Source organism: Cyprinus carpio, unplaced genomic scaffold (genome assembly GCF_018340385.1).
Source record: "Cyprinus carpio isolate SPL01 unplaced genomic scaffold, ASM1834038v1 S000006643, whole genome shotgun sequence".
Lineage (NCBI taxonomy): Eukaryota > Metazoa > Chordata > Actinopteri > Cypriniformes > Cyprinidae > Cyprinus > Cyprinus carpio.
This window is the reverse complement of record NW_024879270.1, coordinates 409,840-465,303: the sequence shown is the minus strand read 5'-3', so window position 1 is coordinate 465,303 and position 55,464 is coordinate 409,840. Positions and strand designations below refer to the sequence as shown.

Below are 55,464 nucleotides of genomic sequence, written 5' to 3'. Positions count from 1 at the left end.
ACAAAGGTCATGCAGTCACCTAGGTTACGCACTGAGTCATCTCTGTCCCTTACAGTGGTGGCAAATGTAAGTTTGGCCTGCAGATCTTACCACCTAGAAAGGGTGTATCAATTGCACCCATTTACCACCTTGCATATTTTACAACATGCCCTAATATCCTTATATCCTTCATGTTAGAAAATATGTCAATAGGAAGTAGACAGTTTAAATATCACAAACTTTGTACATTGTTTGAATTGTACATTGTATCTTGTGGTCTTACATCGTGCAACTGCATGTGCCGCAATAGGATTCTAGTGCGTTTGATACATTGTCTCACAAGGTCATGCAGTATTCATGCAACGTCTTTAGAGCACAGATTAAAGGTGCTGTATGTAAGTTTTTGACTCTACTAAAGCATAAAAATACCACAATATGTTTGTAGATATTTAAGAAACATGCTTGTTTATCTGAAAACAATGCTACAGTCAGTTATTCTCCTTTAAAAATGTGGAGAAATTAGAGATGAAGTTTGGTCGATGCATTTCAAATAGAAGTTCTGTTTTTACTACTGAATTAATGGTAATTCCATAAGCTTTATGGTGGATTGAGGAAGCTAAACCTAAATAAGTTATTATCTGTTCTGATTCTTTGGAAACTGCAAGAGCAGGAAAATCTAAAGCTCGTCCTGACATTGTAAATGATATCTTAAGTGTATTCTTTAGAATTGGGTGTGCTAGTGATATTCATTTTTTGTCGGGTTCCTGGCATGCTGGGGTGAGAGGGAACGAACAGGTGGATCACATCGCAAACGAGAGCTTAAAAAGAGAAGTACATATCCATATATCAACGGGGAGAGTGGAACTGAGGGGAAAAATTAAAGAGGTATTAATAAAAGAATAGAGGAGGGGGTGGGAAAATGAAATTAGAGGTCAGCACGTCTTTTCTATACAAACTGAAGTGAAGAATAGATGGCTATATACTTCTCTGTCTTGTAGGGATTCAGTTAAACTGTGTAGACTAAGGTTGGGGCACTGTGGGTTCAATTATTATTGTTTTTTCATGTGTGGTAGGGAAACAAGTCTCTGGATTGTGTGAATGTGGAGTCCTGAGACAGCAGGACATGTTTTCCTAGAATGTGGAAAGTATAGGGCTGAAAGAAAATAACTTTATGTTAAACTGAGAGAATTAGGATTTCGAGCATTTTCTGTTTTATCTTTGATTGGATACAGTGACAAACATCAACTGATCTCTGAAGCAGTTCCTTGGTTCTTGCATGATACAGGACCGTATGAAAGAATTTAATTCCAATAGTGACCTGTGGACGGCAGTAATACGCCTAGAAGTGTCGAACTGACCTACAGGTGGCGGTAATGAGCTGCGGACACGAACAATCAATGGTGACGAGAAAACAAGAGTTGACCGCCCGTTTGTTGTTTAGTACCATGAATGATAAACGGAACGTTTACACTTTTGAGGATTATAAATGTTCTCCCGATCCAGTGTTCACCGTGGAGAGGGAGTGTCTGGAGCCTTGTCCGGCTCCGATAGTAGTGGATAACGGCTCGTTCCAGTGCCGCGCGGGCTGGGCGAGCGGTGTTTCTCAGCTGGATCAGCCGCGGCTCGTGTTCAGGTCGGTAGCGGCGCGCAGCAGAGGAGCCGCTCGCAGCGACGCGCACGTGGGGAATGACATCCCTAGCCTCGAGCCGCTGCGCTGGACTTTCAAGAGCGCGTTTGACCGCAACTTGGTGGTTAATTTTGACATACAGGAGCTCATCTTTGATTACGTCTTCATGCACCTCGGAATAAGCACCCAGGTAATGCAGCTTCTTATCGGTTGAAAACAGTCTATGCAGAACACAGAAACTTTTGACAAGGTAAAAAAGTTATTTGCAACAAAATATGGCATGTTGTGTAAACTGACAGGTGCATGCGCATTACTCTAAGCGTTTTTGTGTATGCATCCACCCACACATGCGTGTTTGTGTACTCTGATGAGAGATGACTATGAGCTGGAAGAAGGATTTGCAGAGATAAACCGCTGGACATCTCGTTTTTGTCAAGTAGTTTGTTTTTTTGTAACGTTACATCACAAACTGTGACGATACTTCTGATCCAGATCTATTGCGCTGAAACTTTATGCCTTTAGCATATGGAGGACCAAACCTGCAGAAATGAAAAATAAGTAAATATTTAAAAAATAAATAGATAAAATAAAATTGAATAAATATAAAAATACATGAAACAATAAGTAGGAGTTAAAAAGAATAAAAATAAACAAAATAATACATAAAGAATACATAAGGATTATTTTTTGTTTAGTTTGTTTTTATCAAGGCATTTATTTCTTGATTTATCTTCCTGTTATTTCTTTTATTTATTTTTAATTTCTGCAGGTTCGGTCCTCAATATCAGCACAGCAAGTAGCAGTCTAAGTGCTTCCACTTGGTTTAGTATGTGTGTGAAAATGTTCATCTGTTTGTGAAGTATTGCATGATTCAGCTTGGCAATCACTTAAGAACCCACATCTCCAGATAAAAGCATGTTCTCTGGTTGAGTGAGAGTATGAAGGCCACTCCGGCTAAAGCTCTCAGTTGCTGGTCAGCTGAGTCCAACATCCAGTAGAAATCTGCCTTGTACTGCTCAGCTGTTGCCGGCTTGCAGGGAGCAAAAATTTTATCAAAGTCTGCGAAGATGGTTCAGTGTAAAGGGCTGCTGAACAGGTTTGGATGCCATGTCCAATGCATGTTTGTAGATGCTCTTGAAGGTTTAGTTTTTTTTTTTTTTTTAAGTTTTTTTTTTTTTTTTAAGTTTTTTTTTTTTTTTTACACAATTCACTGCAGCAAGCGTTCCAGGCATAGTTTTTATATTTTGCAATGTGCAGTAGATTCAGTCAAACACTCTGATTATTTTGACTTCTCCACTTCACAAGTTTTGTTGGTATTGTTCAAAAAATACTTTGGTTTTATGTGCACCTTGTTGATTTAGTGAATTTGCACCAAAGCAACCAAATAACACTTCTGCAATGTACAGTCAAGACATTATTAGGGATGTAACGATTCACCGCGAACCAGTTGAAAATCAACACAAATATGTGATGATTCAAATCAGTTGAGATGTTAAAGAAATCGCGATACATTTGGTGGTGGGAGTTTTTATGAATGTATCTCTGGGGAACTGACTGTCTTTAGAAAAGTTTAGATGATATTTTCTTTTCATCTGTATAATTAAAGCTGCAGTTTGTAACTTTTTTGTTTAAAAATTATTCAAAATCAATTTTCGAGCAAGTACATAACCAGCCAGTGTTCAAAACGATCGCCTTACTTTAGCCCGATTCTCAACGGTAAGCTTTTAATAAAGTTTTCTAATTTGAGTGGTAATTTGGCTTGGTGCCAGTCTCGATGGAATTATTGACACAGATACTATTATTGAGATTAAGTGTCCCACACCAAAAAAGCTTGAAGCACATGGTGGCAGTCTGTAAAAAATGATATATTTGAAAAATACGATGTTAGATTAATTGATGGAAAGTACGTTCTGAGGGAAACAGCATCTGGGTTAGGGTACTACTATCAGGTCCAGGTTGCAATGCACTGTGCAAAAAAAAAAGAATTGTAAATTTATGGTGTGGTCCCCAAATGAACATCAACGAAGAGTGGACAATGAACAAAATCTGCCACCTGAAGAGGGTGTACTTTCAGCATCTGCTACCAGCAGTAGCAACAAGAATTGCACACGGGGTCATGACAATTTGTGGGCTCAAGTAGCTATTACACTTTAATGTGCTTTCCCATGACAACTTAGCAGTAATACACAGATCAGGAGTTCGACATTTGTTCACTGTTTACAACTGTACATTTTAACTATCTGCATTGCATTTTTATGGCAACTTAATGCACGTTCGACATTTGTTTACAGTTTAAACCTGTACATTTTAACTATTTGCAATTGCTGTCTGAAACTGTTGGTTGCTTTGTTAGATTTTCTGTTGAAATACAATTAATATTTACATAAATTTACATTAATAAATACATTAATATTTGGTATACTGTGACCTTCTTTAGCCTAAGGACATAATCTATACAATATTAACCATATCACACTCACACTTTCCCATGACAACTTAGCCCATGACACACTCACAGACAGACACAGACAGACAGACACACACACACACACAGACACACACACACACACACACACACACACACAGACAGACAGACAGACAGACAGACACACACACATACCCATTTCAAGTGTTTCTTATTCATTCAGTACTGTTACGGATTAACTGAGGATGCAAATTACATAAATTACATAAAATTGTTAAAATATTTTCAATATTTTGAAAACTTTGAGACATAACATTGCACAAAATCTTAAAACCCTTCAGCCTTCGAATTGCTCGCTCAATGTGAATTCTGACATTAGCTAGGCGACGTGTGGATGTCACCTCATGTTCAGACAGCTCCTTACGTCCACGTGTGAATGCAGGAAGAGCTACACTCACTCCTGGAGGCAATATATCCATGATGGTGAATCGATCTGCTAAAATCTCATCACCAGGGATCAGGTGAACAAAACCACTGTTCTTTGTGATGAAATTATCACTGGCCCTTCCACCAAAAAGCTTTGATACAAACATGACATAGCCATTGGGGGCTATACAGTATAGCAGTTTGTATGTGTTATGATGTTTGTAATTGCTGTAAGTTTGTGATCTTTTTCTTAAGTTCTTTGGCCTTTGTACAAAGACCTCTGTGCAGTCAGTGATGCATGTGGCTTTAGGATAGTTTTTGTGAAATGTCTTGGGCCTGATTCTGTTCAGTGTATCCCTGGGCAACCAAGCGATCACCTTTTCCCTCATGAATCTTGCAAGGATTGGTCTCCAAAATGTAAATATTTCAAATTCCATGCTTCTACTCACCCCAAATCGTTTACCCAAGTCAGTAAACAACAGCCCCAAACGGAGTCTCATTAAAACAAGCAAAAATTGTTCATGGAGAGTCAATTTGGTATTAAGTCGTTGTGAGAAAAAAGTCGACAAGACTTGCAAAAATTTCCAGAAACCTGTCAGCACATAAACCTGTATAAAATATATAGTCTTTGTTATTTAAATTATGTGCTGATACTGACGGTGTTGGATCTGTTTGAGTCCCACAGTCCTTCATCGGCTTGTTACCACAGTTGAAACTGTAGTTGTGCTCTATGTGATCTGGCCACTGGGTTCGGACATCACACGTCTGCAGAGGCATGTTCTCCAAATTCCCGACATCCACATCTGTTTCCATAGCTTCAGGTTCAGTAGTTGAGTTCTGGTGTAATGGCTGAAGACATCTTCTTTTGGAGAGGGAGGTCTAGCTGGTGTTACCTAAAGGGAAAAAAAGAAGAGAGGTGCATTAGTTAAACATGACAATCAAGCATATTTAAATGAATGAAATATGATGCAATAATATGGCTATCCAAGAGACCTACTTACATGAAATTCATAACCCATGAACAACACAGGATAGAGGTTTTCTCTTGTAGGTTGTCCGTCAGGAAAATGTGTCCCACACACCTTAGAGTGGTAATGAAGATACATAATGAGCGATGCATTGGTGGTAAAAGTACTTATCAAACAAGTGTGAACAAGACAGCACTTTAAATAGCACTCTGCACTTTCTCTTAGTTAACGACAAAAAAAAAAAAAAAATTGCACTTTACCATCCTATTTATGATGCGTGAAAGGGGGTGTATATGATTGTTCTTCTTTTTGTGGGGTGAGGGCCAAAACTGTTGTTTATCCTGTCCTGTCCATCTCATTTGTTTTGTCTAGTCTTTTGTGATAAGTCTCCTGTTGTATCAGATGTACTATATTGCACATATTAGGTTTCTGCAAGGACGAACATCTATCTATTTATAGTTGACATAGTAGTTTAATTATCTTTTTATCCAAAGCAAACAACGAGGACTAACATTTAAGCTGATGCAAAGAGAGGAACTTCAGTTTACCAAGCAGTAACGTTAGAGCTTGGGAAAGTTCCAGTTACACAGCAACAAGATACTGCTAGCAAACTTAGCTAGCGCTGTTTCACTGTATGTTACACCCACTGCATGCAATCTGTGGCATTAACAGAATGAACAGTCAGAGCCAAACCTACCACAGTATTCTTGTTTGGCTTGAAGCCATCTCGGTTTATGGGTTTCATCCACTTTTGACGCACATCTTGGTCCTCCGCTCGACCAGGAACTCTGTGTAATCCGTATGGCCGTAAACATGGGCAGTCAATGTGCAACCAAGGTTTGTGAATTTCACTAACGGTTTTATTCCAGGCCTGTAGTTTTGTGCTGTTGTTAAAACAGCCAACCACACAACACGCTCTTCCCGGCATCACTGGACAGCATACGTACTAAAAAAACTAAATAAAAATAACTTTCGTACAGGTAACATCTGCTACAGCCGCCTATGGGACCAACACGCTACTTCTGCTACTTCCTTAGCAGTAAGGCACGCAGTAATGGCGGAGCTGCTTTACTTCCGTGTTTCGCCGGATTTGTGTATAGGTAAATAGATCTGTGTATCGTCTGCATACAAATGGTAAGACATAACATATTGTTTAAAAATTGAGCCCAGGGACAACATATACAAGGAAGATAAAATAGGGCAAATAACAGAACCCTGGGGGACCCCACAATTTACAGGCACTGCCATTGAAACAAAGTTACCATACTTTACAGAAAATGATCTATTTGACAGATAAGACTTGAACCACTCTAAAACCGTCCCACTAATCCCAATTAAATGGCATAACCGCTTTATAAGAATCACGTGATCTATTGTGTCAAAAGCTGCACTTAAGTCCAATAAAATTAGAGCTGCCGCGTTACCTGCATCTCTGATTATAAGGAGGTAATTGTTTTACCATTTTTTTCACCATTGCATAAATTTAATAGCCAAAATGTGCTTTTTACGGTTTTGTCCTGCTTTTCAAATAAATAATCAATTACAAAACAATGTAAAAATATTTACTTAACACTGAACCCTTTTTTTTTTTTTACATTCTAGCAGACATTATACCAACAAATCACAATTTAACTTAAAATTAATAAGTTAGTAATATATATATATATATATATATATATATATATATATATATATATATATATATATATATATATATATATATATATATATGGTTTTTTTGGCATGTATTTTTTTTACTGTACAAATAAAGGCAGCCTTGCTGAGCAGAAGAGAATTCTTTTAAAATGGAATATATACAGATCCCTATTTGAACACTGTGTGAATTTTATAATAAATGTATTAATAGAGATGTTGTAGGGTAATTATTTATCATTATTATTGTCTTTATTTTATTTTACAGAACAACAGTAATATTACAATACTAACATTTATGAATGTTGATGGAGTTGTTGCTTTTTCTCGGCTTTTATTTTGGCAGAAACCCGCAGGAAGATCTCAGTGCTTCTTTTTGTTGACAACAGCATGCAGATTTATAAATTATTCTCATTACTAATTTGGGAAGATGTTTGTCGCATATATCAGATTGTCACATGCCTTAAAAAAAATTCATAAAAGTGTTTGCAACTGACGAGTAACAAATATAATTTTGTTTCAAATATATTTTAAAAATTCTATAAAAAAACCAAGTAGAAAATATAACATTCTGCAGTTTATTTACTAATCGTCTGAGGCCATTTCACGATTTCAATCATCATACAGTAGCCTAACCACCAGCATCAGACACCTCTTCTTCTCATCGGAGACATGTGATGCAGCACTAAATAGTCTCTCGCTGTCAGTGCTCCGTGCTTGTAATGATATCTGCATCTTTCTCTGATAGTTTTAAATACTTTCACACTGCCAACATGTTTGCTGCATTAGTGCGTGCTTCTATTTGATCACGTTAGTCATTGTTCAGTACATATTATTCGGCCTTTTTTGCTCATTCAGCCGAACACCGAAAGAGATTTTTTTGCTATTTTCGGTCGAATAATTTAGGTTTCCGAACATTTGGTGCATACCTACAAATAATGCAATCTAATTTAGATTTTAAAAACTGCTCATGCTGCATGTATTCAGCATCTTTGTTTGGATTATGATTCAAATGCAGTGGTTGCCTCTAATTTTGGATGGAAAGAGCACAGCCAAATTCTTTTTTTTTCTTATTTATTTGATTAGATTTAGGGTTTTAAAAATTTCTATTTAGTTTTGTTATTTGACATAATTCTGAATTGTGCACCTTTTCATTTATAATTTGTCTTGAATCTAAATTTGTTAAGAAAAAATCGTGAGAAATCATGAAATCAGTATTGTGAATTGAATCATGAGTTGAATCAATCGTCGCGATTCGTCAATTTTATTTGACTCTTTGATTTTTACAAATCCTCAACTTAATTTTGCTCGCGTTGACTAACTGGCAAAATACAGGACGTGGCGCATTTCATGGATGAGAATCCATAAAACACATTATTAGACTGTTTCCCAAGGCTGCATGATCTATTAAACCCATGCAAAAATCATAATTAAGCATAATTGTGAATTCACAAATGCTACAGTTCAATTAAATATGTGATGCAGTTCTAATAAAGTATATGCGCTTTATTTACATGCGTGTAGGTTAATTACGTGCGTCACACAGCAGCTCCGTTCACAGTAGTTCCACAGGAACTGTTATCATTTACATGTGTGGAGATTCTCAAACTCCATCTCTGCATGTTGTAAGTTTGGGTTTATTATAATGTTCATCTGGGAACGCAACATGCGCCATTTCATCAGATTTGTAAGGTAAATCATTTATAAATTTATGCAAACTCAGGAGAATACATCACAGTTTCAAAATAAAAGCTCAAACCTTTACATGTTTTGATGTCCACATATTGGGCCTCATTCATGAAACTTGCGTAAATATATAAGTAAATTATGAGTAATTTGCGCATAAAACAGACCTTACCCGAAAACTCTCCTCCAGATTCACAAACGCTTCGTAAACATCCGATTTGTTAGTTAAACATGTATGTTAATGAATTGCAATCATTCATAAATAGGGCGCTCGTGCATGCTCATTCACAATTAGCATAATCCCGGCCTATGAATTACAGCTACACAAATTGTGTGTCCAGCAACGCAGTGGATTATTCTGGTCTACTTTCTCAGGTTGGGCTCCAGTACCTATTGCATAAAGGAAAAAAATAAATAAATACTAGTAGGCCATATGCCTTAAAATAAATATTCAATAACGTGTGTCCACCAAAGAGTTTTCAGCCAGGTGAAAAAATGTCAGACTCTCTTCTTAAAACGAGCAGCTGGTGGTGCTTGAAAATGCTTTTGGTGGCAGTCTGTGATGATTTGGAGTACAATGTCATTTGCTGGTGTTGGTCCATTGTGTTTTTTGAAAACCAAAGTCACTGCACCCGTTTACCAAGAAATCCATTGTGTACTTCATGCTTCCTTCTGCTGACCAGCTTTTTGAAGATGCTGATTTCATTTTTCCAGCAGGATTTGGCACCTGCCCATACTGCCAAAAGCACCAAAAGTTGGTTAAATGACCATGGTGTTGGTGTGCTTGACAGGCCAGCAGACTCACAGACCTGAACCCCATAGAGAATCTATGGGGTATTGTCAAGAGGAAAATGAGAAACGAGACCAAAAAATGCAGCTGAGCTGAAGGCCACTGTCAAAGAAACCTGGGCTTCCATACCACCTCAGCAGTGCCACAAACTGATCACCTCCATGCCACGCCGAATTCAGACAGTAATTAAAGCAAAAGGAGCCCCTACCAAGTAGGGCTGTCAACGATTAATCGATGATCGATTATTTGTCAATAAGAGATGCAATCGATTAAGGCTGTCGATGGTCGGTTAACTGATTTAATGTTGGGCTGCGTGTGGCTCATGCGCAGAACACGTGCGAGCGGCTGTGAGTGACGGTGACGGTATATACATGCATCATTCATTCACAAATGTACAAATTAAGCTTTTAATGTGATTTAAACTTTAAAGTACATTAAAATAGAAACAACATAAAAGTTCTTCAACATAAAAAGCAATAGAAATGTAGTAACTCAGTCATTTCATCAGATAACTGTTTCATATCGTGTGCTTTGCAGAGCTGCAGGACACAGGACAGAAAGGCTATCCTACAACTTGTTGATTTGTTCCTACGACTTATTCAATTGTGGCAATTGTCCATGTTTCATTAATTTTGTTCCCTAAATAACCCATGATTTAAGTGAAATAAGGGAATAAGTTAATAAATCGAACGAATTCTTAATTCATGAAATCTTTTATTTCCCTTCCCATGTTTACCAAAGTAAGAGATGCGAAAACAGTGATTAAAAGTGAAATATAATAAAAAAAACCTGGGAAATTAGAGGGTTAGACTGTAAAGATTTAGGAAAAGAAACAATGCCTATATGTTATTGAATTTGTGGAAATTCGTGACTAACGGGCAAACCAGAACAAAGCCGCGTAAATGAAGGCTATAACGGCATCCAGAGGCATTGTCACGATCTAACATTTCCTATTATTCCTCTGATAAACAAAGCTTTTATACCACACTTGTCATAATCAGAGCTTATAATTTGTAAATAAATAATTGCTGGATTCAAAACAGCGATTAATAGGCGCTGTGACCGACACAATACGTTTTCCCACGTGCATTCAGTGATGAAACTAAACGATGACGCCATCGTTCACAAGTTTCTGCATGGACCTAATAGTGCACAGGTTCTCGAGCCCTGGGACAAAATGGGATGCTTTAAGGAAAATGTATAGCCTATGTAAGTAATAGGCCCAACATAAAAATAACAATTTGTTTTCATGTTTTTTTTTTGTTTTGTTTTTTTTTTAAATATGCGAAATATATCCAACTTAAATAATTAAGATAACTGATTTAAAACAGAAGTGTGGCGGAGCTCCATAAGTTCATGGGGAAAAAAAGGATGACAACACATTCTGTTTGTTTGCTTTATTTTACAAGAGCACAAATCTTCTGTTTTTATTGTGTGTGCACAAATTAAAGTAAACACTTTTGCGGAAAATATATTTTTATTTTTATTTTTTTTAATGTCTCAGCTGTTTCGATCGTGCCGGAGCCTGCTGCACACGTATATTCTAGCGATTCAAACTTACATCGCAGTCTGTTCATTATCAAAATAAAATAATCAACTAAACATTTAAAAGGTTACATGCTCATGTGAAGAGGATCATCTTTCCATCTATATGCGAATGCATGTAAAGTACAAGCCTAGTTTACATTATAAATAATAGTTTAACATTCAAATACATTGCGAATATGGAAACATTTGGATTTGTGCCAAATGAGACGCGAGCAATAACCCCCAAATAAATTTACGCAAAGCCGCACTCGCTCGTCCTCGTTTGCATGCACGCTCTGTCACAATCTGATGCGCCATATTTTTAAAAACAAATAGGCCTACCGGAACGCAAAAATTAAAAATCTGACATTTTCTAGGACAGAAACCAGCAGGATCAAATTAATGTGAGCAACAGTGTTTTGCTGCAGCAGTGCCGATGTAGTTCACTTAATGTGCAACACACTCACACGCGCGCCACAGTTACGTTTGGGATAATTTTATTTTAAATACCATAATGTCAGTTGAAAACATTGAAATTGTGTTTTAAAATACAACAACGAGCACCACAAAACGATTTAAAGAGGCGTGTGCAGCGGTCTCCGTGCAGGATAGGAAACAGTCAACAAAGTAAAATGACCTCAAACGTATGGCGCGCTCTCTTCATTTTATGAAATAATCATAATCACATCTATTTATTTTAGAATCCTGCTACTAGCATTTTATTCAGACTAAAACCTCTTTAATTCAAGTGAGAAAGCATTTTTTGTGTGGCTTTTGCACATCCTGTCATGCCGGTGACTGCGTGACTTCAACAGACGCATTTTGCAGCATTATGGTTAACGATTAATCGATTAATTGATCGTTAATTTAAATGATGATCGATCATGGAAATAATCGAAATTTGACATCCCTACTACCAAGTATTGAGTGCATGTACAGTAAATGAACATACTTTCCAGAAGGCCAACAATTCACTAAAAAAATTTTTTTATTGGTTTTATGAAGTATTCTAATTTTTTGAGATTTTTATTAAATGTGAGCCAAAATCATCACAATTAACAGAACCAAAGACTTAAACTACTTCAGTCTGTGTGCATTGAATTTATTTAATACACGAGTTTCACAATTTGAATTGAATTACTGAAATAAATGAACTTTTCCATGACATTCTAATTTATTGACATTAGAGGTCCGATTAATAATTAACCGATAGTTTTTAAAATGGATACTCTACACAAACTAAAATAGTGCTTTATTTATAAAAAAACAGTACTGAATCATACTAGTAATAGTAATAATAATAAAAGTAATAATAACAGTAATAGTAAATGTTGAAATCACCACAAAATCTGTTTTATTTTTTCCTAAATTGCGTTTTATTTTTTTTCCAAATTCCGTTATTTCCGTTTTAATTTTTCTGGATTCAGTTTTTTTCTGTTTTCATTTTTCTCCACTCTGTTTTAATAGTTATTTTAGTTTTAAAAGTTTATTAATCAAAAAGCAAGTCTAATTAATTAAAACCATGAAACTTGTACATTTTCACATCAATTTAATAAAAGTTTAACAAAAATTACGTTTAGGGACCTATGAAATGTTTTATTTTTTCTCACCATATTTTTTTATTGTTACCAAATTCTGTGTTTTAGCATGTCTGATTATTTGAATTTAATTTATTCATTTTTTTCTTAAAGAAGCCTTATGATTTTTTCCCCCTCAAATTCTGTGTTGTGTATAAAATTTTTTCTGGTTATCAAATGAAGGCATGAAACATTAATTTCATTTATCTTTTAATTACTGAAAATTAAGCTAACTTTTTGGGCAAACAAAGGGGATTTACTATTAAAATTAAAACATGGAAGAAATGTTGTGTGATTATTCCTTAAAAAATAATGTTTGTTTCATTTTAGTAGTAGTAGTAGTAGTATGTACATTCTACTGAAAAATAGACCAGACTTTTATTTTGACGGGTTGCCGCCTTTACAGTTCTGTGTATGTGATATTGGGCTAGTTTTACTCAAATCAAACGGTCAGAAGCTCATGAAAGCTCTCTCAGAGCAGTTCTGGAGATGTTGTTCATGTGTTTACATCCTCATTTAGAGAGACGACAGAAGCTGAAATCACCACGAGCGTCACATGTGCTTCAATATAAATGAAACCTCGCATCTGCGCCATTCATTAGAGTCACGCAGAACATGCAGGATTCATATATAAATCGACTTTTGCGTCTTAACAGTAACAGATACTAGTCCATATCGTGATTTGATTTAAGTGTAATGATCTACTTTTAATTAATTAATTCAAAATTTGACCAATTCCATGATATTCCATGTTAAACTGTGAATTCTGTTTTTATGACTGGATTCCGTGATACAGTCCACGTTTTCCGCATCACGGAAATCACAGGGCACTACAATTATACCAGCACAATGTATACTCTCACACTTTAACTGCTTCTATTCTTGAACACTTAATGATTGTCTAATCAAAATAAAAGAGCAGCGCTGAGTCTAGAAGAACTCACCGGTATCACACACACTCCGGACGCGTCGCGTTCAACTCGAGCAGTGGTCTAAAACTGTTTATTTATTCACCAAACAGACACAAGTTTACTTCAAGAATGAACAATGAGGCATAGATAAGTTTGAAGTTCAGTGTTTATAAAACGGAGCAAATGGAAAGAGCGATCTATATTATAGCTCTATAAATGAAGCATACAGACTTTGTTAGAGCCACAGAAAGACAAACGTTTCGATGAAAATGCTCAATATACAATTCATAATTGTACATTAACAAAGATTCGGGGTGAATATAATGTAATTTAATGGAAAACTATGTTAATGGCGCTCTGTGGCGCGGCAGGATTTTCTATCAGCTGCATTTAAATCCGGGTCTGAAGTTTCTCGCTCTGTTCAGCATTCAGCCTCACGTATCGAAACAAATAGCACGTGTTGTCAGTGATTTCAACCACTAGAGGCCGCTCTCACACTGTTTAATGAATCGGCAAAACCGATACATCGGTCGACCTCTAATTGAGATGCACCTGTATTAGCACGCGTTCTGAGGAGCGGGTTTGCACGCTTCGATGAGCCCACGCACAAATCTTCTCACTGTGCACGCGAGCTTGCGTCCTTTGGGTCTTAAATGTTTAAACTGGCAAAACTTAAATGAGTTTAGTTTAAACACATATTAAAGGGATAGTTCACCCAAAAATCAAAATTATGTCATTAATGACTCACCCTCATGTCGTTCCAAACCCGTGAGACCTCTGTTCATCTTCGGAACACAGTATAAGATATTTTAGATTTAGTCCGAGAGCTTTCTGTCCCTCCATTGAGAATGTATGTACGGTATACTGTCCACGTCCAGAAAGGTAATAAAAACATCTTCAAAGTAGTCCATGTGACATCAGAGGGTCCGTTAGAATTTTTTGAAGCATCGAAAATACATTTTGGTCCAAAAATATCCAAAAAACTACGACTTTATTCAGCATTGACTTCTCTCCCGGGTCTGTTATGAGCGCATTCACAACACTGCAGTGTAGTGATATCCGGTTCGCGAACGAATCACTCGATGTAACCGGATCTTCTTGAACCAGTTCACCAAATCGAACTGAATCGTTTGAAACGGTTCCGCGTCAACAATAAGCATTGATCCACAAATGACTTAAGCTGTTAACTTTTTTAACATGGCTGACACTCCCTCTGAGTTCAAATAAATCAATATCCCGGAGTAATTCATTTACTCAAACAGTACACACTGAACTGATGACCGAGCCAGATAACGAACGAAACATTGACTCGTTCTCGAGTCAAGAACCGTTTCTGTCGGACGCGCGTGCCGGTTCGAGAACCGAGGAGCTGATGATACTGTGCATGCGTGATTCAGACTGACACACAGCGCATCTGAACCGAACTGGTTCTTTTGGTGATTGATTCTGAACTGATTCTGTGCTAATGTTATGAGCGCGGGTAAACCGAAGGCTTGAATCAAGGGCAATCATCGCCAATGAAGTCGTTACGTCGAGCGCAAAAGGAACTGGTGAACCGTTTTCGGCAACCGGTTTATTGAATCAAACTGTCCGAAAGAACCGGTTCGCGAAAAAGAACAGAACTTCCCATCACTACCGGTGATCTGAAAACTGATGCAACCGGTTCTTGACTCGAGAACGAGTCAATGTTTCGTTCGTTGTCTGGCTCGGTTCAGTCAGTGTACTGTTTGAGTAAATGAATTACTCCGGGATATTGGTTTATTTGAACTCAGAGGGAGTGTCAGCCATGTTAAAAAAGTTAACAGCTTAAGTCATTTGTGGATTAATGCTTATTGTTGATGCGAACCGTTTCAAACGATTCAGTTCGATTTGGTAAACTGGTTCAAGAAGATCTGGTTACATCGAGTGATTCGTTCGCGAACCGGATATCACTAAACTGCAGTGTTGTGCGCGCTCATAACAGACCCGGGAGAGAAGTCAATGCTGAATAAAGTAGTAGTTTTTGATATTTTTGGACCAAAATGTATTTTCGATGCTTCAAAAAAAAATTCTAACGGACCCTCTGATGTCACATGGACTACTTTGAAGATGTTTTTATTACCTTTCTGGACGTGGACAGTATACCGTACATACATTCTCAATGGAGGGACAGAAAGCTCTCGGACTAAATCTAAAATATCTTATACTGTGTTCCGAAGATGAACGGAGGTCTCACGGGTTTGGAACGACATGAGGGTGAGTCATTAATTACATAATTTTGATTTTTGGGTGAACTATCCCTTTAACGTGTGCTGTTCAGGTTTCACCTGTGCGCGCGCACGGTATCAGCACCCGGGTGATGACGGAATAAATGACTGCTCATATTCCAGCATACGGCATTCACATTGAACGAGTGAATGGTTTGTCAAGATTTTTTTTTTTTTTTTTTTTTTTTTTTTCATCGCTGTTGTTGTAATGTCTGGGAAGCCAGAATGCGCATCCATCAACAGAAACATATATTAGCTGAACCCTGTTTGTTTTATGTGTTATTTATAGCAAACCATATTACAGATGCTTTGTCAGATTTAGGTTGAACCGCAGTCCCAGCGCGTGCTGAACCGGGTGTGGAGAACTGAACGGTTCAATTTTTTTCAGCAAACCGTCCCACTCCTAATAATATTTTAAATATTAAACATACAATTTAGTAATATATATATAAAAAATCATAGTAAAGACTAAATACTATTCTCTACCTTGCACAAAGAGTAATTTAAACATAGGAATTAATTATTTTTGCATTTCAAATTCTTATTACCGCAATGCGTCCAGCTGTGTCTGAATTTATGTTATGTTGTAATTTAAACAAATTAGAATGAAAATATTCTGAAAAAAGTAAATGGATATTCTGCTAGATGTTTTCATGTGACAGAAAAATGACAGACTGAATTTAACAGTTAAAAGTTAAAAATTCTCTTGTCAGAACGTGTACCTGACAAATTGATTATCATTACCGAAACAGGTCGTTTTCCACATTTAGAAAAATATTAGATAAAAAATTTTCTGTGAAAATATACATCATTAATGTCATCATCATCAACTCCCAGGAAGGAGAGAGACATTATGGGTTAGAGGTTACAGCAAGAGTAGTTATCAAATAGTAGTAGTTACACATATTGGTACATCTATCATTATGAGGACTTCATGTAGGTGTAATGATTTTTATACTGCACTACAGTATTTTCTACACCCTAACCTCACCCCTAACCTTCTACATTTTTACAATTTACATTTTTAATAATCACTGTATGTTTATTTAGCTATTTGATTTATGGGGAAAGAAACATGAATACACACTACATTAGGGCCTTTCGCACCGCAGGAACCTTTTCATAGTACCAGAACTAACTGTGGAACTACTCACTTTTGGGCGTTTTCGCACCACAGGAACTGGGTGCGATTTTAGTACCAGACTGCCTTTTTCGAGAACCAAATTAGCTCCTACTCCAGAGCAGGGTCTAACCAGCACAATTGGTACTACCCATGATGTAGGTATACATTAATTGGCCAGACGCATTCGAAAATGCCCTCACCCGCCATGATTTAAAACACCGTGTAACATACTGTAAACACTGTGTCAACTTTTTTCGCAAGTATGACGAACAGCAATAAATATACAGACGCTGAAGTGCAGGCACTTGTAGCAAATTTAGCACTGCCAGTTGTCATTGGAGATTCTTAGTCCTCCTTTCAATCGCTTTACATATACATTGACATTCCACGTCCATTACTGTGAAACCCACGAGACACAACAAAAACACAGCTCCGATCACAGCGTCCTCCATCCTCCTGTTGTTAACGTTGTTCTTCTTTGTTTTCGTTGTTGATCGCCGCGCACAAATGACATTGCTGTCGACCGGCTTACGTCACGTCCTAGTACACACTGTCGGTGCAAATGCAACCCTTTAAATGGTATTGGGACAGTTCGTGCCAAATCATCGCAGTACTTTAGTACTGTACTTTTAGTTCTGGAACTAAAGCGGTGCCAAAGGCCCTATTATGCAGACATGTAGTCCTCACAAAGCAGGTAAAACTACAGGTAGTTCACATACACAGGTTTGTTTTACTATATTAGTGAGATCACTCATAGGCTTCCACTGTTTTATGTCAGGTTTATGATATTTTCTATGTCTTAACCTGATCCCTAACCCTCAGAGAAGCCTGTGCACATCATTATATTTAAATGGATAGTTCACCAAAAATTCTGTCATTAATTTGTGTCTTTAATTTCTTTTGTAGTTCATAAGACATTAGTTCTTCATTCATCTTCAGAACACAAATTAAGATATTTTTGATGAAATCTGACAGCTCTCTGTCCATCCCATAGACAGCAACACAACTGCAATGTTCCCAGGTCCAGAAATGTAGCAAGGACATCAGTAAAATAGTCCATGTGACTTCAGTGATTCAACCGCTGATTACTCTCCAAAATGGAGGAAACGTCATATTGTAAATTTTTATTTTAAACCGGGAAGGCCAGCCAGTGGATATCACACAACCAATGTGCAAACTTTGTGCAAGGGTTATGCGGTGAATCAGTCGATTCACTAGAAAGTGAAAGTAAAAACTGTCGGCACTTTCGGCATCTGACGCTGCATTAACAGCGCATTCTCTCAAACCCTACGAGAGACGAATCTCCCTCATATGCTGATAACGGTATAGCTAAATGTTTTAATTTACTCCCTTAATATTTCTCTTGTTGCCTGAAACATAGGCTAGTGGGAAAAATAAATAAATAAATTAAAAAAATAAAATAAAGAGAGAGGAACCATAGGCCTATTTTGTGATAAACAGATTTTTTTTTTTTTTTTTTTTTGAAGTCGGAGCTAGAAGTAAAGCTTTTTCATTGCAGTCTTAATAATTTTAATTATAGGCCTGTAATTCATTGTATAATAAACCTGTTTTGAAAGACCTTTTTAAAAACATTTTCAATGAGGAGTAAGCTAGCATAATCTATATCCTCGCAGCGTGATGACTATAGCTTACCAACAATGGGTCTCATTCACTAATAATTGTGTAGATTATTTATGTTTATTTGCACATTTGAACTTTTTACGAAAACTTTCCGCTTAATTCACAACGTGGGTATGCACATTAATTTGTTCTTTCACTGTATAAATAATTTTAACATGAAATATTGTAATTATTATATTTAGTGTATATATAGGGCCATTTTATTTTTTCCCAAAATCCGTTTTTTCTGTTTTCATTTTTCTGGATTCCGTTAAAATTTTTCTTGACTCCTTTTTAATGGTTAAATTAAATCGTATTAATCAAAGTTTAAATTAAATCATTAATTAAAATTAAAAAAAATTATACATTTTCACATCAATTAATTTACAGTTTAACAAAAATTACATGTTTAGGGCCCTATGAAATGTTTTTTTTTTTAATTTTTTTCTTCACCATATATTTCACTGTTACCTAATTCTGTGTTTTAGCATGTCTGATTATTTAAATGCATTAAAACAACTTGAGAAATGTTTTCCCCTCAGAAATTCTTTTGTGTTTACATTTTTCTGGTTATCAAATGAAGGCATAAAACATTAATTTAATTAATCTTTTAATTATTAAAAATTACGCAAATTTTATTTCTTGGTAAACAAAGGGGATTTACTATTAAAATTAAAGCATGGAAGGAATGTTGTGTGATTTATTCCTTAAAAAATAATGTTTGTTTCTTTTTAGTAGTAGTAGGCTATGTACATTCTGCTGAACAATAGTAATACATTTCTGGCAAATACTTGTCTTTAAATGAAACAAGACTTTTATTTTGAAGGGTTGCCGTGGATACCTTTACAGGTCTGTGTTTGTGATATTGGGCTAGTTTTACTCGAATCAAACGGTCAAATGCTCATGAAGTGACTCTCAGAGCAGTTCTGGAGATGTCTGGCATGTGTTTACGTCCTCTTTAAGTGAGACAGCAGACGCTGAAATCACTGCGAGCGTCACGTGCGCTTCAGTTTGTGTGTAGTAAATGAAACCGCGCGTCTGCACCATTCATTAACATAGACACGGAGAACATACAGGATTCATATTTAAATAAACTTTTCCGGCTTAATATTTACAGATATTAGTCCATATTGCGATTTGATTTAAGTTCAATTACATTCTTGTGATTAATTCATTCAAAATTTGACAAATTCCATGACATTCCGAGTTAAACTGGAAATTCCGTTTTTGTGACTGGATTCCGCGATTCTGTCCGCAATCATAGGGTCCTGTACATAACTATTATCCTGAGATGAATCATACTCTTTGTCTTTGACTCTTTGACCAGCCAGAGTGAAATGTATGCATACATGTGCTTTTAGTTGTTCCTATATGTTTTCTTATATTTAGAATAACTTTCAGTACAAAAATTTTAGTGAATCATGATTTGTTCGTGAAAACTTTTGTATGCAGGTTTCACTCAAATTTGGGCATACGCATGCTTGATGAATGAGACCCATTAACTTTTTCACCTTTTCATGTCAGTAATAGTTTTTCCCTGCTATTTAAAAAAAAAAAAAAAAAAAGATACTTTTGATTTATTTAAAAAAGTTAGCAGTCAAAACTAAAATTGTTCAAAAATGACACACTTCACCTTTGTGCCCTTAGGGTCATGTGGATCACCCTGTGGTCATCACCGAGCCACCCTGTAACCCACTTCACTGCAGACAGATGATGTCCGAGCTGCTCTTTGAGTGTTATGGAGTGCCACGTGTGGCGTATGGCGTGGACAGTCTATTCAGCTTCAGTCATAACAATGTCGTCAGTGATGGAGCAGGTCTGCCCTCTACAGGACTTGTGGTGTCATCAGGGTATCACTGCTCCCACGTGCTGCCCGTCATCAATGGCAGGTAACAACCATCACTGTCTCAGCTTTCAAATTCTGTCAGTTTAAATGTGTCCCAGTTTGGAAGATGAAGTGGACAGGGATGGGACAGGGATGGGGCTCGCTTTAAAATCATTTAATGCACAGCTAGCCATAGATTACAAAAATTAGATTAGATTCAACTTTATTGTCATTGCACATGTCAGGTACAAGGCAACGAAATGCAGTTAGCATCTAACCAGAAGTGCAATAAGTAGTAAGTACAGGATATACAGTGTCTACAATATGTTACAATTAATATACAGATAAGGCAGTACTATAGACATAATTTACAGATTTTTAAATACTATCAGCATGATATACAGATAGGTGTATTATGAACATACTATACGGGTGGATTATGTAATAAGTGTATGTACACTATAAGCAGAAACTATGAACATATGAACATTATTTACACTAGTGCAATGGATAGTAAAAAATTGCATAGAAAAATATTCCAGTGTGCAAATGGATTACTCAGTATTCTGGATGAACAGACAGTAGTGCAAGTAATAACAAGTGAACTGATTTTGTTTGTTTGTTTGTAAACCAGATGTAGTGATGAGGAGGGGTGAGGAGTGTGTGTGTGGGGGGGGGGGGATTGAGGGTCAGAGGGCAGAATTCAGTAAGAAGACAGCTGTAGGGAAAAAGCTGTTCCTGAGTCTGTTGGTCCTTGTCCGGAGGCTCCTGAAGCGCCTCCCGGAGGGCAGGAGGTTAAACAGTCTATGGTCAGGGTGAGAGGAGTCCTTAAGAATGCTGCGAGCTCGACATAGACAGCGTTTTCTCTGCATGCCCTCAATAGCAGGAAGTGGTGTCCCTGTGATGCGTTGGGTGGTTTTCACCACCCTCTGCAGTGCCTTGCGGTCAGCCACTGAGCAGATCCCATACCAGACTGTGATAGAACTGGTCAGGATGCTCTCGATCGCACACCGGTAAGTTCACCAGGATGGCTGAAGTCCTGAGGAAGAAGAGGCACTGGAGGTGTCTGAAAAATGACAGCTGAATTGTTTTGTATTGTTAGTTAACAGTTGTTGTTGTTTTTTTTATTTAAGTAGGACTATTTATTTAATTTTTTTGAAAAATGTAACGAAACTGAAACGTCATAAAATAACACCTGTAAATAAGAATAATCAAACTATACATACACACATATATACATACAAAAAAAAAAAGCAGTAGCAGTGCTGAACCATACTTTGTAAATGAATAAACATGTTAATATTATTTATTATATTGATCATTAAAGTTATTTCAGTTTACTAACTTTAAAATTTAAAAATGTATCCTATTAGTATTGTTAAATGTAGAAATGAACACACTAGGAGCAATACTTCTACAGCTTTTATTAATATTACAAATAGACTCTTACTGTTAAGTATTACCATTTAATTTCAGCAGTCATGCTTAAAAATGGCCATCTTTAAATATCTGCAGTACACAAGGCCATAGCATTAAAATTACATACATAGATTATTAAAACTGTATGTGTACTCTCACACTTTATTTGATTCTATTTTAGAACACTGGATGATTATTTAATCAAAATATATTTATATATTTCTTTATTTATTTTTAATTTTGATAAAATAATCTTGCAGTGTTCACACAAGTTACACACTGGGCAAAAGCGCAGTGCTGCGTCTAGAAGTCACACACCAGACGCGTCACGTTCAATTCAAGCAGTGGTCTAAAACTGTTTATTTAATCACCAAACGGAGTTTGCTTCAAGAATGAACAATGTGGCATAAATGAGTTTGAAGTTTGGTGTTTAGAAAAAAAGAGCAAAGGGAAAGAGAAAGTGCGATCTGTAGTACAGCTCTCTATATGAAGCATACAGACTGTATTAGAACCACAAAAAGAGCACAATACATCATTTATAGCCTAGGGTGAAGTCATTATGTACATTTAACAGTGTCATGTGTCAAAACAAACATGTGCAGTCAGTGATTTCTGCCTCTAGAGGCCGCTCTTGTACTGTATTACAAGTCAAGTCAAGTCTGCTTTATTGTCAATTCTTCCACATGTACAGTACATACATACAGAGAATCGAAATTGCGTTACTCTCAGACCCCCGGTGCATACAGATAACACTAACAGTAGAGCCTAAAAATCTAGATCAAATATAAAATATAAGATAAAACTATACAATAAGGGAATGTAAAAAAGACATAATAGAAAAAATAAAATAAAAATAAGGTTAAATAAAAGCAGCGCAAGGCACATGGCAGATAGAGTGCAAACCAGTGAACAAACAGTGCAGATAAAAAGATTTTTAGTGCATAAAAAAAATAGCTTATTCAGTCTGATTAAAAGTGACAAAGTGACAAAGGGCTCAAGAGCAGTTATTTTATTAAACTGACTGATGAGGTGGTAGAATGATGTCAGTTCCATGGTGAATGAGTGAATGAGGTAGTGAGCAGACTGCTGCTGCTCAAAGTGACTGGTGCATGACATTCGTATGTGAGAGGGAGGGGGGGTGGAAGGACCTGGGGATGTGGGACCTGGGGGGGGGTTCATAGTTCAGTGGTGCCTGAGGCAGAAGAGGGACGGGGGGGCAAGTTCGGGAGCGAGTTCAGCTTCCTGACAGCCTGATGGATGAAGCTGTCCTTCAGTCTGCTGGTCCTGGCCTGGAGACTCCGCAGTCTCCTCCCTGATGGCAGCAGACTGAAGAAGCTGTGTGACGGGTGAGTGGGATCACCTGTGATGCAGAGGGCTTTTCGAGTGAGACGGGTTCCATAAATGTCCTGGAGGGAGGGGAGAGAGACACCAATGATCTTCTCAGCTGCTCTCACTATGCGTTGCAGAGACTTCCGGCAGGACGCGTTGCAGGCGCCATACCACACAGTGATGCAGCTGGTCAGAATGCTCTCGATGGTGCCTCTGTAGAATGTGTACATGATGGGGGGTGGGGCTCTGGCTCTCCTCAGTTTGCGGAGGAAGTAGAGACGCTGCTGTGATTTCTTGGCCAGTGCTGCGGTGTTGTCGGTCCAGGAGAGGTCCTCTGTGATGTATACACCCAGGAACTTGGTGCTGCTCACTCTCTCCACAATCGCACCGTTGATGGTCAGAGGAACATGCTCAGTGTGCGCTCTACTGAAGTCAACAACAATCTCCTTCGTCTTCTCCACGTTCAGAGAGAGATTGTTGTCACTGCACCACCCGGCCAGGCGGCTCACCTCGCTCCTGTAGTTTGTCTCATCTCTGTTGCTAATGAGACCCACCACAGTCGTGTCATCCGCAAACTTAATGAAGGGGTTGGAGTTGTGTGACGGTGTGCAGTCATGGGTCAGCAGAGTGAAGAGGAGGGGGCTCAGCACACATCCTTGGGGGGCCCCAGTGTTCAGTGTGATGGTGCTGGATGTGTTACTGCCGACCCGTACTGCCTGAGGTCTTCCAGTCAGAAAATCCAACAGCCAGTTACACAGCAAAGTGTTGAGCCCCAGCTCGACCAGTTTGTGAATGAGCTGTTGAGGGATGATTGTGTTGAATGCTGAACTGAAGTCTATGAACAGCATTCTGACGTATGAGTCTTTTTTTGTCTATATGTGTGAGTGCTGAGTGGAGGGTAGTTGAGATGGCGTCATCGGTCGACCGGTTGGACCGATATGCAAACTGGAATGGGTCCAGGGAGGGGGGGAGGGCAGACTTGATGTGGTGCATGACTAGCCGTTCAAAGCACTTCATGAGGATGGGAGTAAGTGCAACAGGACGGTAGTCATTGAAGCAGGATGGAGATGGGTTCTTCAGGACTGGAATGATGGTGGTAGCTTTGAAGCATGTGGGAACAACAGCCTGACTAAGTGAGATGTTGAAAATGTCTGTGAAGACATCAGTGAGTTCTGCTGCACAGTCTCTCAGTACACGCCCAGGGATGTTGTCAGGACCCGGAGCTTTGCGTGCATTGATCCTGCTGAAGGATCTCCTCACACTGTCCGGGGTCAGCATCATCACCTGGTCCACCTGGAGGAGGTGGAGTCTTCTGTGCAGTGGAGCTGTTTTGTGCCTCAAAGCGAGCGAAGGTGTTCAGCTCGTTCAGCAGAGAGATGTTGCTGTCACAGGTCCGCTGTGGGGGCTTGTAGTCCGTAATGGTCTGTATCCCCTGCCACAGGCTCCGAGTGTCTCTGCTGTCGCTGAAACGATTGGCTATCCTACTGTAGTACTGTCTCTTAGCCTCTCTGATGCTGTGGGATAGGTTGGCCCTGGCTGTTCTCAGGCCCCCCTCGTCTCCAGCTCTGAATGCAGCGTTCCGCGTCTCCAGGAGTCTGTAGACTTCCCCTGTCATCCACGGCTTCTGGTTGGCCCGGACAGTAATGGTTTTTGTGACTGTTACATCCTCAATACACTTGGTGATGTAGGCAGTGACAGTCTCCGAGTACTCCTGGAGGTCAGTGGAGTTATTATAAGTGGCAGCCTGCTTAAACATATTCCAGTCAGTTGTATCAAAGCAGTCCTGAAGAGCGTCAGACGACCCTTCTGGCCACACTTGAATCTGTTTCTGAACTGGTTTAGCGACTTTAACGAGCGGTCTGTATGCAGGCATTAGCATGACAGTGATGTGGTCTGAGGCACCGAGGTGGGGGAGGGGGAGGGCTTTGTAAGCTCCTCTCTGGGTGGTGTAAACAAAGTCTAAAATGTTACGGCAGCGGACCCTTCTCAGCCACTCCAGCAATGGACGCCGCCCGGAAAACTATCGGCATGGATTTTTGCAGATACCCAATTATTCCACCAATCAACTATTGGTGCTGATTAATTGGCACAACGGATGAATTGGTCGACCTCTACTAGGGTTGCACCTGATTAGGCATGGGCCGGTATTAGATTTTGACGGTATGATAACCTTAAGCAAAAATATAACGGTTTGACGGTATCACAGTATTGTTGTTACAGCTCTGAAATGTGTTATTTTTAAATGACTGGGTAACATTTTTATTTATTTTTTTTCTCACAATATATTTTGTTTTTGAGCAACATACAGATTATTAGAAACAGTAGAATTTATTTTTTTCTTTGATTTGTTTACTGACATCTTTAACCTAAATCTGTAATTACAGTTAGTTATATAATTCATATACATTTCATTTATATCATTTCATATCATTTAGTTATATAATAATAATCATACACATAATTTGATTTAATGATAACCCAATCTGAAGCGAAAACAGAATGTTCTGACAAGCTTTGTGAAATTATACTACATGTCTGAAGGAAACAAACAGCAGAAGCTCTGAATGAGATGCAGATTCACTCTCTGACAGCAGGAGGCGCCTCTGGAACACAGATACAGACCAGATACAGCGTTTCCTTGGTTACCGCTGAAACACTGCTTTAATATGAACTATACAGAGACCAGATGAGAAGAAAATACCATGTAAACTTTCCAGAAGATAGTCAGCTCCCCTCAGAAACACATTCATATAAACCCCCAAATCAATATTGAGGATTTTCTTCCAGTAGTTTGTGCATCTTGAACAGTGAGTGATCTGCCTGCTACAGTATTTTTCTCTGTGCCATACCGCAGGAACGGTATAATGGAAAATATTAGTGGTTTTGAAACCGTGAAATTTTCAAATCGCGGTATATCTTAAAACCAGTAATCGGCCCATGCCTACACCTGATACTCTTATCCATAATGCTCCAATACTGCCATTTTCTGCCGGATCAGGAATCAGTCAGATGAGACCGATCCAAATCTAATATTATGTGTATACTATTTTGCATTATTATTAAGCACCATGTAAGGCACAAAAACATTATAAAGCACCATAAAGTTTTCGTGCATTATATTTCAGGTGTTCTGAGAGGTTCCATAGTTTAATGTGATGTACAGATGAATATTTCAGAATCAGAATGAGCTTTATTGCCATGTGTGTTTACACATACAGGCTTCGGTAGTAATCAACACCGAATATTCAAAGCTTCGGAGGGAGGGGGCTGAACATATTCTTTTCTCAACACCATCTCTACACCGGACGCCGCGCCGCGACAAAATACAATAGAACCCTTTATGCTGTCTACACTGGATGCGATGGGATAAATTCCAGACAGTAAACTGCTGCTGCGTTCTATTTATGATGTACTCACACAAATTTTAAATGATTTTAAACAGCCGCTTTGTCGCGTCCAGTGCGTCCAGGCAGGAATCTCTGTGTGTCTGTCTGTTTGTATTTGTATTATGTTGAGAACCATTCATCCAATCAACTTCATGCATGGCGGGTGTGATACTGCGGACCCAAGGGAGTGCAGTGTCGCATTTTGGTGCAATATGGACACGCGACATGTTCCGAATTAATAAACTACAGAAAAGTGCGAGCCGAAAGCTGCGCGCCTCACATGGGCAGGGCTTATATGCTCCAAGAACGGACACTGCACTAGTGATACAAAACACACAGCTCTGATAAGAGTAATACTTTTAATATAGGCAAATTATTATCAAGCTGGGCTACTTTACGTATTTTATGGCTGCTGTATTCGCAAGTATTTTCCAAGCAAATTGACTGCACGTTTTTATCATGTGTAAAATTACTGATTAACATGGCGGATAAAAGCAGCTAATTTTTTTTTAAACCAACAATATACTATAGGCATACTACTTTTTTTCAAACTTGATGTGCTGTTGTGGTAGGCCAGTTTCAAATTGCATACTTGGCACACTGCCTTTCTTGTCCTCACTCAATTTATAGTGCTCCCACACAGCTGTGGTCTTCGGCATGTTTATCTCTTCCAGATTAAATGAATCATGACATTCACTTATGGGCCATTCATATTCAAGCGAGTGAGAACCGTTAAGAAGATTATTCGAATCTCAAAATTGAAAATCGAATGCCAATCCACCGAACGAATATTCGAATAATCGAATATTCTGGTCCAGCCCTAACACATACGAGGAACTTGTTTTCACGACAGAAGCTTCCGCAGTGCAACAGAATGACAGCGACAGGACAAAAACAAACTGTTCCTGTGTCCGGTCCTTCTGGTGCTCAGAGCTCTGTAGCGTCGACCAGATGGCAACAGTTAAAAGAGGAAGTGTGCTGGATGTGAGGGGTCCAGAATGATTTGCCAGCCCTTTTGCTCACTCTGGATAAGTACAGTTTTTGAATAGAAGGGAGGGTTGTACCGGTGATTCGCTCAGCAGTCCAGACTACATTCTGTAGTCTACTGAGGTCAAATTTGGTAGCTGAGCTGAACCAGACAGTTACTGAAGTGCAGCGTACGGATTCAGTGATGGCGGAGTAGAACAGTTTCAGCAGCTCTTGTGGTAGGTTGAATTTCCTCAGCTGGCGAAGGAAGTACAACCTCTGCTGGGCCTTTTTCACAATGGAGTCAATGTGAATGTCCCACTTCAGGTCCTGAGAGATTGTGGTGCCCAGGAACCTTTTCCCAGCCTCACTAGCTGCTGCCTGTCTGTCAGGAAGCTGTTGATCCACTGACAGATGAAGGTGGGGACGGAGAGCTGAGTTAGTTTGGGCAGGAGGAGGTTTGGGATGATAGTAGGGGTGGGCAATATGACCAAAATCTTATATCACGATATGAATTTTTTTTTATATCACGATAAAGATATATATCTTGATATAGTTATTTTTTTCTTTTAATAAGTTTTTTTGTGGTATTAAGATCTTTGACACCATAGAATTTTCATAATCCCTGTCACCAATTTCGATATCAAACTAATTCAAGAAAATAATAATAATAAAAAAAAAACTCAAGCTCACTGGAGATAAGTCAGTGATGAAATAAGAACAAGAAACTAATTACAAGCAATAGGACAAAAAACTACAATAAATAAGAAATATATTGTGTAAATGATTTAGTCTTCACTAGGGCTGTGTATTGCCAAGAATCTGGCGATACGATACGTATCAAGATACAGGGGCTGCGATATGATATGTTGCAATACATTGTGATAATGTAAGCAAGGCGTTATGTTGGGATATTTCTTATTTTAGGAATAGGATATGTTTTTAGGAAAGCTGTCATTAAGAACACACCACCATATGCAAACTTTAGCAATAAATAAATAAATAAAAATGATTTAACCAGAACACAGTGGGATCTGCATTTGCAATAATCAGTCCCTGTAACATTCAACATTACTGAAACACTTTTTGTGCTGTATGAGTAAAGGGGGGAAAATAAAGTGCTTGCAGGATCCTTTAGTTAAATGTATAATATGTATAAAATGTATTTTATTAAAAAGACCATATATATTTTTAGACCCTGCTTTAAAGGTTCACAGTTTAAATTTACAATTGTGACGTACAATGTCATAACATTTTGATCTGAACAAAATAATTACATCTGCTTAATATCAATGAAAAAATTATTCCTAAAGAAAACACAACAATTGTAAAACAATAAAATAAATACAGATGTTGAACCTTTCCACTTGGATTTCACAGGGTTTTCAGTTTGTATTTATGTTCCGCGTGGAATCACCGAGACCATGACGCGAGCACCGCCCCAACTATACAAAACGCCCCCAAAATGAGAAAAAGCTGCAGCCGCACGGCGACCCTACCGCCCACTGCACCCCGCGCCAGCCTCTTCACACGGGACGCAGTAATTGGTGGAACCAGGGACGGCACCCGCGCCATGGTCCTGCGGTGGACGTTACCACATAAGCCCAAATAACAGCACACTTCAGCTTAGTACACCGAAACAGGAACTGGGATGATTCTTTCCTCCTCTATTACTATCAGCGAACTATTAAAGCTAACATAAGTAGCGTGCCTTAATGCTAGTATATCCTGTCACTGAGGATTTGTACAGAGACGAAGACTGCCTTCTAGCGGCCGGGATATAAACTCAAAACGAAACAACTGCCATAAATCTTGTATGATTATTTTATATTGTATTAAAATGTATATATTCCGTTTTTGAGAATCGATACAGTATCGCCCAAAAAAATATCGCGATACTCACGTGTATCGATATTTTCTTACACCCCTAGTCTTCACTAGGGCTGTGTGATTAATCGAAATCGAATTGCAATCGTGATTTGAGACCTTGCGATTTTGCTAATCGCATAGCCTGCAATGTGGACGCGATATTACTCTGTTCCCGAGCACATGCATTACTGAGTGGCAGTCTTACTAACCAATAGAGTGAGCACACCTCCGTTCTCCCCAATCAGCTCTGCTCTAACCAACTACATAAACGCCCACCATTATAAAAAAAAAAAAAAAAAAAAAAACGAAATTGGGAGAGAGACTTTGTGGTCAGATCGATAGTTAGGCAAATTAATACTAAAGAAAAACTTATGTAATATGAGATTACTTCGGTTTCGAAATGACAGACACCAAATAAAAAAGGTAATGTTAATTTGAGCTTACACAACACACATCAAGAGCTCCCTTATCGGTTCTGCTTTCAGTACCGGAGAATAAAATATATAATGCAATGCAATGACCAACCAGACGCATTCAGATTAGCCATTGCTGAGACACTAGAGTTTTGTTGAGTGCGCACACTCACAGTCTAAATTCTGCACTCTCTCATTTCATCGCTGACTGTGCTGACGCCCTTGTTCACCTACAGGCATGTGCAATTTCATTGCATCCCTAGTTAAAAACAATAAAAGGAGAGGGGGGGGGAAATAATGTTAAAATAATGCACTGAAGCACACACACACACACACACAGCCCTGTCAGTTCACCTCATGAACAGAAAATATTTAGTTTCAACAAAGAAATTGAAAAAAGATATGAAAACTGCCTTATGTGCAATTTAAATGTTTTAAATGCATCACTTGCATATGGTTGATTTAAATTGCAGACTGGATGCTTTCAATTGTAAGCGTGTGAATTTGGGTGGAGGTGAGGCCGCATCGTACCTTCAGAGACTGCTGCAGCTGAAATACCCTGCGAACCAGACTGCCATCACACTGAGCCGCATGGAGGAGCTACTGCATCAGCACAGCTATGTTGCACTAGATTACCAGCACGGTAAACCAAACCAGCACTCTTGGAATTTTGCCCTTAATTGCAAGAAAATTATTTAAGCAATTTAGAGGTAAACTTGCTTGGTCTGATGGGACTAAAATTGAGCCTTTGAAAAATGATTAAAAAAAGTCGGAAGAAAATAAAAAGCCTTTAAAACTCTTCTTTTTTGTGTTAATTATAACATAAATTTGATTGATTGTAAATTAATTAGAATTTTAGTTTAAGCTTTCAGTATAAAATGAGTTTTGTTGCTTCACTACATTAAGTGCTTTCTGCTACTGCATTCATGCTTTCATAAATTGTGAGACAGAGCTGGAGAAGTGGCGAAGTCCTAACTTTTACGAGAGGGAAGTTCACCGTGTGCAGCTGCCATTTTCAGGGCGGGCAGCTGGCGTTTGCGTGAGCGTTGAGGAGAAGAACGAGAGGAAAACGCAACAGCTCCGCCGACTACAGGAAATCAACAGTCGCCGCAGAGAAGAGAAACTACAGGAAGACCAGAAGCGACTGGAAACGCTTCTTTCTGTGCAGGTATACACGTTTACATGCAGAGAGGTGAAACGCTGAGGTCCAGTATGCACACAGTAATAGTCATATTCCCGTCAGGAGCTGCTGGAGGACGGCTCTCTGGAACTGTTTCACAGGAGTCTGGTGGAGCTCAACATGGACTCAGCTGAGGAGTTGCAATCTTACATCCATAAACTCAGCATGAGCGTGGAGCAGCACAGACTCATGAAGGCTGAGGTTTGTGGATGCAGACATGTTTTATTTGTGTTTCTGACCTTGTGTTGTCTTTGATTCGTATGGATTACTGAATATAAATAATAAAACATGATAGAATGGGGGTGGGAATAATCATGTTTTGCAAATATGATTTCTTTTTGTGCAAAACTTGTTGTTTGTGGTGGTGTTGAATCAGACTGCAGAGTTGGAGCAACCTGCAGAAGATGGGAGTGAAATGGTACCAGAATTAAATCAGGAAAATGATGAGCCCGGCAAAACTAGCAGTGCCATCCAGGTAATCTTAGAGTAAAGTCAATGAATGACATCATTCAGAGTATACTCTCTACTGTATTCATGAACACATCGAGATTTGTTCATAGTATTCGTGTTCTTATATGCTCTTTTTGCTCTCTTTATCTATTTTGTGTTAGCCATTGTTTAACAAGGCCGAGTATCATCAGCTGTTCGTGGGCACAGAGCGTCTGCGTGTGCCGGAGATCTTATTCCAGCCATCTTTGATCGGAGAGGAGCAGATGGGCCTGATGGAGACAATGCAGTTTGTTCTGGAACAGTGAGCACTTAATAGCCCCAGAAATTATATATCAGTGTATTTACACTTAGGCAGAAGAATGTGTCTCAGCAAAACACTTTTAAATCCAATCTACGATTCACATGCTATACGTTAATGTAGCAAGTGTTTTCTCTGTTATCAGCATTACATTTTCAAAATTGAAGACTTTGGTTACACTTTAGATTAGGGAACACTTCACTATTAACTAGTTGCATATCAGCATGAATATTGACTGTTTATTAGTACTTATAAAGGACATATTAGTGCATGACCATATTCTAGATCCCATAACCCAACCCCATACCTAAACATAACTACTACAACAATTTACTGAGGGTAAACTCTTCGTTAATACTTTTGTTTTCCATTTATTTTATGTTTTATAAGATAGAGAGCAATTAAGTTCTTTAATAACCCTTTGTTTGAAAGTAAAATATAAGCAGCACCAAAGGATACTCTAAGCAGTGCAAAGCATTCATTTTGGTTACAGTTCAATTCAAGTTTCTACATTACATCTAGGAGTAGTTTATCAGTGTTGATGTCTAATATGGCAAAAATGTACAATTAAAAATCATGCAGTTAGTTAATGACATGTATTCAAAATACAATGAAAATTATCAGCAATGATTATATGTTGTGATCAAACGTATAGAAAAATTTGTTAGTCTTATATGTTGGTTCAGGGTTGTCGTCATCTGAGTTCCTCGTAAGGGTTTGCATCATCTCTACTCAGGTGTTCGGTCATCTCAGATCTTCATAAGAGGTTGGAATTAGACTGAAGCTTGTGTAATTCCTAGTTACCTTGGGATTCCCATCACGTGGCAGAAACAGAAAAGCAAATAGAGAAAAAATAGCATAGCTGCTGTTCAAACCAAGCAAAGAACGATAATGTGCATTTGATCGGATATAATGTCACTGGTTGCTCGCGTAACCCATGTTCTCTGAATAGGGAACGAGACACTGTGTAGCTATGATGCAATGGGAATGCCCTCTGGGTGTGCTGATTATCTGAAGCCCATATAGAATCACGCCAGTTCATTGGCTGATGGTGCGGGCGCTGCCTCAACGCTCTTACGTTGCCATTCTTATACTGACGATCTACTCCTCAGATTTCTCTGACAAAAAAGGCCTGGGATTAAATTAGAATCAAAATCACTAATGAATGCATGCACACCAAGTTTTGTCTCAATAAGCTAAAGTGTTGTGGAGGTATAGCCTTTTGATCATTTTTGCTTGTTCTTCATTGAATTTGTTTGCGCATTATTCGAGAAAAGTTTGACCAATCTACTTTTATTCCATAACTTTTTGCCAGCATGGTCTGAAGATGATCTGAGCCAATTTTGGTGAAATTTTGACGAGTTTGAAAAAATAGTTTTTCTACCTATTAAAAATTGGCAAAACATTTGACCCGTTGAATTTAAAATTTTGATGTCCATTTGATTGAGCCAAGAAATCAGAGAAAAAACAAAACAAAAAGGTTTTTCTGTCTAACCTTTATGATTCAAAAGTTATTAGCATAAAAAAAGTGCAAATTTGGACAGTTAGTGGCACTAGACGGATCGAGTTAGAGACTCCAAATTTGCTGAAGTGACAGTTCAGACTGTCCATTATGAGTGTGCCAAATTTCACAACTTTTTACCATAGGGTTCTATGGGCTGCCATAGACATCCAGAGGGAAATGGAAAAAGAATAATAAGAACGCCAACGATTACAATAGGTGCTATTTAAACTGTTGTCTTGTATGGGTTAGTTGCAGTGTTAAGGCTGATTTATACTTCTGCGTCGGACCTACGCCGTAGCCTACGCATAGACACACACCCTACGCCGTAGCCAACGCCGTGACCTGACGTGCACCTCTCCAAAAATCTAACAGCGCGTCAATTCTACGCGGACCGCAAGCACTGTGATTGGTCTGCTAGAACCCCTTCCTCCGTATGTGCTTGAGTTTGGTGTGTGTGTTTATAATGTGCACTTTAATATATTTTAATGTTACACCTTCTTATATAAAATAAAACAAAGCAAAGAACAAGTGTCTTTTCATTTATTATACTACATAGCATTATACATCAGTATTTGTCCGCGATAAACAATGTTGATCTGCTGTGGTACAAGTCCTTGTGAAGATTGAAAGAATGCCATCTTCTCTTGTTCCGTTGTTGTCTCCTTTTGTAGTTTTAAATACTGATTTAATATTTATTTGTCGCCGTCATGGCTATAATAATGCTTCTCCGCCGAGCCGCTTCTTCTTCGGCTTTTGTCATGGTACTGCGGGTTACACCAGCAACATGCCCGTGGACACCGCATACTAGCGGTTTGCATGTGTACTGCACGTCGACGCGGACAACGACGCAGAAGTATAAATTAAAACTGACGCATAGCCTACGGCGTAAAGGCTACGGCGTAGGTCCGACGCAGAAGTATAAATCAGCCTTTAATTTTGACAGGCATTTTTTATTTAGTCTTAGTCTTTATCTTGAGACAAAAATGCTTAATAGTCTTAGTCACATTTTAGTCATTCGAGTCTTTCATAGTTTTAGTCTAGTTTTAGTTGACGAATCATTGCATTTTTGTCAACTTTTAGTCATCACTTTTAGTCAAACTGCAGTTACAAACATTTATTTTGGTAGCTGTTTTATATGTAGTCTTCAAACAAAATTAGTTATTATTCTCTCTTTAGACCAAATCAATTAAGCTTATGAGAAATTTGAATCAAGGATTGAATTTGGAAAAACTGGAATAAATTATGACAGTTTTCATTTTTCGGGAGAGATGCAAATTAAACAAAATTTTCAGATACTGCAGGTTTACAAGTATACATTTATTTAGGATCTTTTGTTGGTTAACAATGACACAGATAGGTATTTAATTAGGAATGTTGTCCTTTTAAGACGGAAGGTATGCTTATAATACTGACACACGTTCAGTTTTCATTCAATTGTATTTGTACTATTTGTAATTTTCTTATTTTTTTATTTTATTACTGACTGTTTCAACTCATTCTGAAAGAACAGGTTAAGGGGTTGGGGGTCATTTGAGGGGTTTTATTAATGCACAGAAAGACGGCCCCTGACAGAGTTTTGCATAGGGCCCCCAAAAGTGTAGGACCAGCACTGCTCTTAAATAGATTAAAACTTGAGGTTGGTTTTTCTGAAGCTGTCTTACACTTTTCTTTTTTTTTTTTTTTTCTTTTTTTTTTTAATGAATATGAGTTTTCTTTATACAAACAAAACACCGACACAGACAATACTCTCTTTAAAATCTGGTCTAAAATAATTTACTCCTTTTGCTTGTTTAAGGGGTATTGAATGTTTGATGAAATTTAGAGTTATTCTGTTTTATCCTTCTTTCTTGTCAGATAGCTTTAGCTGTAGAATTGGTCCCCTTCAAGCAAAATTTCTTACCCATATATTTGGGGGTCATTTTGAATCAGAATTTAGCTCAGACAACACAATTTGTCAAATGTAGTGTTTTGGTAAGACTTTCATTTAGGGACCAATTCTCATTGTTAACTAGCTGCTTATTAGCGTGCATATCACATATTACTGCCTTACTTTGCATAATATTTTTAAATCCCTTAATCCTACCCCATTCCTAAATTTAACAACTACCTTGCTAACTATTAATAAGTATTGAAGTATAGTCATGGTCAAAATTATTGGCACCCTTGGTAAGTATGATCAAAGAAGGCTGTGAAAATAAATCTGCATTGTTAATCATTTTGATCTTTTATTTAAAAAAAAAAAATCACAAATATCTAACCTTTTATTGAAATAAAACAATTGAAAATGGGGGAAAATCTCTTTATGAAATTAATGTCTTTCTCAAATACACATTGGACACAATTATTGGTACCCCTGGAAATTCTTATGAGTAAAATATCTGTGAAGTATATACCCATTCCTATTTACAATTTTGAGCACACCAGAGTGATTATGAACATGTGATTATCCAGCATTGCTTCCTGTTTACCAGGAATATAAATATGAGGGAAAACAAAGGCCAAATTGAAAACATAGTCCATCACAATGAGAAAAACTAAAGAATATATTTATGATGTGGCAGCAAAAGATAATTGAGCTTCACAAATTAGAAAGTGGCTTTAAGCTAGAGCAGTGAAAATTCCCATTTCCACCATCAGGGCAATAATTAAGAATTCCCAATCAACAGAAAATGTTACAGATCTGCCTGGAAGAGAATGTGTGTCTATATCGTCCTAGAGTTTCAGTGGCTAAAGACTCTTCAAGGGTCACAGCTGGAGAATTGCAGAAAATACCTGAGTCTCAGGGTAAGAAAACCTTAAAAAAAAAAAAAATTCAGACAGCACCTACACCACATGTTGTTTGGGTGGGTTTCAAGAAAACAAAAATCAGGTAAAGAAAATGCTCTCATCCAAAAACAATCCCCAGCATATTCTGTTGTCAAACACGACTGGAACTTCAAATGGGACTGGATTCTATGGTCAGATTTAACTTAAAAATTAGCTTTTTAGTAACAAACACTGAAGATGGGTTTGGTGCACACAGGGATAAAAAGTACCCCATGTGTACAATGAAATATACTGCTGTATTTTTAATGTTATGTTGTGGGCCTATATTTCTGCTGTAGGTCCTGGACATCTTGTTTAGATACATGACATCATGGATTCTATCAAATACCAACAGATAAAAAATCAATAAGTGACTGACTCTGTTAGAAATCTTATAATGGACCATGTTTGGATCTTCCAACCAGACAATAATACAAAAACAAACCTTAAAAACAACACAAAAATGGTTTACTGGGCACAAAACCAAGCTTCTGTTATGGCCATTCCAGTTCCTTGACCTTAACATAAATACTTAAATTAAAAAGGAGTGTGGTGAACTGAAGAGGAGAAGCACCATCATGGAGCTGGGAATCTAAAGGGTCTGGAGTGATTCTGGATGAAGGAATGGTCTCTGATCTCTTGTCAGGTGTTCTCTAACCTCATCAGGCATTATAGGAGAAAACTCATAGAGGTTATTAATGGAGGTTTCAAAAAGTATTGAATAAAAGGGTGCCGTTAATTGTGTCCAGTGTGTATTAGAGAAAAGCATTTGTCATAATGATATTTCCCCCCATTTTAAATTCTTATTTTCCAATGAAAGGTTAGATTTATGTGCATTTCAAAGATCAAAATGATTAACAATGCAGATTTATTTTCACAGCCGCCTTTGATCATATTTACCAAGGGTGCCAATAATTCTGACCACAACTGTATATAGAGAGAGAAAGTGTGTGCAAATGATCTCACAAGCCTAAAGTGTGTGTGTGTGTATATATATATATCTCAATTACAGTATACAATAGTTACAAGTTAAGTTTGAATCCGAACTAAAAAACTGAAAGTGATGCAGTGCTCTGATTTCAGTGGTGTGTGTGTGTGTTTGTAGGTACCCGCCTGAACTGCAGGAGGCACTTGTGAAGAATGTGTTTTTGACTGGAGGAAACCTGCAGTACCCTGGACTAAAAGAAAGAGTGCAGAGAGACCTGCTTGCAATCAGACCCTTCCAGTCACATTTTAAGGTCTGATATTCACTGTTACAACTACTTGAATTATTCTGCATGTGATCCAATAAAAAGCATAGTTTGGGGTGACACATCTTTAACACACTTATCCCTTCATTCAGTAAAAACATGAAAATTTAAAAGGTCTGTTGGCTTCGAAAAACAGTTTCAAAGGATGTTTCTATTATTATTATTATTCTTATTAAGTGGCTTTCTACTAAAATGTTCGTTATGATACAAATCGTCTGATTTGAGTATGTATCTCTTGTGTTAGGTGTCTCTGGCGAGAAGGCCAGCTCTGGATGCTTGGTTTGGGGCATGTGAATGGGCACTTTCGAACCCTGCTGAAGCTCAGGGCTGGATCAGCCGTCAAGATTATGAAGAGAACGGTGGGGAATATCTGAGAGAGCACTGTGCCTCAAACATCTTCATACCCATGAAGCTCAACAAACCATCATCAGCCACAAAACAAACCCTTGTGGGAAAATGCTTGACAGACGCAAGCCTTCCTGACACCACCAGCAATGACAAGGACAATGACATTTCCCTGGTTTGAAATGTGTTGTCCTGATTGATGGAGACTTCTGACAGTTTGCACCTTTGAAACTGCATGGCATTTCAGTAGCCATCAAAACATTCAGGCCTGTGTATACTGTTGACATGTATATTTGACAACGTTATTAGTGATCAGGATTTTACATTTTCTAGAATACAATGTGTATGTTTAGTGTGTTTTATTTGGTGTATAAAGGAAGAGAATTTCACATTTACAAATGTGAAGTGTTGTTTTTGTTGCTGATGCAGATATGTTTTGTTCAGACCCAGTGAAATATGATTTTTTTTTACTTTCTGCAATTTCAGAGTTCGCACTGCCCCTTAATAAAATTCCCTGAGAGTGTCTGACGATGTGTCAACTGCCCATTTAAATGAGTAGAGTAGTCACCCAAAAATAAAAAGCTGCTAATTTATTCACCCCCAGACCATCCAAGATATAAGGTGGGGGTTTTTTTCTTCAGTAGAATAGTGAAGATTTTTTGCTGAAATTGTGGGGCATGGTGATTCATAAAATGCATATCAGGCTGCCATTTTTTGTGAATTAGAAAAAAAGCATATTAAGGAACACAAAATGAATACCCCTGGCCCCTGATGATATATTGAGGTCTTATGAAGTGAAATTATTGTTCTGTGAAAGTAACTGAACATTATTTACATTATTACCTGTAATCCATAACTTCAGGCAATTGCTCTGTGGATGAACCGGTTCTTTTGGTGACCTAGTGGAATCAGTTCACCTCATTGGACTGAACCTTCTGAAAAAGTTTGTTGCTCAAGCAGGCGAGATCTACTAGATAATCAAAACTCACTTTTGGACATGCCTGACAGTCACTCTGACTCCAAATGAGCCAATATGCAGACGGATACGTTCCTATGATGCTGGTTTTTACCAACTCAGCACCCCGTTTAGTCTGACAGCACACTGAACTGTAGGAAACTGTTCCAATTCAAACCAAAGACCGTTGAGCCGGTGATAAGTGTGAAACAAGCACCTGAAAGAAGGGGCAAAATTAAAGTTTTTATGGTTTCTTATGGTTTTTGTAAAAAGGTGAGTTGATTTGGACTAGTTAATTCACTTTATATTCTTCAGACATAAAAAAGATCCATGTTTCACATCATTTTTAGGGGTTCAAGCGCATGGTGCTGAAACCTTATTGTAATTGTTAGAATGGCCAATTAATCTCCACGTAAACCTGATCGGGCAGACCAAACCGTAAGTTGTAGAGACTTGAAACTTGGAGGGATAGTAGTACCCATACTGCCTACAACATCCCCATTCGGCCAGACAGGTGCTACAGCTATCAAAAGTATGAAAATGCTCATAAGTCCTAAACCGTTGGTCACAGGCTTAGGTGTCTTATGTCATTGGAATCCTTGGCTCATGCTGGATAAAACACATGCCTCAGATTCGACCATCACACTGCTAAATTTTCAGGGTATTTTGGATTTTTTGAAAAACCTACTTTTGATATTTTGTATTTTTTTTTTAACCTGATTTTGAAAAAAAAATAGTGGAGATGTTTTACATGGATTGTATATATCTATAATTCTCAAAAAAAGTATACATTATACATATAACTATTGATATTCACTCTCTGTGGAATATTTCTGCTTTGGTTTGGTTCCGATCCGGTGAAAAACCTGGGACTAGTTCGCAATATATATATATATATATATATATATAATATATATATATATATATATATATATATATATATATATATATATATATATAACAATACATACACACAACACACACACACACACACACACGCCACGGTGGCCAACCAGAGTGAGCTTTCTACTGCCGCGAACGCCGCCACGTCTGCAAAGTGCTTTTGCAGCTTTTGCCCACTGAGTGGCACTTTAACCACAAGTTATCAAACAAATGCATCAAAGCACATTTTCGCAAATAGCTGTCAGCATTACCTCACTGGTGTAGGTTTAAAATATTTAATATTCACAGTTGAAACTTTAGTAGCCTACTTAATACTAGTAGCCTACTTAAGTTATGTTTGTTACTTAGAATTTGTAAGATAGATTATTGGGGAAAAGATATCTTTCTGTACACTGATTAAAATGTTGCCTGTTTTATAAATGATTTCCATTATTTCAATAAAACGTGAGGCACTGAATAATTTCGCTCCCATTATTTAGGCCAAACTAAAACAAGAAACAAATCAATTAAACCTGGCCACGATTTAGCTAAATCACTGAAACTGAAAAGAATGGACGGATTAATAAAATGTCTTCACGTTTAAACTCAAGTTCTCTGATTATGATCAACAAAGTGCATAAGATGTAAAAAAAAGAGCTTCATTAACTGACAACTTCAGTGATTTTAAAGGGAGCCTTTTTTACTTGCTTTCATACAATGTAATTAAAACTCAAAAAAAGAAAAATTGCAGCCGCATTTAAATGCAGGAGTGTATTCTATTCCTTAAAATATCAGAGTGCAAGATTTGCGTGGTGCGCATGATGCTGAGTGCACGCACAACATTTCATCTCCACATTTTTTCTTCATTTATTTTTTGGTTTTATTTTGTATCATTCCATATAAAAAGTAATTAACTTTGTAATGCATATGCAAATTGTGAAACTGCAATCTTATTCACAGTCTATAGCATTTAATTATTTGTACAATAATATTTAACTTAACCTGATTTGTATCTTTATTATTTAATGTAAAAGAGATTTATTAAAACAATCAAAATCAACAAATTGGAGCAGCATCAGCCATTAGATCATTTTAAAACGTCAAATAGCCTTTAATTTACAGGTTATAACCGCATCTGTCTCTGTTGTAGACTTGTGAAGATTTATTTTTAACGCGGATCCCATACTTTAAAGAAATGTGCTGTTTTACTGTGGAAAATTATTGATGCGCATACATGACAGGGAGACACCCTCGCGATCATTTTTTTGCGCATACATGACAGGGAGACACCCTCGCTATTGTTTTTTTTTTGAAATGGGTTGAATCTGGTGTATGAGAAATATATCTACAGAAATCTTGAAACGTCTACTTTTAAACGAACCAATTCAAAATGAAAGCAAATACTCCCTGATTATGCGCATCCTATGGAGATGAGAGTCAGCACTGTGAATTTCATCTTGCAGCCAAGAAAACATTAGTTTATTAATAAATAATTAAAATGTCTCCTTTTTCACAATTATTAGGCTACTTCTGCCTGTGCTTAATGCGTGTGCTTGAGCGCAGAATATATTAAGGCTGGATTATAGATGTAAATTTATTATAAACCAGCAATTAGTTGAATAATGACAAATGAATGACTATTAGCCTAACTAGAAAAATCTTACGTGGGGGCAGACCTATTAAATACCCTCTAGACATCTCTGTTAAAGTTTTTATAGCATTTTATACGCGTTTGCATAAATTCTTCTTTCAGAACGGTCCGTAACGGAGAGATACCTTAACAATGATTTTTCCTCTGAAACAAAAACGAAAATTGAAATAAAATTGATATTTTATGTTTTGAGAATGGCCAACCCTTCTCTGCAGATATTGTGCTTCTGCTTTGTGCATTTTAAATCACAGAAAGTCTACAAAATATATTGTGTCCCAAAACTCTGGTGTTTTTTGTCACGTCTGTAATGCATGTGTAGCTTATTTCCCAAATCTAAAATAGCCTATAAAACATGTTCATAGACAGATAATTAACTGATGTCTAAACTCTGTTTTGAGGTTTAGAAAAAGAGATGGTTAAATATATTGGTAATGAATAGACTACATTCTGTGAGAATTTATATTTCACACTCTAAAAAGTATTGTATGGATGCAACAAATAAAATTAACGCAACAGTTTGCATCTTTTTTTTTTTTTTTAGTTCCTTCAACTTTTGAGTTGAGTATAACTTCCTCTGAAATTAAGTTATAATAACTAATAAACTATATTGTGCTATACAGTAGTAAACATTTGAAGTGGATCAAAACCTTTCTTCAAAGTTGTCCTAAAACCAAAATGACTTGTCCTACTTTGCCTAAAACCTGCTCTGCAAGTTTGAAACCCTCATAAGCTACTGTCCATATGAAAGACCAAGAGATTCACACATTTATTTCAACCCCCACAATTTATACAGAACTACCCCCCCAAAAAAACAACCCCCTCCAGCTGGACTGAATTCGGTCTGTTTTTTGGCTGCGAGGAACGGTGTGTTGTCAAGTTTGAAACATGCCTGCACTCACATCAGCCGTACTCTTTTTATTCATTATTTTCTCGCAGCCCATATTATTATTTTCACAAGACCATAATAGTAACAAATTATCAATTGATAATTAATCATTATTTTTGCAGAAATCATTCTTATTTGTGAATGTAGGCGTTTGAGGAAGGCTTTAAGACCAAGCGTAATCCTCTGCCAGCTGCCAAAGTCCTTTAAGGCAAGTCGTGCCACTCAGCCGCCATCTTGGCAATGCCTCCGGGCAGCTATTTCGGACTAACAAGACCAGGCTCCTATCTAAATGAATGGGCAGAGAGTCAGAACTGCACTTTCACTGGTCACTGGGACATAAAAGCTGCATGTATAGAAACAGCAGTAAAATATGATAAAAATCGCTGAAAAAATTTTATGATTTTGTCCCAAAATAAAGTTTAAAACGCCTTTTTCCCCACAGGTTATACTTTTACTACGCATGTGCAAGGGTTCACGACACCAACTTCATTTATGTCTCTATCCAGAATGCCGGTGTTGTGCCAAGCACTTAAACAAATGCTCAATGTCATTTGTTTTATCAGTGTACAGTACAATATTTTGAATTATTTTCTTGTGTCTTGTTCTTCTTTTTCTTTGCTTTGTCTACCCCTGATATGGACAGAATTTTTTGTAATCTCATTGTATAACGTTATGTGTTCTGTTAAACAAAATTATTTTTTAAAAACCCTTGAAATGCTGTGCTTATTGACGTTAGGGATACAGTCAGCATATAACCGGAGACAATTTATATAACGTTGCCATCTATATTTACACAACACACATACACTGCATATCAAATCTGCCGTCTTTTCAAACTGTAACGTATTTTGGCGGACAAAAATAACGTTAGCATCAAGACAGAGATTTGTACATTTCTAAAGTTACTCCATAACTTTAAAGTCCAATATAAGTACATATGCCACGTTCTATGTGCCTTTCTAATATGCAACGTTTATGTGCCTTCTATGGGTGCAATAACAGAGTTCCCGGCTTGACTGTTAAAAGCAGATGATTGGCTTTCCAGCAGGAGGGAGGGGGCATGTGCATACAACCACCATCTTTGCCGTTATGAGTTTTCTTTATATAGTTGTATTGAAGATTGAGGAAGTGGCATGTCTCTTATAAATTGTCTCTGCAGCTGCTCCCACTTTACAGCGAGCGTGACTCGCACTAACTGACCCAGCTTCACCGTCATCAAGTTTTGATTTTACAAAATCAGTTTGGGCGAATGCAACTTATTGATCATGAGCCCAACATTTAGCAAGCAGGAAAACTTTTAGTCTACCTGAAGGAAGACATATTTCATTGCAGTTAATGCTGTTAAATAGAGAGAAAAACTAGTGTAGGCTATTCTTAAACTTGGAGCTCATTATATTGAAGTACAAATCCAAACACCAGAAGCAACCTACACTCTCTAAGTGTTCTTTCATTGAAAAGTATGCATTTAATTTATTCACAGGCTATATGGTTGAAATACTATTTTAGTTCAAAACTTTAAGTGCCATTGTTTAAAAAAAATGCTTTATGACTAACGGTTTCATTGAAAGTTGTTTTGTTTTGTTATTTGTTGCCATTTGTATTTTCACCTCCTAAATTACTACCCCAATTCTATAATGGTAAAATGTATTTATTTTTGAGAATAATTTTAGCCTACATAAATGTTTTTTTTTTGGCATTATTAAATGTTTTTTATGACATAGAATAATTGTAGCCTACATAAATGGGTGAAGCAAAACAAATATGATAACTTTTTAACTGCAGGCAAATATAGGCCTATATTATTACAAATATATTATCATTACAAATATTTTGAGCGTCCCTTATTCTGTACTTTATTATCTTAAAGAATAAACACTTATTTCCTACAAGAATAAACATAAATAAAGAATAAAAGAAAGAATCTCAATTAGCCCTTATTTTCCATTTCTGAAGTTATTTGGCAACTCTAATAATGATGTTATTATATTTTGACTTCCCTGACAGTGGCACCTTCCTCAAAAAAAAAACTAACAAAAAATCCTCAGTTGTAGGAGATATGCGAGCGAATAATAGACTTAAAAAAGAATACAGTGGGTGCTTGGTTTCGGAAAATGAATACAGCTCGTAAAAAATTATATGATGAAAAAGTCATGCTAACATATTATTAATTCATAGAAATAATTTAAGCAATTAAAACCTTTTTTATATATACTAGATTCAACTTGAATTTCAATACTATTAAACTGACTTTAAAATCTCAAGGAGTTTATAAGTTGAAACGGTAAAATGTCACAGTGTATGTTAAATAGCCTAAATGAACTTGTATCTTATATAGTATCTGAAGATCTTGATTGCATGTTAGCGTAAAACTAACAATATAATTAGATTTTTTTTAATGAACAATTCCTGTATAAAATGGGACAGCAACCTTTATATCAAACATTTTGAAATCTTCCACAGCTGAGCAACGCAGGAGACAGGTTCTGCGCCAGAGGCACGAAGTGAATGTGATGCACAGTCATTTTCAGATGCAATGAAAAAAACAAAACAATAAAAACATGCACGAAACTTGTAAATAGTTAACAACATAGCCTAGATTAGGCCCAGACTCTGTTCCTAAGTATATATTGTATTTTTTTTTTTTTACCCACAGTAACAAATTTTAACCAATTAATCACCTATTTTCGTTTGCTGCCTGTTTTTTTTTGTTTGTTTGTTTGTTTGTTTTTTTAAAACACGCTAAAAAATAAATTAAGTTTGTGAGAGGGAAAAATATATAAGTCATGTATAAGTTGCATTTTATTACATTCAGAAATAATAACGGCAGGCCTAATAATGTTATAATGTGCCAACAGGATATTTTTAGTTCCCTTCACTTTACAACAAATCCTTTAAATGTAACAAATTTATCAGAACAGAACAAGAATTAAACATATATAAGTCTAATGCATAAATATAATTGCAGTATATAATAATATAGGCTTAGCTATAAACAAAAAAAATAAATAATAATAATTTAAAGCGAAACATAAGGTAAGGTCGGGCTCTCTCATTTGGGACAAATCCAAACGTTTCCATATTCGTGATGTTGCCTATTTCAAGCTATACTATTATTCATGAGGTAAAATAGACTTTGTAAAAAATGTTTTAATTAATTAGCAAAAATATGCCAAAGTGGACCACTGCTCGCGCCGAATGGCACAGTGAACGACTTCACTGTTGCTAATGAATATGAGGCACCAGCGCGATCAAACAGTTGAAAGAGAAAATACTAAATTTTTGGTCACACAGTAAAGGCAATTCGAAAATGCAAACTTTTAGCAGTTTGAAAAATCAAGAATAATAACAGAATTAATAAGAATTATTTGTAAATGCTGGACCGTTCTCATTTCGCTCTGCAAATGGAACCTGAAGATTTTTTTATTTATTTTTTTAACCAAGAATGAACCGAAATTAAAACATTTAGCTTTTAATCTATATATATAGGCCTTTTATGTAATGACTGTTTAATAAAAATAGCATGCATAAGAGCCTTTGTGTAAAGGTCTTTTAATGCGTAGACTGTAGCCTAAGACTATCACACGTTTTGAAATTAACTCACTGTAAATTTTCAAATGGTTTTTAAGAATGTTACAATGTTATATTATAATGTTTTTGTTGTTTTACTTCGTCCTTTCATCTCCGTTTACAAACCAACATTTTACAATTACATTCAGTTCGCAATCCGTCCCTTTGCGCCACCTGGCGGTAGTTTCGCGAATTATTTTAACACGCGACTGACTTGCAGTTAACACGGCGGCCCTGCGGCGGCGGTACGCGAGGCGGTAATACCCATTCTGGTTGTCAACCTACTGTACGTCTGTATGCCAAACACGAGACACCAACTGTCATGCTGAGATTTGGTTTGGAATTGTAAAAAATTTAATTCTCGGTAGAAAGCGAAAACTCAGACCAGCAGAATTCATTACCACCATGTACACCTCACTGCAGGGACGATACAGGGAATACATCTTGAGGAACAGTCCGCAAGATGTACTTACCCGACCAAAGAAGTCATCAAGATATGTGTTGTTTGCTGAAGAGCGGTGGGCTAAAAGATCAGGAAAAATAGCCAAAAGAAAATCTCGCTATTTCTGTGCCCCAGATAAAATTCCAGTGCCACGGACGAAACGTTTATCTGAACAAAGTCTGCAGGATGTTGTTAAAGGGTAATTTCGGAGTTATTTAAATATATAAATTAGACAAAATATGAGTAAATTTCAGTATGTTTTAGTTGACATTGAGTTTGTTTTTACAGGGCGCAACAGTGCAAAAGAGTGGCATTTGCAAAACACTACCCAAGCGCAGTGATGTAGACAATGATGCTACAGAAGTTGTTACTGAATATGTAAGTTATATTTTTTGAAAAAGGGTCACTTGTATAAAATAGCCTCTATTCCGTGTATATTCCAGTCTCTATAGAAATATTTTTACAGGCCGCAACAGTACAACGGTACCACCAAGTTGACATTGGAAAAATCACAAAACCAAAAATTATACCACCAAAGTGCAGAGATGCAGCCAAAGATGATAAAAAAATTGCTGCTGAAGAGGTAAAAAAAAAAAAAATCTTATTTTCTGGTTATTAATTTGAGTTTCAAAACTAATTTTTCCAGATAAGAGCACGTCGGCAAAAGAGTAAGCAATGCAGAAAAAAAAACCAGTGATCAACGTTCAAGATGAAATGCAGTATAAAAACTGGATTTATCGCCCACTGTGGGAGATGTTGTTTTAAAAAAAAAAAAAAAATGAGACTAGGAGGGATCTGTTCTCCCTTTAAATGGCTGCTCTGTGTTTTTAAAACCTATGACTGTTTGACTTAGAATAAAAGTTGTGAAAAGTAAAAGCAATAACATTTAGACCATTTTATACAGTAAGTTGTGAGATCGTGCTTCATACCTCGGCCTTCGTTTTCATTATGGGAAAAATAATTAAGTCTGTGGTTCTTTTCTGATTAATGTCAAATAATACATCTACAGGTTGCAGCCCTCTGGCGATGTGAAGAGAGTGAGCAGGTTGTTGCACAGCTCAAAGCTGTGTCTTACAAGTTCAGTATTGTTTTGAGGCAAGCAGACCTGCTCACTCTTCGACCCCATGAGCTGTACAGATTTTCTATCAACATATCTATGGCTTTCAGAAAGTGTTGCTTGCATATGTGTATTCTACTTGTGTTATTAATATATTGTAGGTTATGGAGAGCTACATTCGGGCTGTCCTTAACAAACATGATAAACCTGGGAGACTGTACCAGCTCAGTCATTACATCACTTGTGCCATCTTGTATGGGACGAGAGACCAGATCGCTCAACAAAGTTTGAAAAAAGTAAGCATAGTATGGAAACTGGCATTTGTAATGTAAGCTATACATTTAACATAAGTACATTGTAACTGTTAAAAAACAAAACTACAACGTTTCATATGCATGAAAAATCATGCTCTTGTCACTCTATACAGGTTAATTTTGAGCGCTTTGATGGGATTGTTTCATTTGTGAATGTAAGAAACAACCACTGGATGTTTGTGGTAAGTGAAGACATTTTATGTTTTTTGTTTGCAAATATAGGTCCTATCTAAATTGAGTAAAATGTAAACATTCAGTAACAGCTGCAGTTCTGTGACCCTTGTCAATAATATTAATATAAATATTGCTTCACCGCTACTAAATTTCAAGCAATTCTTAACATAAACATTCCGGTCTGGATAAATCTGTTTATACTTATGACACCGCAGGACTGGATGACTGAAAGCACAGCAATATGGGTTTCGAAAATTAGTGAGGTCTGGGGTACGGTTAAGAATTGTGCTATAATAATATAACCCCTACAAATACAACTCATTGTACACTAAACACTTTTAAAAAAAGATAAATCTAGATGTTTGTGAAAGATGTTTTCACTGTTTTGGATAGATGAATATTGTTAAATGATACAGTTTTCTGCATCAAAATTTGATCATACTTTACTGTATGATAGGGGTGGATCATTTTTATTTATAGTATTCATGCAACAATACATATTACTGTTATAGTTTTCATTAAAAACCCTATAGATGTTAACTTGGTCTAGAATGTTGTTTTTCATGGCTTTGTGAAAATTGAACTACTATACTGAATGAAAAAGCATAGACTTCTTCATAGCTAGTGTTTGCAACAAAAGAAGTGTTGAAAACAGATAAAAACTGAAAAAAATAAAGATAAATATAAAAAGATGAAGATATTGTTAACCCTAAGCTGCAACTTCCCACTTTATTAACTTTCTAAAGTGTCAAGTTAAGTGGAAAAGACAAGCCCGAAAACACTTATATTAGCTGGATCTGGCAACAAGGCGGAGGGTGCGCCCGCGCCCACAAGCACACATTTTTCAAGCCCAGCAGCGTCTGCCAGAGATCATTTTCCTACCACAGACGCTAAACATTCTTGCAAACTGTCTAAACTTCATTATGCATGCAGACACTCTGCATGAGGAGTTTTAAAACAACAAATCAGTCATTCAGAGAACAAATGTTATTTTTGAACGTGAAAAAATTACCAAGGTCCGGACCTCGATGACCTCATAGCTGGTTGGAAGCGCACCTGCGGTGATCCCTATACTAGGGTGCTGTCCGTGGTGCTGAATCAAGCATTGCCAATTAATTGCTATTAAATTTAACTCTTTTAACTCTGTTGCGCATGCACGCAAATCATGCCATTATAAAAAGTCTAGACGTTATGTAGCTGAGAAATCCGTTGTGGAATTTAGACAGCTTCATTGATTGTAACGGAACTAGATGAGCATCAGTTTTTAATGGGACTGCTCTTTGCGCACTTAATAAAACTTTTGTTTTTCATGCTTGACCAGCTATCATGTACACAATGCGAAGTTTCGGGAGTAACATATGCTAAATGAATAGTTTTGAACGTATTTTTCTTCAGTGATTTGAGTGAATCGATTAAAGAATAAATTCAAGTTATTTAACAATCAGATTTTCCATGAGTCCAGATGTCTTATAGCCTATAATAGCCAAATTCTGGTCAATTAAGAATTATGGGACCTACAAGTTGATATATATATGTGACTCTCAATAATACAGTTAAATAACTTGAATTTATTCTTTAATCGACTCGACTGGAAAATCTCTCAGTTCACTCATGTCAAAAAGCGAGACACTGATAGTATGATGGTGGGTAGATGGTAGATGTATCTTTTTAAACTATCCCTTAAACATTATTGGAATAATAGAACATTGTGCATACATGCAAACACGAATATGATCTTAAAAAAATATTTTTACTTCATTATTTGTTGTTTGTTGTTTGTTAGCATCTCCACGTTCCTTCAAAGCAATTTCAGGATGCGCCTCAACCAGCGGGAAAAGGAGGAACGGGTTAACATTCAGTGGAAGCCTGGCCATATAACTCATACTGTACAAATCGATGCCACAGGCTGTGGAGTGTTTGTCTTACAGGTACAGTATCTATTTCATGAAAAGATTCAAAACTGCTATTAAATAATCTGCGTCATTTTGGATAGCTGACTTCTAAAACGTGTTCTAGAAGTGTTCTATTGTCCTCATGAACCATTTGTCTTTTATATGCTAATTTTAATTATATACACATACATATACACATTCATTTTTTTATAGATGGCAAAAGAAACTGTACAACAGTTTCCTGACTTTCCTGATACAGTACATTTGATATAAATCCAACGAGGGACAATATTGAACAACTAAGATTGAAAATGGCAATGGAAATATCCCTTGCATCAGGTTAGTTCCTCAAAACTGCTAAACATTTTTGTGTAATGGAGAAAAAAAAGAAAGAAAGAAAAAGGCTAATTTCAGTGAAATGGTTGACAGTTAAATTATTCCCAACTATGCATTTTAGAATCAAAAGAGGACTACTGTTCTATTTGTGCACTGAAAGACCTCCCTCAAAGGACAAATAAGGACATCATAGACTGGGTAATTTTTCTGTTTAATGGCTGTTGATACTGTATTTGTTAAATTTGAATAGGCCTAGATTAGAATCCTGACCCATTGTTCTGACATGGTAAATTGGACAAAGCCAACACTGCCAATGAATGATCATAACTTGGATAATATTTTCACCATCTCTGATTCTCCTGCAGGTTCAGTGTGAAAAATTTGTTCGGTGGTTTCACAGTTCATGTGTAGGATTCAATGTTACAGAGACCTCTGGCATGAATTCACCATGGTTCTGTGTTGTGCAAAATTTAAAAGGTAATTGACAAAGTGCATATATTAATTAAAAAACATGCTACGTCTACAGCAGTTCATCTTATTGCATTTTTTTAATGCATAATGTCTTGTTTTACAGTAATGAGCATGTGCTTTTCTTTTTTAGTAAAGCTGACGGATTTTATGTGCTTTATGTGACACTAAAGGAAGTGTGTGAACAAACATAAGATTGTGTTGTGCTTGAAGAAGAATTTTTCATGCATGTGGCACCTTTTTGTAAATAAAAACAAACAAACAAAAAAACTACTATTTGCCAAATGTTGTTTGATCATTTTGAACTGAATTTGCATAATACATATTAGTAAAAAATGCATTTGCTTAACTGTGTGATCTTGCACTTTCAAATTTGCTGGAAATTATTAAAATGCTTTAAAGTCTTATAAATATATAAAAAAAAAAAGTTAGCTGATGCTAACTGGCTAGCTAATTAGCTGCCTGATGCTAACTTGAGGTTATTTTTTAAAAATAAAGTCCAAATATTTTTAGTCAACCAACTATTTAGAATACATTTGATGGAAAAACAAAGGATTTGATGTTCAGAACAGAATAACTACAGTAATTGCCCATTGCCCCCTGGGGGCGTTTTTCCCCACAGACTATGTTTGATAAAAAAAAAATTATGTAATTTTGAAAATATAATTATATTTTTATTAAATAACATGTACTCCCTATCTTCAGGCCCTGCTGTTTTCATATAATATATAACTGCAGGGGCGGGTCCATGAGGGGTGGCAACACCAAAGCAAGCCCCCATGCATAGTTTTTGGGGATTTATGGTCTGACATACACAGTTGTGTTTACAAATATTGTATTACTATTAAGTAATCATCTATACTGTTTAAAGTGAAAAATAAATAACAACATTTCAATATCCATCATGGCACCAAGTTGATACACATTATAAAAATCTTCAACAGGTTAAAAATGATTCTGAGCTTATATAAGAAGACAAGGTTCTATTAAAATTGCATAGGCTACTTAGATGATAAAATCACGTTTAGTGCAAGTTTAGGAGCAACAAAAACTTTTGAATTACCTAATATTAGAAAGAAATGCAATAATATCACAGCACTGAAACTGGATCAGTTTTGAAAACAATGTTTGATTTTCTGTTATTAACAGAGGTGGGAATGTCTGTAATCATCCAGAACAAACTCTATCAACCATATACTCTAGCAACACCCCAGCAACTGCATAGCAAGAGCCTAGCAACCACCCACAATATCCTAGCAAGCAACTAGAAACACTTTACCAAACATTTAGAACATCTAACTGACCATGTTTTTTTTATGTTTTTTTAAAGAAGACTTTAAGACAAGCCAGCATAAATGTGTCTTTCAAATTTTTCAATCTAGTTATTACAAGTTTTCATACAGATTTTTTTCAACTGCTTACACACATTTTCAAAACTTTACACACAAATCCAAGAATTGCACACACAAAATGCAAAATGCCTCAAATATCTTGCAAAATGAAGCACTGCACTCAAAATATCACAAACACATTTCAGAAGCAAACATTTGCAAACAGCTTTGCCATAATATTAATTCCTGAGATTTGTGTGTTACATAGATAATTGTGTGTTGTGTTTTGCAAAAAGTGTTTTATGAAATTGAAAACTGAGTCAAAGGCCCAGAATTAGTGTATGGTTTTGCAGATTTGGTGTGTGCTTCTGGTGTTTGTGTCAGTAAAAAAAAACTGTAAAAGCTTAGACACAATTCAAATATGACTTTCCTGCCCAGTGAACACTGAGATCAATAACATTGTAACAAAAAACTCTTACTAGGACAGGAATTATTTTTGCAGCTCAATGTCTATTACAATATACATGAATTAAATTGCAGATACAGATGTAAAATTAAGCAATTAACTTTTGGGAAAAAATTATTTTAATTTTACTACTGTAATCTTGCAGTAGATGAAAAGCACTAGAAAAGTTCAAATACCAAAGAATTGTATGAACATGGCATGCACCACAATACAGTACAGTAAAAAAAAAAGGTAAATTCAGCATCCTCTGCACATTTGGCCACATTTCATTACAGTATACAGTACTATAGCAGTTTCTTGGTCTCCTGAAACAAGACTAGCTATATCTCTAGGCAATCATTTCTCAGTTTTGCAAAATACACAAAAAAATGGTTACAAATAAAATTTGATAGACACTCGCTTGAAGGTGTACAACATGTGCTACAGTTTACTGTACATATAGCATAGTGAAATTTACATTTTCTTATGTGCTGGTAAAACCCCTATAAAACCCCTGTAGACCATGACCGACTCAGCTCTCTGTTGTTAGGATGCAGAGATTCTAATTGGTGTGTCATCAGTTTTGCTACCTAATGTTTAACTTACTCGTTAAACTTTTTGAGAAACGTGTCTGTTTTGAAAACTGAATTAATGGTTTGGGGGAAATAAGTGCCAAATAAAATCAGTTATATTAATAATTGAGAAAACTGCAATACGACTAGATTCTTACCTAACTCCGTGATCGGCATCTTCTTTTTGACTTCATGTTATTGTTATGGCTTATATCCATGATGAAAGAGGAGCGAGCGAGCGGTTGGAGAATCGGATCACCAAACAATTACGCGATGAATCTCAGACATATCCGGACAGGATTAGATTTCTCAGGGGACTTCTGAGTTAGCTGAGAAGCAATAATTATCTGATTCACGAACAAATGTTAAAACAATTCGTAAGTGAACTGGGCCGCGCTTTGTGACTCCAAAAGAACCGGTTCATAAGAGCAGGACCGCTGCTGGCCAAATGGGTGCCCTAAGCAGGATTGTATTGTTGTGCCTGCCTCTCTCAAATATTGTGGAAGTAAAAAAAAAAAAACACCTATCAAATAGATTTTTTTTTTTTCTTTTTTTTTTTACAAATTACAGTTACAGCTTTAGACAGTTACTTATGGCTATGACTTTTTTAATAAAGTTGTCTGATTGATTTTATAGTCTCAAGCATTCAGAAATCACGCAAAGAAAATTAAGCAGTTTTATTACGATAAAACCATGGTTAATTTTTGAAGGGGTTGTGAGGTCCACGTGGTTTTTGTTGAAGAAATTATAGAGGCTGTGTCATCTATAGCAAAAAGGTGGCCAAAGATGAAAGATTAAGTGGATATTTGAATTAAATGTTTGGTCAGTATTAAACAAGGATTTGATCATCCTGTAAGTGTAGCAGCAGCAACTACATGGCATTTGGCTCCCTTTGCAGGCATTTGTAATAACGTAATGTACATAAATTGTTTATTTTGTATTAGCCTACATTACGTTTTTGAAAAGTGTTATTCGATGAAACCATACAATTATTAATTAACCAATCATCATTGCCTCATTGTTTTAAAGCAGGGTTCCACAATAAATTTTTTTGCCGAATAGAGGGACGAATTCTGCCAACAATTCTAAGCCAGGGGCCACTGACATTATAAATATATATATATTATATATTATTATATTATCTGTCTCCATTTAATTTCTGAATGAATCCGTGTTTTGAATGAATTGTGTGAACCAATGATTTAAAGTCCCGTTCATAAAGAGGGCCATTTACTTAATTCCTGAATGAATCAGCCATTTGAACAAAATGAATGAAGACAATTACCGCCACCTGCTGGCAGATTTAGTTTCTCATTTATAGTTGGCCTATCATTTAATTAATAAGAAGAAGAATAAAAACAACAACAATAATAATAACAATAATAATAACAAAAACAGACTTTTGGGCTAAAGTTTAAATTGTTACTTTTGCATTAGCATTGTCATCTTAAAAGTGAATTGTGAAGCCTACACGGATCGTCTCAGTTATGTATGTAACCCTCGTTCCCTGAAGGAGGGAATGGAGACGTTACGTCAGTGACTGATGAATTGGGTTTTCGCTAGAGAGATGAATCGCCTGGGAGCGATGGCTGGGTCTGCCTCCTCCAAAGGCAGCGCTTGCAAGTTCACCACCTGATCCCTGAAAGGCATGGTGGGAACTTTGGGCACGTATCCAAGCTGGGGTCTCAGGACAACATGAGAGTTGGCTGGCCCGAATTCAAGGCACGTATCGTCGACCGGAAATGCCTGCAGGTCCCCGACCCTTTTGACCGAAGCCAATGCAGTGACAGCGACAGAAACTTAAGCTCTACTGACTGTAGAGGCTCGACGGCTCCTGCTTCAAGGCCGTCAGGACCAAGGGGAGATCCCAAGAGGGTACCAGGTGAGGGTGCGGAGGGTTCAGCCTCCTTGACCCCCTAAAGAACCTGATGAACAGGTTGTGCTTCCCAACGGACTTGCCATCTACTGCATCGTGATGTGCGGCAATTGTGGCAACATACACTTTGAGAGTGGAGGGAGACAGCCTTCGCTCCAGCCCATCTTGCAGAAAGGAGAGCACAACCGGGATTGGGCATCTACGGGGGTCTATCCGGCAGGAAGAACACCAATCGATGAACAGGTTCCACTTCAGCATGTAGGCTTGCCTCGTAGAGGGCGCTCTAGCTGAATTCAATTCAATTCAATTCAAGTTTATTTGTATAGCGCTTTTTACGATACAAATCATTACAAAGCAACTTTACAGAAAAATTAAGTTTCTACAATATTTAGTAGTAGCTTATCAGTGGTGACTGTCAGTTCATGTGCATATGGCAGAAATGTTCAGAAAAATCAATAAAAAGACGTAAACAAACAGAAGATTAACACTATTAGACTGTAGTATTGGGGTAATATGATCATATTTTCTTGACCTGGTAAGGACTCTAGCCGCTGCATTTTGGACTACCTGTAGCTTGTTTATTGAGGATGCAGGACAACCACCTAGCAGTGCATTACAATAGTCCAGTCTAGAGGTCATGAATGCATGAACTAGCTTTTCTGCATCAGGAACAGGTAACATGTTTCGTAGCTTGGCAATGTTTCTAAGATGGAAGAATGCTGTTTTTGTAACATGGGAAATATGATTTTCAAAAGACAAGTTACTGTCTAATATAACGCCCAGATTTTTTACAGTAGAGGAAGTAACAGTACATCCGTCTAGTTGCAAATTGTAATCTACGAGATTCTGTGTAATGTTTTCTGGTCCAATAAGTAATATCTCTGTCTTATCTGTATTTAATAGGATTAAATTATTGGTCATCCAATCTTTTACATTTTTAACACACTCTGTTAGCTTAAGATAATTTAGAAGTTTCACCTGGTCTTGTTGAGATATATAGTTGAGTATCATCAGCATAA

The 55,464-nt window shown here is 37.0% G+C and overlaps 1 protein-coding gene across 1 annotated transcript; it reads left to right on the top strand.

Moving 5' to 3' along the window:
* The first annotated feature begins 1,343 nt into the window (after nt 1-1,343).
* On the top strand, nt 1,344-38,125 carry actr5 (actin related protein 5). The gene is made up of 9 exons (XM_042755115.1): nt 1,344-1,796; nt 20,206-20,447; nt 30,239-30,408; nt 30,716-30,933; nt 31,009-31,146; nt 31,322-31,420; nt 31,557-31,696; nt 37,108-37,240; nt 37,497-38,125. The coding sequence occupies exons 1-9, from the start codon at nt 1,353-1,355 to the stop codon at nt 37,776-37,778; spliced, it is 1,866 nt and encodes a 621-aa protein (XP_042611049.1). The 5' UTR covers nt 1,344-1,352; the 3' UTR covers nt 37,779-38,125.
* The last annotated feature ends 17,339 nt before the right edge of the window (nt 38,126-55,464 follow it).

What these genes read in the sequence shown, in the direction of transcription:
- actr5 (XM_042755115.1), top strand. Translation starts at nt 1,353, where the DNA reads ATGAGCTGCGGACACGAACAATCAATGGTGACGAGAAAACAAGAGTTG. An exon ending in CTGCCCGTCATCAATGGCAG is followed by an intron (nt 20,448 to 30,238) that starts GTAACAACCATC and finishes TTTAAATTGCAG; the next exon opens with ACTGGATGCTTTCAATTGTA. An exon ending in CCTTCCAGTCACATTTTAAG is followed by an intron (nt 37,241 to 37,496) that starts GTCTGATATTCA and finishes CTCTTGTGTTAG; the next exon opens with GTGTCTCTGGCGAGAAGGCC.